The sequence below is a fragment of the Lycium barbarum genome, chromosome 1, assembly GCF_019175385.1.
Source record: "Lycium barbarum isolate Lr01 chromosome 1, ASM1917538v2, whole genome shotgun sequence".
Classification (NCBI taxonomy): domain Eukaryota; kingdom Viridiplantae; phylum Streptophyta; class Magnoliopsida; order Solanales; family Solanaceae; genus Lycium; species Lycium barbarum.
In genome coordinates, this window is record NC_083337.1 from 48,525,814 (window position 1) to 48,597,902 (window position 72,089).

The window sequence follows — 72,089 nt, forward strand, 5'->3', positions numbered from 1 at the left end:
TGGGACCCGATTACCCTAAGACTCATACAAGTAACGTTATGACACGTACTATGGGTAAATTATATACGCTACCTCGTCCGGCCCGAGGTGGGCCCGTTACTCTCGGATTTTCCTATAATCTTGGTTAACGTACTTGAAGTGAATCAAAAGGGGGCCTTTGATCCCGATTTCGTCACCAAGTGATAAGTACTATGATTACTCCAGCGGGAGTGTTTCTATGATGATAATGATAATGACAATGTCGGACAAGAGAATGTAGCTATGATAAGTACGACCGGAACGACTCTACGACTAAGCCAAGTACTTCATATAAACATGAAAGCGATAAACTAATTGTTGAATCATATTTATATTTTCTAGTTATAACTTTATTTTCTAAAATACCTAAGATTTCATTTTCGGTTACTGTAACACTATTTTCCGTTGATAGTTTCGCCTTAAAATACTTGTTTCTTCAAGGTGAGACAAAGCTATCACTAGCATTCCGTAATGTAATCGGAGGTCACCGACCTTATGTCACTCCGATGGATACATGATTTTCCTTGGCTCTCTTGTGTGCTTATATGATATAGGTACATAAAACGAGTATACGTGTATGGGAATGTATATATATATGGTAAAGTAAATGTATATAAGACATGTATATGCATAAAAGATGAGTAAATGTATATGTATGTGTATGTGGGGAAAAAGGGAAGGGCCACTGTTATATCACCACCTGATTCAGCTGGATTCCATCCTGGACGCGGGATGCCCGGACGCGGGATATGGGATGAGCCATACGCGGCGTCTGTATATATATATAATGTGTGATACATGTGTGATGTAATATGTTGGGTTATCGTTGGGGAGGGGTTGGGAGAGCCGATTGTATTCGGCGTCTGTAAATGTAAATGAAAGATACCGTCTACTGAATTGTACTGTTTTCTGTATACATGAATAAGGGACACCGAGGGGGGGTTGGGAGAGCCGATTGTATTCGGTGTCCGTAAACGTGAGCAAATGATACCGTTACTGAAACGTACTGTTTTATTTCTGTACACGAGAATAAGTAATATAAAGATGTGATTCCTATGCCTATGAAAAGAAACGTTTCAAAGACGAAAAGACAAGCCTACATGACAGCAGGCCTAAAGAGGGGCCTTCCTATGTACAGGTTACATTCTTGCCTCGTTATACGCCCTATGGCTCCGTGATATTATTATTGATCATACTTCATGTTACTGCTTGTATTGTTTTCCATGCCTTACATACTCGGTACATTATTCGTACTGACGTCCCTTCTTGTGGACGCTGCGTTTCATGCCGCGCAGGTCAGCAGGTATACAGACCATATTCCTAGTGCCCTATCAGCAGCATTCGACAGCGCTCCAGTTGTTCCGGAGCCTTATTTCATCGGTACTATTTTGTGTATGTATTTTCGGGCGCGATAGTACTCGGCCCTTTCTCTGTATAAATGTACTATGTCTAGAGGCTCGTAGACAGATATACACAGTCAGCTACGTACAGTTTAATGTATTTTATTCCGAATGGTCCGCGTTCTGGTGTAACGCGATATTAGAAAGTTTACTGCAAATGTTAATGTTTAGAAAAAAAAAAATATGGCACTGTTTGTACAGGATAGCTAAGGGGTGCTCGGTACAAGTATCGGGTACTCGTCACGGCCCCTGGTCGGGTCGTGACAGTTGAATTGAAGATTATGTCAACTTGTGAGAAAAATGACTAGTTGAAGGATATTTGTGTTTTTAATGTTCATTGTTGATATTGTTGTTGTCGTTTGGGTTGTTGTTGATGATTTATAGCCGAGTTGAATTCTCGGGGTGTCATATGTATAGGGGAAGTGCTGCCGAAATTTCGGTAGCCAAATATGCTTAAAGTTGAAATACGTGGATACAAATAATTCACAATTGGTAAACTTGACCAATTGCAGTTTTTCGACGAAACGGGAAGTGAGTTTGGAAAGGCTTAAGGAGCGCGAAAGGTATGTAAAGCAACCCCAATTCTTCCCTTGGCATGCCCCTAGTGTGTTAGGGTCGGATCCGGGCCTCGAAGGACCTCTTGGCCCTCGGAATCCGCAAGACAAAATTTTAGTTTTTCCTTCAGTAGAATTGAACCATTTTGATACGCTTTTTCTGAAATTATGCAATTTTGCTCTAAATTATTCAGAAAGTCATAGAATGTTTGTATAACCTTTTTAGGTGATACTATATGCTTAGAGGGCACAATTTGAGCCCGCCGCCTTGTTTGTCCCAAGGCGGGCCCGCTATTTACGGTTTTGCCCCTAATGTGTTAAAGCTTCCTTTTTAAGCGATTTTTGAAAGAAATGTTTTAATTACCCTACTAATCGCTTAACGAATATTATTTTAAATATTCTGTTAAATATTATAAATTATTTTGACACTCGGAATGACTTCGGGAAAGTTATACTTCTGTAATTTATTATGATATCCGAAATACATTTATTATGATTCCGTCCGACCCCATTGGATTTGTTTGTCTTTGATACGCTTCATCGAGTCTTTGAAAATATTTATTATATTTTTAAATTGCATTAGTCTCTCACTACTCCATTCGTGGATGTCCCAATGTTTCCCACACTGAGCCCGGGCCAGGATATGTTGTCAAGCGTAATTCTCTGCATTGTTCGCCGCGTCCCGATGTGAGGGGGCAGGTATACGCGTACATGGGTCTGTGGAGTATGATGTGCCATGTCCGCCTATTCTGATCTGATTTGTATGGCCATTTTGATATGACATTATATGATACGGGGCCACGCCCCTTTTTCTGATTCCTCTGTATAGTGGCACCAGCGTCGGGAGGGTGGCCACATTCTGTCTGCCGAGTCCCGTGTCAGGGACCGGATATGATATGATATGACATATGTTTCTGTACGCATTCTGTCTGTTTTGGAAATATGCATTTGACACTCTGGATTCTGTACTCATTTTCTGTAACCATTATGATTTGACTTCTGTGATTCCGCTTTACATATTCAGTACATATTTCGTACTGACCCCCTTTCTTCGGGGGCTGCGTTTTCATGCCGCGCAGGTACTGACGACAGGTTCGCTGATCCACACGTTTAGGATCCTATTTCTGCTATTTGGGGCGCTCTCTTCTACAGAGCCCATCTTTTGGTACAGTCTGTCACTGCTATCTGGATATGTACTTTGTTCAGGGTATGACGGGGCCCTGTCCCGTCTTATGATTATGATATGTTCTGTAGAGGTCTGTGGATACATCTGTGTGGGTTCTGTACATATGTTTGGGATATTCTGTTCTGTGATGGCCTTATCGGCCTATGTGTGCCAAGTCTGCTTTTCTGCTAAATTCTGTAGCGACCACTAATATTATTATTATATTATTATTCTGTTAATATGCTAATTTGGGGTATCGGGTACGTATATGTGCCCAGCTCGGGCACTGGTCGCGGCCCACGGGGTTGGGTCGTGACAAAAGTGGTATCAGAGCGGTTCGTCCTCGGAATGTCCACAGACCGTGTCTAGTAGAGTCTTGTTTATCGGTGTGTTGTGCACCACACCTATAAACAGGAGGCTACAGGGAATTTAGGATACTACCCTTCTTTCTGTCTTAGATCGTGCGATAGAGCTGTGTTATCAGGATGACCCCTTCCTAACGAGTGGCTATATTTGCAGATATGCCTCCAAAAAAGGCGACAGCGGCCTAAAAGGCCAAGTAAGTTGCCGTAGAAGAGACTAGCCGGGTCCAGAGGACTACCAGGGCCCAGGTATATATTGCTCCGGAGACTTTGCCCCAGACAGAGGATTCTTCTACACCGCCACTCGTGGAGGAGATTGGGGCAGCCGTAGCTGCAGATCGGGGGACGGCTCCACAGCCAGCTCCCGCCGTTCCAGTACCTGAGCCTCCAGCTCCACGGCCAGGCACTGAGGATCAGTCTATGAGGGAGGCAGTCCAGTTGCTGACTAGACTTGTGGCAGGGCAGGTTCAGGGGCATGGACTGGGAGGTGACCGGGCAGTCAGGCGTGATAGTTCGAGAGCCCGTGAGTTTTTGACTTGTAACCCTCCAGAGTTCTTCGGGACAAAGCCCGAGGAGGATCCTGAGGAGTTTATTAGGAAGATGCGACGCACTCTAGATTTGATTAATGCTTCCGAGACAGAGTCAGTCGCGTTAGCTTCGTACCGGTTATATGATGTGGCGGCAAACTGGTACGAGTCATGGGGGCTATCCAGGGGGGACGGCGCTCCTCCAGCAGTTTGGGGCGATTTTTCTCAGGCATTTCTTGAACACTTTCTGCCCCCAGAGTTGCGACGAGCCAGATCTGATAGATTCTTATTATTGAGGCAGAAGGGCCGCAGTATTCGGGACTATAGTTTAGAGTTTGATTCCTTGGCCCGATATGCACCTACTGTGGTGGCTACTATGGCGGACCGGATGCATAGATATATTATGGGGCTGGATCGGTATTTTGTTGATAGCTGCTTAGTATTGGCTGCTCAGCCCGGTATGGACATTGCCCGTATCCAGGCCCATGCCCAGGGCATGGAGGATCGGGGCAGAGGAGGACACCAGCCTGACAGGGGCCAGGATCGGAGACAGCCCAAGAGGGCCAGGTCATCTGGAGACTTTCGGGGCAGACAGCCCCAACAGGCGCAGCAGCCTAGCAGATTTTCATCTCAGCCGGCGCAGAGCGCGCCTCCCCAGCCTGCAGGTCGCAGATTCGATAGCCCAGGGTATTCAGGAGCAGGCCAGAGCTCCAGGGCTTCAGGTTCGCGGACAGATAGGGGTTCTGGTCAGATGAGGCCACCCAGGGTTCAGTGTTCTTTTTGCGGCAGATACCATACGGGAGAGTGCTACAGAGCCACCGTTGCATGCTTTTCTTGTGGCCGTCAGGGCCATTCTGTGAGAGATTGCCCGTATAAGGGTAGTTCGGGTGGTGCAGCGCAGCCTACCGGATCAGCCGCTGGGTCTTCATCTTCGGCAGTGGCTATGCGCCCTACGGGGCAGGGTATTTCGGCACTAGCGGGTCGCGGCAGAGGCCGTGGTGGAGCTTCTGGTATTAGCGGTCCTTCGAACCGTATTTATGCTTTGGCCAGCCGCCAGGATCAGGAGGCATCTCCTAATGTCGTTACAAGTACTTTATTGGTCTTCTCTCAGTCTGTGTATGCATTAATTGATCCAGGTTCAACTTTATCATATATTTCACCTCTTGTTGCCGGTAAAATTGGTATTATGTCTGAACCTATAGAACCATTTGAGGTAGTCACACCGATAGGGGACTTTATTGTAGCGAAACAGGTTTATAAAGACTGTTCTGTGATTGTATGTGGCCGTGATACTAAGGCAGATCTGGTAGAGTTAGATATGACTGAATTTGATGTTATTATGGGTATGGACTGGCTAGCTTCCTGTTATGCTAATGTTGACTGCCAGAATAAGGTGGTTCGCTTCCAGTTTCCCGGGGAGCCAGTTTTAGATTGGGCTGGAAATACAGCATCGACGAAAGGTAATTTTATTTCATACCTTAAGGCAAAGAAAATGATTAGAAAGGGTTATATCTATCATCTGGTACGGGTGCAAGACTTGGACGCAGAGACGCCGACACTTCAGTCAGTCCCCGTGGTTAATGAGTTTCCAGATGTTTTCCCCGACGAGCTTCCAGGTCTTCCTCCAGAGCGGGAGATAGATTTCTCTATTGATTTACTCCCAGACACTCAGCCTATCTCTATTCCTCCGTATAGAATGGCGCCTGCAGAATTAAAGGAGTTGAAGGAGCAACTGAAAGATTTGTTGGATAAGGGCTTCATCAGACCCAGTACTTCGCCTTGGGGAGCCCCGGTATTATTTGTGCGTAAGAAGGACGGGTCGCTGCGTATGTGTATTGATTATCGGCAGCTGAATAAGGTAACTATAAAGAATAAATACCCCCTCCCCAGGATTGATGATTTGTTTGATCAGCTGCAGGGCGCTAAGTGTTTTTCGAAGATAGATCTTCGATCCGGTTACCACCAGGTGCGAGTACGAGAGGCCGATATCCCTAAGACAGCTTTCCGGACCCGATATGGGCATTACGAGTTCAGGGTCATGTCTTTTGGGCTTACTAATGCCCCCGCAGTATTCATGGATTTGATGAACCGGGTATTCAGGCCATTCTTGGATATGTTTGTAATTGTATTCATTGATGATATCCTGGTTTATTCCCGGTCTGAAGCGGAGCACGCAGATCATCTGAGATCGGTATTAGGGGTACTCCGGCATCAGAAATTATATGCAAAATTTTCTAAGTGTAAATTCTGGCTGTCTTCAGTGGCTTTCTTGGGGCATGTTATTGCAGCTGATGGTGTCCGGGTGGACACACAGAAGATTGAGGCCGTGAAGAATTGGCCCAGACCTACGACGCCCACAGAGGTACGCAGTTTCCTGGGGTTAGCAGGCTATTACAGGAGATTTGTGGAGAAGTTTGCTTCGATTTCAGCGCCTTTGACAAGGCTGACTCAGAAGGGAGCTAAGTTCCTGTGGTCTGACGCTTGTGAACGGAGCTTCCAGTTGCTGAAGGAGAAGCTGACTACAGCCCCAATTCTGACTCTTCCAGAGGGACCGGACGGGTATGTTATTTATTGTGACGCTTCTGGCATGGGGTTGGGCTGTGTATTGATGCAGCATGGCAGAGTTATAGCGTATGCTTCCCGGCAGCTCAAGCAGCATGAGAAGAATTATCCTACCCACGATCTGGAGCTCGCAGCGGTAATTCATGCTCTGAAGATATGGAGACACTATTTATATGGCGTTCATATGGATATCTATACTGATCATAAGAGTCTCCAGTATATTTTCAGGCAGAGAGAGCTTAATTTGCGACAGCGGAGGTGGCTGGAGCTTCTGAAAGATTATGACGTGGATATTCTGTATCATCCGGGTAAGGCTAATGTTGTTGCCGATGCGCTCAGTCGGAAGTCTATGGGCAGTTTGGCCGATTTACAGCCAGACAGGAGAGAGATAGCCCGTGATATTCAGCAGTTGGCTAGTCTCGGGGTTCGTCTGGCCGATTCTGGAGATACACGGATTTCTGTTCGAGGGGTTTCTGAGTCATCCCTCAGGGACGATATTAAGCGGCGTCAATACGAAGATCCTGTCTTAGCTCAGTACAGGGACACAGCCTATGATAAGGAGAGGACTCCGTTCGAGTTTTCACCGGACGGTACTTTGTTATACAGAGGCAGGTTGTGTGTACCTGATATTGCAGGCCTTCGGCAGCAGGTTATGAGCGAGGCACATTATGCTCGCTATTCGGTCCATCCTGGGTCTACGAAGATGTACCATGATCTCCGATGCTTATACTGGTGGGACGGCATGAAGCGGGATATTGCAGAGTTCGTCGCCCAGTGCCCTAATTGTCAGCAGGTCAAGATTGAGCATCAGAAGCCGGGTGGACTGTTGCAGGAGATGGAAATCCCGACTTGGAAGTGGGAGGTTATTAATATGGACTTCATTACAGGTTTGCCTCGCACTCCACGGAAGTATGATTCCATCTGGGTCGTTGTTGATAGGCTGACGAAATCAGCCCATTTTCTTCCCGTCAGGACTACTTATTCCGTCGAGGATTATGCCAGGCTCTATATTAGAGAGATTGTGAAGCTTCACGGAGTTCCTATATCTATTATTTCTGACAGAGGCGCCCAGTTTACGGCGCGTTTCTGGAGGTCGTTTCAGAAGGGTCTAGGGACTCAGGTGAGTCTGAGCACAGCCTTTCATCCTCAGAGCGACGGACAGGCCGAGCGCACTATACAGACGCTGGGGGATATGTTGCGGGCCTGCGTTATTGATTTCAGAGGCAGCTGGGATGATCACTTGCCATTGATTGAGTTTGCATATAATAACAATTACCATTCCAGCATCCAGATGGCTCCGTACGAGGCTCTATATGGCAGGAAATGCAGATCGCCGATTGGCTGGTTTGATATTGGCGAGTCAGAGTTGATTGGCCCAGATATGGTCCAGCAGGCCGTGGACAAGGTAAAACTTATTCGGGAGCGACTGTTGGTAGCCCAGAGCCGACAGAAGTCATACGCGGATAAACGGCGTCGACCGTTGGAGTTTCAGGTAGGCGATTGGGTATTCCTGAAGGTATCGCCTATGAAAGGCGTGATGCGGTTCGGCAGAAAGGGTAAGCTCAGTCCGCGTTATATTGGGCCTTATCAGATTGTTCGAAAAACTGGAAATGTCGCCTACGAGCTAGATTTGCCATCTGATTTGGAAGCGGTACATCCGGTATTTCATGTCTCTATGCTTCGTAAATGCGTCGGTGACCCTTCTAGAATATTTTCTGCTGATGATATTCAGGTGACGGAGCAACTATCGTACGAGGAGCAGCCCGTATCTATTTTGGATCGTCAGGTAAGGAGGCTTCGGAATAAAGATGTAGCCTCTGTTAAGGTACTGTGGCGGAACGATAATAGGGAGGAAATGACATGGGAGGCCGAAGAGGAAATGAAGAAGAAATATCCTCATTTGTTCTCTATACCCACAGGTAACCTTAAATCCCTGCTTTAATTTATTCCAATATCAATCGTGTGTCATATGTGATGTCTGTAAACATGAACTCCCCCAAAGTATTTTCAAACCCTATGAGATTAATTTAACATTCGAGGACGAATGTTCTAAAGGGGGGGAGGATGTTATATCCCGTATTTTTTAACCTCGGAGCATCTGCTGGGGTGGGGCCCACATACCGAGATTTTTTTTTGGAACATCTGAAAAGTCATATGAATCACATATGTAAAGTTAAACACAACTCATGAAGTACCGTTGGACCAAATCAAAGTGGAAACCCTCCAAACGAATATTTTTAAGAAAACGTTTTCGGGTGACCTGACTTTGGGGGGCAAAACCTGTATTGTAAGTTTGGAATTTCGAAAATACCTTGAAATAGAAGTTGTAGATAATTGAATTAGCTTTCCATCCATAGGTCGTGGGTTCCCAGGTGACGTCGGTACAAGGAGATATGAACGTTTTAAGGTCGAAAGGTCAGTGGGCTAGGCCCAACTCGGGACCAACCGAGTTGGCCCAAAAAAATGAAAAAAAAAAAAATTCAGGCCCAAGTGAGGAGCCATTCGGCCATGGTCCATAAAAAGGATCCAAGACCATGGAATTAAGTCATGTGGTCAATGAATAAAAGACCACTTAATCATCCAAATTCCATAGAACTTTCAAGAGAAAGAATAGGAGGAAAAACAAGAGAAAAACAAGAACAAAAAGAGGGCATTTCGGGTTTGGCCATAGAAAAATCACCCCTCAAAATCTTGCCTCTAAAATTATTTTCTTGTTGAATTCCTACTAAATTAAGTGTCCTCTACAACTTGGTGTAATTGTTTTGGAAGAAGGAGCACTTATTTCTTCAAGTTGACAACTTGTTCAAGTGAAGAAGTTTGTAGAAAAAGGTAAGAATCAATTCTTTTTTCTTATGTTATGAAGGTTTGTTTATGTTGTGGTATGTGGAAATGAGTAGAAATTATGGAAATAAGGAAGTTTGCAAAGTGGGTATGTATATATATATGTAGCCATGGGTGTATATATGTTGTATACATATATGAGTTGAATTTTATGTTGCATTCTAGTTGTGGTTATGATGGAAATTATATTGGGAATGAAAGTTGAATGAATTTTGGTTGAAGTTGGAATGTAGATGATTATGTCACTTTAGAATAATTTTGTGATATTATGGAAATGAAGTTGTTAAGATGTGAATTATGATTATGGTTGATGAATTTGGAAGTTGGAAACTTGTTATGAAGTTGTATGCCAAAGATTTGATGTTTTGCATAAGTTATGATTTTGGCGGAAGATTGTATATCATGTATATCGAGTGTATATCTTAAGGAAAACGATATGAAATGTTTCTAGAACTATATGGTGATGATCATGATGGTTGTTGAATATGAAATTATTGATCTTAGTTGAAAGTTGGGTTGAATTGAAGATTATGTCAACTTGTGAGAAAAATGACTAGTTGAAGGATATTTGTGTTTTTAATGTTCATTGTTGATATTGTTGTTGTCGTTTGGGTTGTTGTTGATGATTTATAGCCGAGTTGAATTCTCGGGGTGTCATATGTATAGGGGAAGTGCTGCCGAAATTTCGGTAGCCAAATATGCTTAAAGTTGAAATAATGGCATTAATAATTCACAATTGGTAAACTTGACCAATTGCAGTTTTTCGACGAAACGGGAAGTGAGTTTGGAAAGGCTTAAGGAGCGCGAAAGGTATGTAAAGCAACCCCAATTCTTCCCTTGGCATGCCCCTAGTGTGTTAGGGTCGGATCTGGGCCTCGAAGGACCTCTTGGCCCTCGGAATCCGCAAGACAAAATTTTAGTTTTTCCTTCAATAGAATTGAACCATTTTGATACGCTTTTTCTGAAATTATGCAATTTTGCTCTAAATTATTCAGAAAGTCATAGAATGTTTGTATAACCTTTTTAGGTGATACTATATGCTTAGAGGGCACAATTTGAGCCCGCCGCCTTGTTTGTCCCAAGGCGGGCCCGCTATTTACGGTTTTGCCCCTAATGTGTTAAAGCTTCCTTTTTAAGCGATTTTTGAAAGAAATGTTTTAATTACCCTACTAATCGCTTAACGAATATTATTTTAAATATTCTGTTAAATATTATAAATTATTTTGACACTCGGAATGACTTCGGGAAAGTTATACTTCTGTAATTTATTATGATATCCGAAATACATTTATTATGATTCCGTCCGACCCCATTGGATTTGTTTGTCTTTGATACGCTTCATCGAGTCTTTGAAAACATTTATTATATTTTTAAATTGCATTAGTCTCTCACTACTCCATTCGTGGATGTCCCAATGTTTCCCACACTGAGCCCGGGCCAGGATATGTTGTCAAGCGTAATTCTCTGCATTGTTCGCCGCGTCCCGATGTGAGGGGGCAGGTATACGCGTACATGGGTCTGTGGAGTATGATGTGCCATGTCCGCCTATTCTGATCTGATCTGTATGGCCATTTTGATATGACATTATATGATACGGGGCCACGCCCCTTTTTCTGATTCCTCTGTATAGTGGCACCAGCGTCGGGAGGGTGGCCACATTCTGTCTGCCGAGTCCCGTGTCAGGGACCGGATATGATATGATATGACATATGTTTCTGTACGCATTCTGTCTGTTTTGGAAATATGCATTTGACACTCTGGATTCTGTACTCATTTTCTGTAACCATTATGATTTGACTTCTGTGATTCCGCTTTACATATTCAGTACATATTTCGTACTGACCCCCTTTCTTCGGGGGCTGCGTTTTCATGCCGCGCAGGTACTGACGACAGGTTCGCTGATCCACACGTTTAGGATCCTATTTCTGCTATTTGGGGCGCTCTCTTTTACAGAGCCCATCTTTTGGTACAGTCTGTCACTGCTATCTGGATATGTACTTTGTTCAGGGTATGACGGGGCCCTGTCCCGTCTTATGATTATGATATGTTCTGTAGAGGTCTGTGGATACATCTGTGTGGGTTCTGTACATATGTTTGGGATATTTTGTTCTGTGATGGCCTTATCGGCCTATGTGTGCCAAGTCTGCTTTTCTGCTAAATTCTGTAGCGACCACTAATATTATTATTATATTATTATTCTGTTAATATGCTAATTTGGGGTATCGGGTACGTATAGGTGCCCAGCTCGGGCACTGGTCGCGGCCCACGGGGTTGGGTCGTGACATTTCTGTCTTAGATCGTGCGATAGAGCTGTGTTATCAGGATGAATCCTCCCTAACGAATTGATATGATTGCAGTTATGCCTCCAAAAAAGGCGACAGCGGCCCAAAAGGCCAAGTCAGCAGCGGTGGGAGAGACTAGTCGGGCCCAGAGGACTACCAGGGCCCATGCACATATTGCTCCTGAGATTTTGCCCCAGACAGAGGGCTCTTCTATACCGCCACACTTAGAGGAGATTGGAGCAGCAGCAGCTGCAGATCGGGGGGCGGCTCCACCGCCAGCTCCCGAGATTCCAGTACCTGAGCCTCCAGCCCCACGGCCAGGGACTGAGGATCAGGCTATGAGAGAGGCGGTCCAGTTGCTGACCAGACTTGTGGCGGGACAGGTTCAGGGCCACGGATTGAGAGGGGATCGGGCAGACAGACGTGATAGTTCGAGAGCTCGTGAGTTCCTGACCTGTGGTCCTCCAGAGTTCTTCGGGACAAAGCCCGAGGAGGATCCCGAGGAGTTTATCAGGAAGATGCGGCGCACGTTATATTTGATTAAGGCTTCTGTGACAGAGTCAGTCGAGTTGGCTTCGTACCGGTTGTATGATGTAGCAGCTAATTGGTACGAGTCTTGGGAGTTGGCCAGAGGTGACGGTGCTCCCCCAGCAGTCTGGGATGAGTTTTCTGAGGCTTTTCTTAGCCATTTTCTGCCTCCGGAGCTACGGCGGGCTAGGGCCGACAGATTTTTGCTATTAAGACAGAATAGTAGGAGTGTCCGGGAGTATAGCCTGGAGTTTGACTCATTGGCTAGGTATGCACCTGATGTGGTAGCTACTATGACCGACAGGATGCACAGGTACATTATGGGGCTGGACGATTATCTGGTCGACAGTTGTTTGGTGTTGGCCACCCAGCCCGGTATGGATATTGCCCGTGTACAGGCACATGCCCAGGGTATGGAGGAACGGCACAGGGGACATCAGCCAGATAGGAGCCAGGATCGGAGACGGCCCAAGAGGGCCAGATCAGCTGGGTATTCTGGGGACTTTCGGAGCAGGCAGCCTCAGCAGCAACAGCAGCATCAGGCTAGCAGACAGTCTTCCCAGCCGGCACAGAGCGCACCTCCACAGTTTACAGGCCGGAGATTTGGTAGCCCAGGGTACTCAGGAGCAGGCCAGAACTCCATGGCTTCGAGTTCGCGAGTAAATGGGACTTTCAGTCAGATGGGGCCATCCATACCTCGGTGTCCTCATTGCAGGAGGCGTCACCCGGGTGAGTGTCATCGTGCCACTGGCGCCTGTTTTACTTGTGGCCGTCAAGGCCATACGATGAGGGAGTGTCCGTATAGGGGCGGTCCAGGTGGTTCAGCCCAGCTCACTGGTTCAGCTGCTGGCTCATCTTCCCCTTCTGTAGCCATACGCCCTACGGGGCAGGGTATGTCGACACCAGCGGGCCGCGGCAGAGGTCGTGGCGGAGCTCCCAGTTTCAGCGGTCCTTCGAACCGCGTATATGCTTTGGCTCACCGACAGGACCCAGAGGCGTCACCAGACATGGTTACAAGTATACTGTCAATCTTTTTCTGAAATATATATATATGCATTGGTAGATCCAGATTCTGCTTTATCATATATTTTTCCCCCGATTGCTAGTAAAACGGAGACAAGGCCCAAATTGATAGAACTGTCTAAAGTAATTATATACGCAGATAAAAAGTGAAGGCTGAAAATCAAAAAGGCTAACATAGTAGTTACATCATCAGGAAAATAAAGGGCCCTCTCTGTATCGGAGTGGGACCCGCTACGAGAACCTTTCAAAATTGTTAGGACCCCGACCTGCCTCAAATTAGGTGACAAAGCTCGTGCGGGGTAGTGAATGCGATTATATCAGCACTAATGTAGCAAAAATTCACTAAAGTTCCGAGGTTAAGCGTGCTAGGGCCAGAGAAATTCTGGGATGGGTGACCCCCTGGGAAGTGAACTAAAATTTTCACAAGTATAGGTATGAGAGACAAATGGGCCATTTGGGGTAACCCAAAGGAAATTAGAATGTCCGGAGTTGCTAGAGACCCTAAAGAGGTCGGGTAGACTAAGACAAAATAGGCCGGTGAAGAAGACGATAGCGCAACGCAGCTTGGGAACGAGAGCAAGTTTGAATAAGCATCCGAGAAATGTTTTGTAAACAAAATAGTGGTAAATATATATATGTGTGCATACGACATCCCATTCATGAATGTACCGACCGGCAGGTGGGCCCCAGCGGCCAGTGTCGCGATATGTGGAAGACATTAATCAAATGGAATTTAAGCGACAAAGCGAAAGATCTGGTGCAGATATTACAAGTAGACTGACACTGATTTCACCACCAGCTAAGGCTGGAAAAATTCTAGTACAACGATGTTCGGGAATAAAAAGGAAGCTAGTACGTAAAGGGGAATAGTAATTGTAACGTTTGGAAAACTCTGAAGGGAGGGCAAAGACCTCCCCAAAATATCATGAGACCCCATAAGGATAGCTGAACATTCGAGGACGAATGTTCTAAAAGGGGGGGAGGATGTTATATCCTGCAATTTTTAGCATTTGAAAAATTTGAAGTAATTGTGACAAGTTAAAGACAAGGCCATATTTTGATTTTGTTCAATACATAAGTTTCTCATGGGAAAACGTTGATGTGGAAATATCGGGGAAAGCTAAGGGCGAAATTGGAATTTTGGAAATTAATTTCGGGAATTTCAAACAAGATCCTTAATTAATTGGGCTAAAAAAATCAATTAAATTGAGTCCAAGACCATGGAGTGGCCGGCCATAGGCCCTAAAAGTGAGTCCAAGCCCATGTTTAATTTAAACCATGTGATAAAATAATTAAAAAGGGGGCTATCCTTATTCATTCCAAGAAACTTCAAGAACTAAGAAGTTGAGAGAAAAAAAATAAGGGAGGTCACGGCTAAGGGGAAAGAAAGAGGAAAAAAAAATTGAGGGCTTCCATCCTTGATTCAAAGATTATAATTTTTGTGTATTCCTACTAAGCTCAAGGCCCTCTCCATTGTGGTATAAATTTTGAGGCAAGGAAGTGCTTCTTGTGGCAAGTGGAAGAAATTTGAAAAAAGGTAAAAAATTTACTCTTTTATATTGGAAGAATTATATGTATATGTTGTAGTATATGGGAAGAAATGTAAAGTGAAAAAAAAATTGTATGTTATAGATACGTATAGGAGTGTGGCCGAAAATGGGGATCATTGGAGAGGGAAATTGAAATTTTATTTGTTATGTAAATTGTGTTGTAGAGGTTTTGTGGAGTAAGTGGGAGAATGCTAGCCAAGAATTATATGAAAATTTGTTGTATAATGATTGTAGGAAAATTGATGAAGTTATGGGAAATTTGCATAATTATGAAAATGAATTGTTAAGGCGCAAGTTGTGAATATTGTGATGAAATGAGGGAATGGAAATATGTTACGAATATTTATGATGACGATTAGAAGTTTTGGATGAGTTATGGTTTTGGGTGGAAAATTTGTATATTTCGTATATTTTGTGAATATTTTGTAAAATGATATGAAATGTTTTCGAATCGAATTAGAACGATTTTGGTTAGTAAACGAATATGGAAACGTTGATGTTGGGTTGAAGGTGTGAAGTTAGAATAAAGGTTGTTGCATTATGTAGAGAGAAAGTTATTAATGTCAGAATGAGATTAAATTGATTCTTGATGACTATTAGCGTGGTTGTTGGTATTGCTGATGTGGTTGTTGATAAATTTGGCCGAGTTAAATTCTCGGGGATGTCGTATTTATAGGGGAGGTGCTGCCGAAATTTCGGTAGACAAGTACTAATTCAAGATTGGATGCCAAAAGCCTTATAGTAACATTTGGTAAATGTGACCATTTGTAGGTTTCGGGCGAAACGAGGTTTGAGGTTTGGCGAGCGTAAAAGGCAAGAAAGGTATGTAAAGCTCCACCTTTCCTTCTCTTGGCATGTCCTAGATGTATTAGGTTTGAATTTAGACCTCGGGGACCACTCCACTCCTCGGAATCAGCGTCTAAATTTGCCCCTTTTCCATTCAGTGGAATTGAACTAATTATGTTGCAAATGGCTAGGAAAATTTTCTAAATACCTAGAACTTGTGTAAATTAAATCCGACTACCTTAAAACTCTCGTAAGCGACTCCATAAAGTTTACTACACATAATTTGTGTCCGCCATCTCGGCTGGCCCGAGGTAGGCCCACTATTTCCGATTCCACCCTTATTGCAATTTGTAACTTGATTTCAAGCGATTTTAAAGGAAACGTCTTAACTACTAACGATACTTATTCTAAATACTTTATTGAGTCTCTGTAAAAGTATGAAATTTTGTGTTGCAATCAGTTTCCCACTATTCCCGCGTTGCCTTTTATTGTATTGTTGCCTTATTTTCGAGCAATAAGAAATGAAACGTTCCAACTATCATTCTAACTACTAAAGCAAATTGTTTTAATGATTCCCTTGAGTCTTGTCAACTATTTTGGAATATGAAAACGACCCAAGAAGGATTATTTCTTTTCCGTAACTCGCTATGACATCCGACATACGCCTACCATGATTCGGTCCGATTACATCATTACGATTTGACACTCGATATGCCCTTTTTGATATAAGTACTTCGATGCATTCTGACATAAGTATTCCGACATAAGTACGTGGATACAAATATTATGTTTGAGTAATCTGTTACGAATGTTCTGATAGTACGTCTGATTATTCGGATGAGTCTTATAATATATTTTGATATGCAAAAATAATTCCGGAGGTTTTGTTTCGACACAATCTATCGTGCTATCCAAAAGGTATATGTACATTATAACTACCATTCGACTCCTTCGAATTAATCTGTCGTATGGATTGGCTTTTAAATGTCCGTAACTCTCACATACTAACTCCGATACGAGTAGTTTTGACATGAATATTCGGATTTGGGTATTTTGTTATAAGTGTTCTGATATAAGTGTTTTGATACAAGTATTTGACATAAATGTTCTGACATAAGCATTCTGTTTGAATAACCTGCTACGGATATTCTGATGGCACGTTCGATCATTCTATCGAGTCTCGATCTATGTGCATTTAGTTGCTCACTACTCTGCTCGTCCATGTGCTATGATCTCTTTCACCGGATCCCGGGCCGGTATGTATCGTGCGGATAGGTCACCGAGTCCCTTGTCAGGGGCCGGGTTCCATACATGAATTCCGAAGTATGATGTGTTCGGTTCCGGGGTACTGTGGTATACGTCCGTCCCCGGTTACCGTGTATATGTTACGAAGTATGATGTGTCCGATTCCCCGGCGTGTGATATGTCCCCGGGATTACCGTGGTTATGATATGATGTGTTATGTGACGGAGATGTTCGGAGATATGAAATCTTCTGAAATATGATATGTTGTGGCGCCAAAGGCAGGAGTGGCGACCACGTTCCTGTGCCCTATGCATGACTCTGATATGCGTCATTTATGATTTGAAAGCAAATACTCTGATAATCTGGTAAGCTATTCATTTCCTATATCTCTTCTGATATATGATGCCAGCATTATACTATATGTTTGTGGATCAGGCATTCTGTAACCTCTGAACTACTTCTGACTTATGATATCAGAATACATGATCCGTATCTGATAAACAAGCATTTTAACATTCTGGGGCCATATTTCTTCTGACATGTGACTTCAGCTTATATAATCTGATATTTCGGGCCCGCATTATCTGACATCCGAAATCTGTATACACGATTCGTGATCTGGAAATAGCACTTCGGAAATTTTGGATTATATATTTATTTCTGTACTATTGCCCCAGTTATGGTTTTATTTTTTGTACCCCATGCTTTACATACTCGGTACATATTCCGTACTGACCCCCTTTCTTCGGGGGCTGCGTTTTCATGCCGCGCAGGTACAGACGACGGGTTTGCTGATCCGCCCGCTTAGGATCTTATTCTGCTATTTTGGAGCGCTCTTTTATCCAGAGCCTATATTTTGGTACAGTCTTCTGCTATCGTATATATGTATATCATTCAGGGGTACGACGGGGCCCTGTCCCGTCTTATGATTTTGTTATGTTCTGTAGAGGTCTGTAGACATACATGTGGGTTCTGTATATGTTTGGGTTGTTATGATCTGTGATGGCCTTATCGGCTTCCACGTGCTATATCTGTTTACCTGCGATAACTAGTAGTGCCAATCGACGTTTATATTGATATATATTCCGGTAATATGCTGGTTTGGGTTATCAGGTACGCTTGGGTGTCCAGCGCGGGCACTAGTCACGGCCTACGGGGTTGGGCCGTGACAGATTCCCTGTTCGGCAATCACCGCTCTCTGTTCCTGCAACATTTCAAAAATTAAACGTAAGTCAATATTATCATTCGGGGTATCCGGTTCTTTTCGGCCCTGTGTCCGGGACAAAGTAATTGAATTGTGAGTATTTAAAGGGTCAGTGGCCGGCTGGGCGGCATTCTCCTGGTCCACGGTGTTTTGTCGGTTGAGGCCCTCCTTCGAATTAACGGGGTTAGGGTCAATGGGGTTTGGTAATCCTCGTGGCCCGCTGCCTTCATTTTCGGCCACGATCTCGTTGTTGTTGACGTGACCAGATTGCCCACTGTTAGCCATTTGGTCCATTTTTTCAGAGACGAACAAAAGACGTTTTTGGTTTTGATGGGTAAGATAGGGATCAAGATCAAAGACCACTATTATCCTAGCCCCACGGTGGGCGCCAAACTGTTTACCCCGAATTTGGATAATCAATTGAATTTATGAGTGAGGTATAGGATATGTGGTTGTGCCTTAATCTATTTGATAGAGGAAAGAAATATATGAATATGCTATGAAGAAGCAACTGATAATCAGTGGTTTACTATAGATTTTGTATCTAGTAATATATGAATATTGTTTGATCAAGCGGATTTAAAAGATGAACACGATGATCCGGGCCAAAATCAGATGTTAGAGAGAGAAATTTTATATATCTTGCTATTATAAAATGTTCTTGGTATGAGGAAGCTAACCCCTCAAAAGTAGGGCAATGAGCCCTATTTATAGTATTGTCCCATGGGCTTCATACAACATGAGAAACTAAAAAATAAAGAAAAAACTCTTAAATGGATTAGGTTGGGTTAGGTTGGCCGTACGGTCTGACACCCGTACGATTGACAGTTGAGCATGGCAGGACGTTATCGACGCGTGGCAGTCGCGTAACGGATCTCCTGGTTCAACGGCCACGATCAAACGGACTAACGACCACGATCAAAAGGAGGAACGACCATGATCAACTCGGCTATGGGAAAATCGGACCAAACAATGTTCTTCCCTTTCCTCGGTTCAAGCACTCCTCCGATCCAGAAAGTAAATCTCCATACCCATGTTGATCTCTTTCTTCCCTCGGTCACCGGTCTCACCGATCTAACATATATTCGATTTTTACCGTATACACATTCACTTCCAAGAAAGCAAACATAGCAAGTTGTGCCCAATGTCATGTTTTATTTTTTATTTTACATTTTAATATTTATTAGTAATTATTTATAGAATTAAACTTGGTTAATATTTTACATGAAGAAAATCAATAATTAATGTTATAAATTGATAAAATAAAAACTCAATGCACTCTATGCATACTTTGTCTTACTCAAAGTGATATTCCATAGTTGGTGAGAGAATTCACAATTGATACCATTTTCAGTTAAAGAATTGGCTCCTTTTTTAAAAAAAAAAAAAATCAAGGTCACTAGGTGAGTTCGAGTGACTAATTTTTAATTTAATTCAAAACAAACAAAAAGAAGTTCAACTAGCATAGAATTGTCTCATTATCTTTTAACATTATCATTAATAAAAAATAAGCTAGAAAGCAATCCGAACCTTTCATGCTTATAAGTTCACGTGTCAATCATCCGGAGGTGCATTTATAATTACTTACCAAAAGACTAATGACGTGGAGCAGAACCATAGCTAGCATACATAGAGCCCGTTTGGATTAGCTGAAAAAAAATGTGACTTTTAAGCATAAGTGCTTAAAATACTTTTTAAGTGCTGAAAATTATTTTATAAATAAGCGGTTATATGTTTGGATAAAGTGCTTGAAGGATTTTTAGAAGTAAGGGTAGTATTGGAATTAGTAGAAAATATAAGGGATAAAAGGGTAAAGTTGTTGGTCAAACCAAAATGACTTTTAAGCAAAAAAAAAAAAAGTTGGGGTTGAGCAACTTGGTTTTGACTTATTTTAAGCACTTTTTAACTTAATTTAGAGCCCGTGTGGATTAGCCGAAAAAAAGTGGCTTTTAAGAATACGTGCTTAAAGTACTTTTAAGTGCTGAAAGTTATTGTATAAATAAGTAGATACGTGTTTGGATAAAAGTGTTTAAAGGATTTTTAGAAATAAGGGTAGTATTGAAATTAACAGAAAATATAAGAGATAAAGGTAAAGTTGTTGGTCAAACCAAAATGGCTTTTAAGCAAAAAAAAAAAAAAAGTTGAGGTTGAACAACTTCTTGATTTGACTTATTTTAAGCACTTTTTAATTTAATTTAAGTTATTTTCTATTTTTGCCAAACACTCAAATAAGTTAAAAATAGCTTATAAGCTGGTTTAACCAACTTATAAGCCAATCCAAATGGGCTTTAAGCTGATTTTTATTTTTGTCAAATATCTAAATAAATTAAAAATTATTTATCAGCTGATTTGACAAGTTATAGGCCAATCCAAACGGGCTCACGGTAGGGGAAAAAAAGCCATTTTTGAGGGTTAGGAAATAGTGTCAGCGTTTGAGCACAAGTGTAGGACAGTCAGCATCAGCGGCACCTCTTTCTCCGCCGAAATTCAAATGTAGGTTTCTTTTCTTTTTACTAATCTCATTAATTTCTCCACATATCTCTTCAAGTTAAAAGATAGAACTATTTAACACGGTATTCTGGACTATTAATTCGTGATATCCTTAGTAGGCGTCTGGCCATAGAAACTAAATATTTTTCACTTTATTTGAAATTTTTGAAGTTGAAGTCGTGTTTGGTTATAGTCTTTGCAAAGAATTTTTGATTATTTGAATGTACTGAAAGTGAAAATAGTGTTTTAAGTGTTTTTCAAATTTCAAATAAAATGTTAGGGTGTTAAGTGTTTTCATGGCCAAACGCTAGTTTTCAAATAAAATGAAAAAAAAAAAATTCGGAAAAAAGGTGAATAATTCTAATGGCCAAACGGGTCCTTAGTTTTACCATGCAGTTTTTATTGATTAAGCGCATGTGCAAAGAAAAAGAGTGATCTCTAGGCGTGGCATAAATTTTGTTGAATCTGTTGGATGTTAGACTTGACCACTAGTTTTATGCGTGGAAATCAAAATAGCCGTCTATTGAAATTGTATGGCTTTCCAGTCAGTTGCTAATTCAGTTCATTGATGAGCTTTCTTGAGTAAAATGAAATAGTCTAAATTCCTTTATTTCCATATGGAGTAAAATGAAATAGTCTAAATTCCTTTATTCATTTTTCATTTCCTTTATGGCAGTAGACACTCATTCGTCCCTAGATGGGCCGTCCAATTAAAGTTAAATAGTTTCATCATACTTTTCATTTGTAGAAACTGCTAACATGTTTTTGTTTTATCCAAATGACTGCACAGTTACAGCTATGAAGGAAGCAATGCCAATTGAGGTAGATATCTCATCTGGTGACTCATCTTCCTCTGATACAGATGACCGTAAACCAGAAAGCAAAACGCTGAAAAACAGTAACACCATTGATCAACCTGTTTACGACTTTAATTCTGAAGGTACTGAAACTACGTCTTATAATTCACATAATTGTCAAGTGGAGTCTTATTTCTTAATCTACTTGCTGAATAAGTGTCTGTATATGTTTCCTTAGTGGCAACAGACTCTAGTTGCTCTGTCATTGCCAAAAAAAAAAAAAAAAAAAAAAAAAAACTTCTCTTGATTAAGCTTGGGATATGTTGTAGGTAAAGTTTTAATGTTTCTCCTCAATACTGAGGATCTTATTTGGCTGTTAGCGTAACATTGCATGTTTGTTTTATTTAGGCAAGTTTGCGTCCTTTTTAACATGGGAACTTGGGAATCAAAGGTGCAGCTAGGAATTTAGTTGGGCCAAGATTTCTCACATCAAACTGTTGATTACTGAAGTGTGATTAGCAAGCAGTTCATGCGTGAGTAAAGATTGGTAGACTATGGTAAAGAATATGTAAAATAAGTACAAGATAAACTTCGTTAACTCCTAATGCAAAAATTTCCTATTCCAAAACTGGGAGCTAACCGAAACCAAAAAGTTGCCTGCTAAGCTGGAGTAAGAACGCTAATAAAATCTAAAAGGAGGATAACATCATTTACGGGGGATAGGTTGCTCCAACTGAAAAGATTCATCAAGCATTTAGCTAGTGTTTGGCCATAGATTTTGGATCAGGTTTGAAAATTTATCTTCAAATATCTTTTTGGCCATAGATTTTGGATCAGTTTTTTAAAATTTGTCCTCAAAAAATTTTCAAGCTCCAAAAACTAGTCCAGACCACTTTTTGGGTTTCTGGGACTTCCACTCACAAAACTTCAAATTTTTTTCCAAGTAAAATGCATGTCCAAACACAACTTCAAATTCCAAAAATCACAACTTTAAAAACTCAAATTTTCAAGTTTCAAGTTTCAACTTCAAAATCTATGGCCAAACGGGAGATTTCAGGAACATCTGGAAGTTGAATGGCATAAAAACATATGCGATTCTTTCTATCCATATACACCAAAATATACGTGCTGGGATCATCTGCGAGATCTTCTTGATGGTTCAGTCAACTTTCCAAAGACTCCAACTTTCAACTGCATCCTTAATGTTCTGTGGGGGCGACCAACTGGTATCAAAGACTGAGCAACTGTACAGTGTAAAAATAGATGGTTTATTGACTCTAGGCTATGTTGGCGCATATAGCATCTATTTACCAGCTGAAAGTTCCTTCTTAAAGGTTTTCCTGGCTCAAGATAGCATCTTTAGAGCTGTCCATGTAAAAGTAAAACATATGGCTTTTGTGGGAAGTTTATTCCTCCATTCAGCTTCCACGACCAATGCTCAATCATTCCATTGATGTTCACAGTTTACTCTACCTTGCCTTGTACTGTGTATGTGGCCGAGTTTCTCCTGAATTGGGGGTTCCATATGTTCCCTGCTCTGTTTTGAGCTATTGTGGAGTCAGGGTCTCTAGCTATTGAGCCACCTGTCCTTCAAAATTTAACAAAATCTTGAAGGACACCTCTTGAAAGAGTTCATCCAACTCCATGTGGGGCTCTGCTCTACTTGGTACTCCAACTATCTTGCTTCCCATATTTGGCAGTTACAACCTCCTTCTATATGCTTGTTGTTTCTTGAGCATACCTCCACCACCACTTCATGAGCAAACTCTTGATGTGTTTGTTGAAATCTCTGATACCCAGCCCATCTTCTTTTTGGCATTACTTTTGACTACTTCATTGGATGTTATTTATGATCTTCACTCTTTCTTATCCAAAGGAAACATCTTCTGAATTTGTCAAGTTGCGTTTTTCACCTTGCTTGGCATAGGGAAGATGGATATAATATATGTTGCAATACTATCCAAAACAGTATTGGTTAATGTCGATCTTCCACCCATAGACAAATATTGCATTTTCCATGTTGCCAATCCTTTCTCCACCTCCTCAATAACTTCATTCCAATTTTTTGTGGCTTTGTCCTTGGCTTCCAGAGGGAGGCAGGACTAAGTATGTTGCTGAAAAAGAGCCAATGGCACAACCCAAAATGTTTGCAGTTCTTCCAGATTAGACACTGTATTCACAGGGTTCATCACACTTTTCGATGTACTAATTTTTTGGGGTACGTTGCACGTGTGTCCCATGCAAGTAGTACATTCCGTACGAATCATAATTAAACTACAATGTAATGAGTAACATAAAATTTAATGTGGAAAAATACACACAAATTAATGAACAGTCAACTATTTTGAATTACTTTCCTTGTTGAACAACAAGTGATTAGTTATTGTTTGAACATGCAAAGTTGAACAACTAAATTTAGTTAGATAGATAATTAAAATGTATAATGAGTTACATTTTGATGTTATTAGCTGCAACATATTCATATATTATCTAATACTTCCTTATAGATGTTGTTCTTGGTGTATGTTCCACTTCGACGTTTTGATTGTTACGTTGTAACCGGAAACACTATTACTTTGCATCAAGTAAAAAAGAGGCTACTTTGCTTCAAGACACTCTATCACCTAAGAATAATTGAGTCTCAGTTGGTTGGGATGAAAAGAAGGGCTGGTGGAGTGGAAGTAAAAGAGGTGTACGTTTTTTTTTTTTTTTTGGTCTGCTTAGTCGAAAATGAGAAAACTGGATGGGAAAGGGTTAGAAGATACCCATCCATGTAAAGTCTGTTTTGCTTCCTTTCCATCTGTACCAATTGACTGATAATCTCTGGCTAGAAGTAGCTTTCATTTAATAGAAACTGGATGTTCCCAAGAAAAGCTCGTGCACAAATCTGTGTCCAGTTAATTAAATAAAGCATCTCCTTTCTGATGTGAAAGTGCAAGTTGAGAGGTCGCTGATATGATATGTTTCAAAGATTTTGTGTTCAAGTCTTGGTTCAATCTAGTTGCCACATGATTGAATACAGTGCAAGGTTATCTTCACTTCATGTATTATTTCCATATAACTAAGTCTTGCAGGCTCTGCATTTTAGATTCGATGATCAGAAAAGCAAGAATGTACCAAGAGTACATGCAGATGATCCCTCTTCCGACAAAGCGTGGCTTTGTTACCCCTTTCACCTCATGGGCTGGATTGGCTGCATCTATTAAGGAGTTATATGGGCAACCCCTGCATTACCTGACCAATATCCAAATGAAGCAGTGGGATCAAAATAGGTTTGGTGCTGATGATGAAGACGTCCCATTAGACACCATCATCCATCCTACCAAAGCTCAAGCAAGCATCTGGCTTATTGAAGATGTTCACAGGCGTTCAACGTCTCCTTATTACATTGCTAGACTTTGGCTTGCTGATCCAATGTATCATGCTCATGTTGATCCTATTTTCCCAAAGCTGCAGAATTCATCAAAATAGATTCTCTGCCAATATATCTTCATTGACTTGTTTCAGATTCGTGAACCTTGTACTTGAAATCAATCTCATCTGCATCACTCTTCCCGAAACAACTATTTTATATTAAAAATTGTACATCATATGGCTTGTTTAAGTTATCTTCTCATTTCACGTATTGATGAATCAATATGTGTTCAACACATGCGGCTGGCTATACGTGAAATTGTGCTTGTGATACGTGGTGAAGCAGGCCTCATTTATTTGCATCTAATGGAGGTTTGTATCTGAGTCATTCAGATTTCTGCGTGCATTTGTTTTAAAAAAAAAAAATTCTACCACTTATTGGGTCTTAAGAGGTCTGATTCGCTCAAATCCGTGATGAAGTATTAAGAGCATTCAGACCTCAAGTGCGTTTTTTAAATTATTATAAAAGCTTTATCGAAAAACTAATACTCAACGAACCCAACCTGATATCTTCCACGGCCCTTATACTATTCTTATGCTAGTCGGATTCCGTGAAGAGACTTTTTCTTTTATGTGAGTTAACACTACCACTGAAGATAAAGAATACCATGAATATATATTTTGGGTATTCTTTTGACTTTCAATGATCAATTTTGGTTCTCTTATTCTTTACTATTTGTTCTATTAATTCATGATAAATTGTGATGGAATATTCACTTTTTCTGTTCTTACATTTTGGCGGGGTCTGTGGGAACACATTCATGTAAGAGGAGAAGATGAGGAGGAAAGAGAGGCTACCAATTCGATTATATTTGGTACGCTATATTACTTATTGTAACTTTAAGTCATCTCAAATTTCAATCGAGGGCCGGTAAAATATTTTTGAAAGGAAAAAGTAGAGTAACTATTTAGTTAAAAAAATTAATGATGTAATTAAACTTTATATAAAAGATAAAATTGGCATCGTATAATAATATATAATATAAAATAGGCAAAGTAATCTCATAATTTTTCAATATATGTTTTTGCTTACGTCTTTACAATTAAGAGTATTTGTCGTGAACTTCAAACGGAGGGCAAAACTGTCTCATTTCGAATAGTTCAAGGGTAAAATTGGCTAATTTCCGTTGTTTTGGAGCAACCGTTAGTAGGAAGGGTGTTTTTAATCTATTTTGCTAGTTTGAGGGCATTTTTGAGCCAAAACGTAACGGCAAAGACATTTTTGAGCAAAAAAACATAACGGAGAATAAATTTAATCTATTTCAAACAGTTCAGATATATTTTTAGCCCTTTTCCCTTTTGGGCAAAAAACATAACGGAGAATAAACATACAATCCAAGGGAAATGATGATTGTATCAGTAGGAAATCAATCCGTGATTTGTAGTGATGTATGAAAGTCATTATATACAAAGTAGGTATCTCACTATCAGAATGATACTCGGCTAAATTATAGGACCTAATTACTATACATAAGGAAGAGAATATTTACAATATTTACATAGACTATTACATAGTCTATCACACCCCCGTAATCGAAGCGGGAGGTTGTCGTACGCTTAGACTGTCCCTGAAATCATCAAAGAACACGCGCGGAAGACTTTTAGTAAAGATATCTGTGATCTGGTAACGGGACGGGACGTGAAGAACACGAACTTCTCCACGGGCAACTTTCTCACGTACGAAATGTATGTCCATCTCAATATGTTTAGTGCGTTGGTGCTGAACTGGATTACCTGATAGGTATATGGCACTAACATTATCACAATAAACCAATGTAGCTGTCCGGATGGGACAACGGAGCTCCAAAAGAAGGTTGCGAAGCCAACAGGACTCAGAGACGACATTAGCGACGCCACGGTATTCGGCCTTGGCACTCGACTTAGACATAGTAGGTTGCCGTTTGGATGACCATGAGAGGAGATTATCGCCAAGGAAGACACAGTAACCTGATGTGGATCGGCGAGTGTCTGGACAACCACCCCAATCTGCATCTGTATAAGAAACAAGAGAGGCAATGGAGGATTTGTACAGATGGAGACCAAACTCAATAGTACCTTGAATGTATCGGACTATGTGTTTAAGAGCATGCATATGTGCAACCTTTGGATCATGCATGTGAAGGCATACTTGTTGAACCGCATAGGAGATGTCTGGTCTTGTGAATGTAAGGTATTGCAACGCGCCGGCCAACTTACGATATTGGGTGGGATCATCGCAAGGAGGCCCGACCATGGCACCAAGTTTGGCTTTGGTGTCGACCGGTGTCTGACTTGGCTTACAGGCAGTCATGCCCGCACGCTCTATAATATCTGCTGCATAATTTTTCTGAGAGAGAAACATGCCGTGTGAAGTCCGGGTAACAGCGATACCCAGAAAATAGCTTAGAGAGCCCAAATCCTTCATAGCAAATTCAGCACTAAGAAGAGACATGATGGATTTTCTGAGAGCATCTGAGGAAGCTGTGAGAATAATATCGTCAACATATAGCAGAATGTAAGCAATGTCAGAACCTCGACAATAAATAAAGAGAGAGCGATCAGATCGGCTATGTGAAAAACCAATAGTGGAGACATAGTCTGCAAAGCGTTGGAACCATGCACGGGGAGCTTGCTTAAGCCCGTACAATGATTTCTTCAAGAGACAGACATGATATGGATGCTTTGAATCCTTAAACCCAATAGACTGATGCATATAAACAGTCTCATTAAGATTACCGTGTAGGAAGGCATTCTTGACGTCCAACTGATGAATGGGCCAAGAGTGTGCAAGTGCAATGCTCAAGACAGCGCGAATAGTAGCCGGTTTGACAACCGGACTGAAAGTCTCGTCGCAGTCAACTCCAACCTTTTGAGACCTGCCATCACAGACAAGACGGGCTTTGTGCCTCTCAAAAGAACCATCAGATTTCTTTTTATGACGAAAAATCCACATAGAACGAATAAGATTCACATCAGTGGGACGTGGAACCAACTCCCACGTCTTATTACTAATTAGAGCATTATATTCATCAACCATGGCAGCTTTCCAATTGTGGTCATTTAGAGCACTAACAGGATTTCGTGGGATAGGCGAGATGGAGGGAGTGCTAGAAGTATTTAAGTTGAACGGTTGTTTGGGCTTAAAAATCCCATGTTGGCTTCTAGTGACCATGCGGGTAGGCTGCTGGGCAGTCACGGGCGGGGCAGTGGGGGTAGGGGCTGTGGGGCAGTGACCGTGGGGTTGGACTGCTGGGCAGTGGGGGGAGAGGGCTGCTGGGCAGTCACGGGTGGAGCAGCGGGGGGAAGGGGCTGCTCAGCAGTGGGGGGAGGGGCTGGACCGAGGGAATGACGGGTGGAGGAGGCTGTGACAGAAAATGCAGGGTATATGGAGAAATCTCATGGTCCAAAAAATCATAAGAAGTTGGGGTTGGTGAGTGCAATTTGGAGAAGGGAAATTGAGTTTCCTCAAAGATGACATGCCTTAAGATGATGATTTTGTTGGTAGATAAATCATAACATTTATATCCTCTATGATTCAACGGATAGCCCAAAAATACACACGGGGTGGATCTTGCTTGTAACTTATGAATAGTTGTAGATGGAAAAAGTGGATAGCATAGACACCCAAAAACCCGGAGATGAGAATAGGAGGGGGTTCGTTGATAGAGAACTTGCATTGGTGATTTATACCCAAGGACTTTGGTGGGAAGTACATTAAGGAGGTATGTGGCCATTTGGAGAGAATGATGCCAAAAAGAGGGAGGCATGGAAGAGTGGACAAGAAGAGTGCGCACTATGTTGTTAATGGATTTAATTTTTCTTTCCGCTTTGCCGTTTTGAGGAGAGGTATGGGGGCAAGAAAATCGGAAATTTAAACCATTTGAGGCGCAAAAAGTTTGAAAATGCCCATTGGCGAACTCCCGCCCATTATCACATTGAATGTTTTTAATGTCTCTTTCGAATTGAGTCCGTATTAATGCCTTAAAAGATAGAAAAGTGGAATAGACTTGGGACTTGTTAGAGATTGGAAAAGTCCAAAGAAAATTACTATAATCATCAAGAAAGAAAACATAATAGCGGTGCCCATTAGAACTTAAAACAGGAGATGTCCATAAATCACTATCAATGATATCAAACGGCATAGTAGTAAATGACAATGAATCATAAAATGGCAATTTAACATGTTTCCCCAAAGGACAAGAGGTACAAAAAGAAGTTCGGGCCCTATTGCATTCAATTAAGGCATTACTACGAAGAGAACTAAGGATAGCATTTCCCGGATGGCTGAGTCGGGAATGCCACAAGCTAGGTGATGCGGCAATGAAGGTGGATGGTGGAGTGGTCCATTTTGTGGCAATGATAGGATATAATTCCCCGGTGCTCTCACATCTCATTAGGCGGCTCCCCGTCGGTAAATCCTTCACAGAAAACCCAAGAGGATCAAACTCAACAGAAACATTATTGTCCTTAGTGAATTTACATACGGAAATAAGATTTTTGATGAGTTTTGGAGCATGCAAGACATTTCGGAGACGTAATTGATGATTATGAGGGGGTAGGGATGTATGACCATAGCCTCGAATTGGAATAGTGCTACCATTACCAACAATGATTCCAGAATTATTGCTCAAATTAAAATAAGACGTGAGAGTACCTGAGTTGGCAGTCATGTGGGAAGTCGCTCCGGTGTCCATGTACCAATTTTCATCCGGTTGATGCATGGACAGAGTGTGCATGGCTGCCTCCACGTCTGTCGGAGTGTACCCAGAATAGGTCGGACCATGCATGGAATAGGCCTGCTGAGGTCGTGGACCCGCACCGAGAATGTCGCTGTCGGGCCGCGGTGTGGTGGGACGTTGCTTCCACTGTCTCGTCAGATATGGCAGGGGGCATTGGCCACTGCTGGGGCGGCCAGGCAGGCCAGTAGTAGCCCCCTGCCGGTGGCTGTCCCGTCGGCCACTGGCCGTTGCTGGTCTATCCGCCGCCGTCGTGGCCGGATTTCCCGCGGTTGTTGTTGTTGTTCCCCTTTCCCTTGTTCCTGTTAGAATTCCTGTCACGATTATTATCACGACGGTTAGTTGAATTATTGTTGCTGCCAGGTGGCGGGGAGGGAGTATCATTATCAACAAGTAGAGCCGCGGGACTGGAATCGCGGGCACGTTCCTTGGCTGCTGCGTCTTCGAGCTTGAGTCTGGAGCACACTTCAGAGAAAGAGGGCAGCACATCCTTTTGCTGGATGATGGTGACAAAGTGTGCATATGTCTCCGGTAAGCCTGCAAGGAGGCGTAAGACCAGACGTTGGTTGGACACCGGTGACCCCACGTTGGCAAGCTGATCCGCGAGAGACTTGAGCCTGTTATAATAGGTCATAACCGAGCCGAAGTCAGCCATTTTTTTGGTGGTGAATCAGTTTCAAGGTACGCTGCCCTTGAGTGCTTGTTATCTTGGAAAAGTTGAGCAACTCGATTCCAAGCCTTCTCTGCAACATCATCCGCCACGAGAATAGAGCTAAGAATATCATGGGATACGGTGGCGTATATCCATTGAAGGACCACCGCATCAGATGTTTCCAGAGCGGAAGGTTAGCCGCCTTTGGTGCGTTGTACGCGGTGAGTTCAGTGGTGGCAGTTGGTGGTATGATGTGTTCAAGTACGGAGTGGACGCGGGCTAGAACTTTGAATAGTGTCGCCCATTCGTAATAATGGCCGGTTTCCATGTCTAGAGTGATTGGGATTAAAGATTTCACATTCGTGACGGTTAAAGCAGAATGGAAATTTTTGTTGTCAGCCATTGAAGAGAGAAGAAGGAGGAGGAAGGGGTGGCGGCTACGGCTAGGGTTAGGAGAGAAGAGGGAGGTGGACGGCTAGGGTTTAGGAAGCTAGGGTTTAGGAGAAACCTAGTTTGATACCATGTAGGAAATCAATCCGTGATTTGTATTGATGTATGAAAGTCATTATATACAAAGTAGGTATCTCACTATCAAAATGATACTCGGCTAAATTATAGGACCTAATTACTATACATAAGGAAGAGAATATTTATAATAGTTACATAGACTATTACATAGTCTATCAGTATCATTGTATGGCTTCATAAATTGATATGTGTCATTGTTCAATTGATCGCGAAAGAACTGCCCCAGTACGAAAGATTATTTTCTTTGTTCGGAAAATCATGTATTTTGTTGTGCGTGACTATCTAAGCTAAAAGCTTAAGCTGTTAGAGAGAGCACACTTTTATTTACTTAATTATTCTCAACACGCCCCCTCATATGACCTAATTCTTTTTTCATGGGCCAGCACGGGAAAAATATTTTCGATCTTAGGATCTCTGCTTACTATAATACAATGATGAAGTGTGTGATCATCTTATCTAAAAGCTTAAGCTGTTAGAGAGAATACACTTCTATTACTTAATTATATTCTCAACATACTTGGTTGTACATATGCAGGTGAATCAAGCACAGGCGACCACCATCAATTGATTAAACCATCACTTTTGTTCACCCGAAGTCTAAATCCGTACCCGACTTCTAAATCATATACACCGATCTTAATAGAGCTTTTGAGTGGGCATTTCCCTAAAAAAAAATTACCTAATAGACCGATTTGGGTCGAGTTTTCAGACATCTCCCAACAATTGTTCTTCTGCATTGGTTCGCCATCACACCGTAGTAGTCTTTAGCCTTGAACTCACGGCCAACATACCATTCTGAGTTGTTCTTCTTGCCTTCGCCTTTTTTTGTTCCTGGCTGTAACCCTAGAGGAACCTGGTGCACAGTGAGCACAGGTAGATGGATTCATTTTCCCTGCTGACTTTGTTATGTTCTATCGTCAAGTGGACAAAGGGGTCCCAATTGATAAAGAGGAAGTTCTGATCTCCACTTTCACTAGTTCTATCCCACAATCAAACAAGAAAAGAAAAAGATTATTTTCTCTCATTTTCCACGTCTAAAATAATAATGTGAGATGACGACTCCACAAAACTCCTTTGCAAACCTTTGTCAAATCATCATATTCATTTTGAAATCCCCCTTCCCTTTTCAAAAAAGGGATGCGATATTGCATGTGTATATTTAGGGTCATTGTGGAATATCCCACTTATGCGTAAAAGAGTATTGACAGGTTGTTAAACAGCATCTCTCAACAATAAATAGGGCAAGACAACCAGAAGCATATAAATAGGATCCTCTACTTTTTGAGAGCAAATTGCAAATATGCCATATTTGTAAAATTCTTCATGGAATCAAGACACTAGAGCAAATAGCCACTGCATTTGGTATTGTCATGTTATTCTTTCTATTCATGAATAAATTATCAAAGGTTACTCTAGACTAAGGTCCCCTATTTAAAAGATTGTTACGACTCAAACAGAAATAGAGGAAAATCCTAAGGAACCAAGTGCAAGATTGGTCCCTGAACAGATTCTCCAGTAGACTAGCCGGTGGTGTCGCCTGCGAAGTGAATAACCAGAATGTAATAGAGAGAGAAAGGGAAAACCAATTTCAATATCAATTCACAATCTATCCATTACAAGCCCTAATTACCCTATTTATTTATTTATACAAAGAATATAGCTAATTACAATATAGCCCCTTGTCCATGTGCAAGTCACATGATACTTTATTTGGCTCGTCACAAAAATACAACCATGAGTAACAATATGTGAACAACTTTTTCTTCCAAGAAGAACATACAAATGGAAGGTAGCATACAAAACAACCTTAAACTCATTTGGTGGAGATGTCAATAACCCAAAGCACAAGTTCAAGAAGTATTGCTTGATTTCTAATTAATCGTCCAATTTCATTGATTTAGCCAAAGGGAACAAAAAGAAACCACAGAAATTATGGACCCCGGGTTGGACCAAAGCAGAAACAGCCACCAGCTTGATCTTCAGGTATCATTCCTCCTCCTTTGCTCATATTAATTGCTTCTAATAATCTTACTACCTCGTCCATTTCAGGTCGCTTTTGTGGATTTACATCCCAGCATTTCTTCATGACGTGCGATAGAGAACTTGGACAACATCGGGGAATTTCTGGTCGCAAGTTCTGCAAGAATAAGGTTTTAATAAAGTGAATCATTTAGGAGAACGCAAACCATTTGTGGCTTTTGGACCAAACACTACGAAAGGTGGCAATATGTAAATGATCAAAGCATATTAGCAGTAAGCCGAAAGGAATCACTATAACAACTGAACCTCAAGAAAAAAACAAATTATTGTTCTAGTATCAAAGAATGTGTAGTTAAACCAGCATGTCATGGACCTAATAATAGCAGAAGGAAGCAACCACTCCTTAGAAAAAACTCCAAGTTACACGTTGAACCATCCATCCAAGACTGATTGGCATTTGAACAAATGTAGGGACATGAATTTTCTACTTGGATATTCAGGTTACTTAAACAAGTGTAGACACTTGTGTATACGGTAAAAACCGGGTATATGTTAAACTGGTGGGACCGAAGGCCGAGGGAAGAAAAGGACAAGAACGTGCATAAAGGCTCCCATTCTAAACCGGGGAAACGGTTGGACCGGAGCAAAGGAAGGTCGTCATTTGGTCCGGTTCGTCCATGACCGGTTGTTCGAGGCCGTATGCCCGTTTGGTCATGCCCGGTGGTCCGGGAGATCCGTTGCGCGACTGCCACGCGTCGATAACGTCATGCTGTGTTCAACTGCCAATCGTACAGGTGTCAGACCGTACGGTCTACCTAATCCAACCTGCTCCAACTCAGAACCTTTTTTTTATTCTATTATTTTTTATGTTGTATGAAGCCCATGGGGCAACATTATAAATAGGGGGCATGGTCCTCCTTTTAGGTTGTTGGCTTTTTCATATCAAGAACACTTTGTAATAGCAAACTATATATAAGAATCTCTCTCATATCAGATTTCGATCCATATTTGCTGTGCTTTATCTCTTACGTTTTCTAAATCAAATAACACTTATTTGCTAGTAGATACTCGAGTCTAGAGCAAACCACTGGCCATCAATTGCTCCTTGTAGCATAGTCACATATTACTTTTCTCTACCAAATAATTTCAAGATATAACCACATATCCTATACCTCACCTACAATTTTAATTGATTATCCAAAGCCGAGGTAAACAGTTTGGCGCCCACCGTGGGGCTAGGATAATAGTGGTCTTTTATCTTGATCTCTACCTTACCTATCCAAATCAAACACACCTTCTGTTCGTGTCTGAAAAAACGAACTAAATGGCTGATAGTGGGCAATCTGATCAAGTCAACAACAACGAAATTGTGACCGAAAACGAAGGAAGCGGTCCACGAGGACCACCAAACCCCGCTGATCCTAACCCCGTTAATTCGAGGGAGGGCCTCAACCGTCAAAACACCGTGGACCAGGAGAATGCCACCTTACCGGCCAATGATCCTCTAAATACCCACAATTCTGTTACTTTGTCCCGGGCACAGGACCGGAAAGAAACGGGAACACCTAATGATAATATTGACTTACGTTTAATTTTTGAAATGTTGCAGGAGCAGAGGACGGCGATTGCCGAACAGGGAATCGCAATAGCCCGGTTGCAAAACGGAGGAGATACAACGACCCCGGAAAAAATGAGCGGTGTTGCTGAACCCAGAAGGGAGGAGGCACGCGTTATCGAGAGCGATGGATCCGGAGCTGGATCTTCCACCGAGGTTCTGAAAATGCTCGAGACTTTGACAAAGCGGGTAGACTCGACCGAAAAGAGGGTCGAAACATACAACTCTCGGGTGGATCAAATACCGGGGGCTCCACCTTTACTGAAGGGGTCGGATTCGAAGAGGTACATTCAAAGGCCTTTTCCTCCGAGTGCAGCCCCGAAATTAATCCCGAAGAGGTTTAAAATGCCGGATATCCAGAAATATGACGGCACAACGGACCCGCACGAACACGTGACCTCATACACATGCGCCATAAAAGGCAATGATATGGAAGAGGACGAAATTGAATCGGTATTGCTGAAAAAGTTCGGGGAAACCTTGTCAAAAGGAGCATTGACATGGTACGACCATCTACCCGAACATTCGATCACTTCTTTCGAAATGCTCGCTGATGCCTTCATCAAAGTTCACGTCGGTGCCAAAAAGGTGCAGGCCCGTAAGGCCGATATTTTCCGTATAACTCAAAGAGACGATGAGTTACTGCGTGAGTTCGTCAACCGATTCCAAAGGGAACGGATGGAACTCCCCTCGGTTCCAGAAGAATGGCCTCACAAGCTTTCACTAAGGGGCTCAATATTCTAAGTTCAACAGCTTCATTCAAATTGAAAGAAAGCCTGCTGGAATACGAGGCTGTGACATGGGCTGATGTCCATAACCGATATGAGTCGAAGATTTGAGTGGAGGATGATCAATTCGAGCCCTCCTCCCCGGGGCCAATAAATGTGAATAAAAGTTTTGAGAGACCAAGGAAGGGTTACGAAACAAAGGACGAATCGTCGAAGGAAAGGTATCGGCTATACTCCCATTCGAAGAAGCAAAGTTTTAGGTCGGAAAAATCAAGGGTGAGCCCAGGCCGTTTCTCCGGTCGGGGTAGTAAACGGGTCGAGCGCCCATCGAACAGCCGAGGTCTCTCATTCGGGAGCGATGCCGGAAGCTCTGCCGGCAACAAAGACTCACCAAAGATATCAGAGTACAACTTCAACGTCAGTACCTCGGGTCTCATCTCGGCCATCGGTCGTGTCCCGGATGTAAGATGGCCGAGACCTCTAAGGTCGGATCCGGGCCAACGGGACCCGAGCATTGTGTGTGAATACCATGGAACCCATAGTCACAGAACCGAGGATTGTCGCCAGTTGAGAGAGGAGGTAGCCCGGTTACTGAAGAACTGTCATCTCCGAGAACTGCTGAGTGAACGAGCCAAAAGTCACTACAAGGAAAGGGAGGCTCATCGAAGGGCCGAGCCGGTAGAACCCCAGCATACAATCAACATAATAGTTGGGGGGATCGATGCCCCCCGGGGGCCGGTAATGAAACGGGCCAAGGTTTCTTTTGTTCGTGAGAAGCGCATCTGAGATCATTTACCCGAGGGTTCTATCTCCTTCAGCCACGAGGACGCAGAGGGCATCATTCAACCTCACAATGATGCATTGGTAATTTCTGTACTTATCTTTAAAACTAAGGTTAAACGTATTTTGATTGACCCAGGTAGCTCGGCCAACATCATCCGGTGGAGAGTGGTTGAATAGCTAGGGCTGCTCGATTAGATCGTACCGGTAGCCCGGGTACTCAGCGGGTTCCACATGGAGAGCGAAACCACAAAGGGAGAGATCTCATTGCCCGTGAACGTCGATGGCACCATTCAGCAAACGGTGTTCTCTATGATCGTAGGGGACATGAAGTATAACGCATTACTAGGCAGACCCTGGATACACAGCATGAGGGCCGTGCCCTCGACACTCCATCAGCTGCTGAAATTCCCCACCCCGGAAGGGATAAAAACCATCTGAGGTGAACAACCCGCTGCAAGGGAGATGTTCGCAGTTGAGGAAGCAGCACCTCGGCCCAAAGAATCGGCTCAGAAGGAGGAAGATCTAACCGGAGGAGAGGATACCAAATAGCAATCAAAGCACACCGGGTCGATCCAAGGTATGAAGGGGATGATTTCGATGTACCCAGATCGTTTGTCATGCCGGATGACTCGGATGCGACCAAGTCGACTGTAGAGGAGCTGGAGCAGATCATCTTGTTCGAGTACCTACCGGACAGAAAGGTATACCTGGGCACGGGGCTGACCCCAGAGCTCAGGAACGAGTTAATTGAATTTCTTCGAGCTAACGCAGATTGCTTCGCATGGTCCCATATAGATATGACAGGTATATCACCAGAAGTAGCAGCTCACAAGCTTAGCTTGGATGGAAGGTTTCCCCCGGTGAAGCAGAAGAGAAGGCCCATGGCGGAAGCAAAACACGCCTTTGTAAAAGACGAGGTAACAAAGCTTTTTAAAATAAATTCTATCCGGGAGGTAAAGTACCCGGATTGGCTGGCTAACGTGGTAGTGGTGCCCAAGAAAGGTAATAAATTTCGAATGTGTGTTGATTACAAGGATTTAAATAAAGCATGCCCGAAGGATTCATTTCCATTGCCTCACATCGATAGAATGATCAATGCTACGGCCGGGCATGAGATGTTAAGTTTTCTCGATGCTTACTCCGGGTATAACCAAATTCGGATGCACCCGGAGGATCAAGAGAAAACATCCTTCATTACCCGGTACGGGACTTACTGTTATAATGTCATGCCTTTTGGCCTAAAAAATGCCGGTGCAACGTACCAACGCCTAGTTAATGAGATGCTCGAAGAACAAATAGGAAAAACAATAGAAGTTTATATTGACGACATGGTTGTTAAGTCCTTGGAAACAGAGGACCATTTAAAGCATTTGCAGGAAACCTTCGATGTGCTCCGCAAGTATAACATGAAGCTTAACCCGGAAAAATGCGCCTTCGGTGTCTAGTCTGGTAAATTTTTGGGTTTCATGGTGTCAAACCGGGGTATTGAAATCAACCCGGACAAGATCAAGGCCATCAAGGATATCGAAGTAGTGAATAACGTCAAAGGAGTATAGAGGCTCACCGGAAGGATAGCGGCGTTGCGTCGCTTCATATCTGTTACACCTCGGAAAAAAATCCTCCATTGTTTTCCAAGTGAATGGACCCGCGAGGAGTACGAGTATTCGATATTTTCATGAGTAACAAATAACATTTGACGACCCTAAGTAAGATTCCGAAGGCAATTGCAATAAGAGATAGGTTATGCTCCATAATGAATATTTATAGGTTTTGGAAATGTGAAAAGTTGCAGGCTTGCATTCTGGCCAGTTGGTCGTAAAGTGAAATACGGACCGTAAAGTGGTATAAGGTCCGTAAAATGCCATGTCGTATTTTGGCTTCCAAAACTTCAACTTTCTGCCAAATGATCAAATGGTTAAATACGACCTGAAATATGGACCGTAAAGTGGTTTACGGCCCGTAAACCGTGATCGTAAATCACCATGTTTCAGCCTGAGTTTCTGGTTCTGATATGATTAAACACGACCACGAAGGACGGTCCGTAAACTGGAATACGGACCGTAAACCAAGTTTACGACCACTGTGTTGTTCATTTAAGATCAGATTTTGGGTTATTAAATAAGGGACCAAGTTTATTATTTCATTTCCACTTCACACCCTTTCTCTCTAAAACATCTCTCTACATATATTCCACAAGAATTCAAGGATGTTTGATGATCAAAAACATTAAACAAGTGAATCAAGTGTAAGTAAACCCATTAAGGATCATTCAAGTCAAGAAATCTCATAGAGATAAACTAGGGTTTTTGCTCAAGTGGAGTATTATCAACTAAAGCTTGTTCCTACAACATCTAAGGTAAGATTTATGGTAATTATATGTTGTTTAAGGTATTCGAGAGTTAAAATGCTTGGACATTAGATGAGTATAGGAAAATGGGTCATTAATGATGAATAGTGACATTTTGAGAAATAGTTTAAATTGAGTTATGAGTCTTGATGTATTGTGATGTAAATGTGCTATAAATGATGTTGAGAACATGAGATGAGCAATGTACATGAATGGACATAGTTGTGTGTTATAGCCATTGATATGAGTAATTGAAAGTAAGTCTAGAAATGTGGATAATGTGGGTGAATAATGATTATTGTTATGGTATTGTGAATGCACTATTGACGTTTGGGAGTTAATATACGCTATGGAGGAATGTCGTATAAATAAAGGAGATGCTGTTCGATTTTCTCTAGCTTTAGCCATGTGTACTAGTTGTCGATTCTAATGATAGTATGACTTTAATGAAGGTAGAAACGCTAGCATTGGAGAAGAAAGCGCAAGTGGTAAATAGTTGAACGGAAAGGTATGTAAGGCTAACCCTTCTTTCATAAGGCATGGTTCTTTGGCCAAACATCTAAATCTTCCATAAGTCTATGTGGTCTCATAAACGATTCGATCTTCCGAGCCATTAAGCTCACGATTCTTGATATGCTACGATTGTACTAAGTTCCTCATATGACGAGTAAGCCTATAAAGATAAGTATGATGAATGATGGAAATAGCGATAATGGTATTGATGACGACAATAATGGTAATAGCGATGATGATAACGATGACGATGATGATAGTAATGATAACAGTAAAGATGCTTATGAGCTATATGTATGTATGCCTTGTATGGCTACTATGAAACACCGAGCTTATATGGCCGGGTAGTATATGTATAGAGGTATATGTATGTATGTTTACGTAACGCGCCCACACCACTGCAGTTGGGTATGGATGACACTGAGCCTTGGTAGGTCCAAGTACGTTTAACACTGAGCCTTGGTTGGCCAGGTATGTATGATCACCGAGCCTAGCTATGGTCGGGTACGTGAAACACCGAACCTTCGGGGTCGGGTATGTTATGTAAATGATATGATTATGTATATGATATGGATAAGTATGAAAACGAATATGATATGATATGAATATGAATAAGGGCATGTATACGAATACGAGCACAAATATGGTACGGGTACTATTATGGAGTACGGATAACGATGTATGTACACAAATACTTATTAGAAATGGAAAGTTCCTATGAAAGGCAAGTAAATGCATATGACGATGATATTGCCATCTCTCATCCTATGCTATTTCTTATGTTGCTATTTATGCTTCTATATTGATATTGATCATGCTTTACATACTCAGTACATTCTTCGTACTGACGTCCTTTTGTTTGTGGACGCTGCGTCATGCCCGCAGGTGCACAGGGAGACAGGCTTGATCCATAGCTGCTTTCTCAGAGATTACATAGCAGAGCTCCATTTCATTCGGAGTCATAGCTTTTGAGTACTTATTCTTTTGTGTACATAATTATGGGCATAACGGGGTCCTGTCCCGCTCATGTGATATGTTATACTCTTCTTAGAGGCTCATAGTCACGTGTATATGGTTAGATATGTCTGGCCTTGTCGGCCTATATTTTGTATATCATTTGACAGCCTTGTCGGCTCATGTACGTTGATGTGGCATAAATGCCGAATATAGTATAAAGGCATTGTCATCCAATGAGACTAGTGTGATTGATGAATAGAAATGTATGTTAACTTATGTGGCTCACCTAGATGTAAGCATAAGTGTAAGTTAAGGGGCGCCCGGGTGGGCTAGCACCGGGTGCTCGTCGCGGCCCTCTAGACGGGTCGTGACAATATCGAGGTCTTCGGACAAGAGTCATCGTTTCTTCTCCTTACTAAGGAAGAAGAACGACTTCGCTTGGACACCGGAGTGCCAAAAAGCTTTACAAGAATTGAAGAGGTACTTGTCTAGCCCCCCGCTGCTGCACACACCGAAAGCGGACGAGCCGTTTTTTCTCTACCTTGCTGTCTCCGAAGTAGCGGTAAGTGGCGTTTTGGTCCGAGAAGAATCAGGTACACAATTCCCTATCTATTACGTGAGTAGAACTTTGGGGGATGCGGAGACCCGTTATCCCCATTTGGAAAAATTGGCATTGGCATTGGCATTGGTAAGCGTTTCCAGAAAGCTCAAGCCTTACTTTCAATGCCATTCAATATGTGTAGTAACTACTTACCCTCTGAAAAACATCATGCATAAACCGGAATTATCGGGTAGATTAACTAAATGGGCTGTAGAAATTAGCGGGTATGATATCGAGTAGAAACCTCGAACGGCCATCAAATCCCAGATCTTGGCTGACTTCGTGGCAGATTTTACCCCGGCTATGGTCCCCGAGATCAAGAAAGAGCTTTTGCTGACCTCGGGAAAGGCCTCGGGCATTTGGTCTTTACATACGGATGGGGCCTCGAACCTCAAAGGTTCCGGGCTAGGGATCATCCTTAGAACCACGGTCGGGGATGCCATTCGACAGTCCATTAGAACTGCTAAATTGACTAACAATGAAGCCGAGTATGAGGCTATGATTGCAAGTTTTGAATTGGCCCGAAGTATGGGGGCCAAAATAATTAAGGCAAAGTGCAATTCGCTTTTGGTCGTAAACCAGGTGAACGGCGTCTTCGAGGTCAAGGACGAGCGGATGCAGAGATACCTTGAAAAAACCCAAGTGATACTACATCGATTTAAAGAATGGACCATGCAGCACATACCGAGGGAGCAGAATAGCGAGGTCGATGTGTTAGCAAATTTGGGATCCTCGGTCGAAGGGGAGGAAATCAACCCCGAGGCAACGGTGCACTTGTTAAACACGACAATAGAAAGCGGACACGCCGAAGTAAACACAATGGGTTTAACTTGGGATTGGTGCAACAAGTACACTGACTACTTGCGTGATGGGAAGCTCCCGAGTGACCCAAAAGAATCACGGTCATTAAAGACCAAGGCGCCGCGTTTCTGCTTGGTAGACGGCCAATTGTATCGGCGGTCTTTCTTCGGACTCCTGGCCAAGTGTCTGGGTCCCGGAGAGACGGATTATGTAATGAGAGAGGTGCACGAAGGAACCTACGTCAATCACTCCGGTGCTGATGCTCAGGTCCGAAATATTATCAGGACCGGTTATTATTGGAACCGGATGGAGAAAGACTCAAAGAATTTTTTCCGTAAATGCGACGGGTGTCAGAGGCATGCTCCGCTGATTCATCAGCCCGGGGAGTTGTTGCATTCGGTGGTGTCACCCTGGCCTTTCATGAAATGGGGAATGGACATCGTCGGTCCATTACCATGGGCACCAAGTAAAGCCCGTTTATTTTGTTTATGACTGATTATTTCTCCAAATGGGTTGAAGCGCAGGCCTTTGAAAAAATCAGAGAAAAGGAGGTCATTGACTTCATATGGGATCACATCATCTGTCGTTTCGGCATCCCCGCCGAGATAACTTGTGATAACGGGCCCCAGTTCGTGGGTGGAAAAGTCAACAAATTCCTCGAAGGGTTGAAGATCAAGAAAATTGTATCAACTCCGTATCACCCGTGTGCAAACGGACAGGCGGAATCCATGAACAAAACAATAATCCAAAATCTGAGGAAAAGACTTGAAGCATCAAAGCATCATTGGAGAGAAATATTACCGGAGGTATTGTGAGCTTACAGAACCACATCGAAATCGAGCACTGGGGAGACTCCTTTCTCGTTGGTCTACGGGGCTGAAGCTCTTATCCCCGTAGAAGTTGGTGAACCGACCCTCCGGTTCCGATATACGACCGAGGAGTCAAGCGAGGAGGCCATGGCCGTAAGACTCGACCTCACGGACGAGCTTCACGAAAACGCGTTGGTCCGTATTGTAGCCCAGAAACAGAGGATAGAAAGGTACTACAATCGGAGAGCCAATTTTCATCATTTCCAAATAGGGGACTTGGTGCTCCGAAAAGTTACCTTGAACACCAAGAATCCCAACGAAGGAAAACTGGGTCCGAACTGGGAAGGACCTTACAGGATAACCGAGGTAACGGGTAAAGGATCATACCAGCTGGAGTCCATGGATGGGCAACAGCTGCGCAATAACTGGAATGTGGCTCATCTGAAAAGATACTACTGCTGAGGTAAAAATACCCCATGTTTCTCTATTTTTGACCTTTCTTTTTTGCAGGAAGCCGAGTACCAGGCAAAGAAAAGAATCCAAATCTGAAAACACATGTTGCACTCTTTTCCTTAGTACGGTTTTGTCCCAAAATGGGTTTTCCGACAAGGTTTTTAATGAGGCAACAAGTACAATGTGTTACTTGACAAATATAAAGGGCAAACGCCCTGTTTCTCGGGGTCACACCCAACGAATGGGGACTTAACAGCACTCACCCGATCTTACAGCTCGGCCAAGAGCTAGGGGACTATCACACCCACTCCGGAGGCCTCCCTCAACAAATAACACCGAGCCAAAAACGTTAGGTTCCAATGTAAGGACCAAACGATCAAAATGAATCGTGTCCACCAAGTGTTTGCTACGGCAAAAGCAAGGCCGGACCTTCTGCTATAGGTTTCGGTGTAAGGACCAAATGATCAAAATGAATCGTGTCCATTTAGTACTTGCTACGGCAAAAGCAGAAGGGAACAAAATTCTCATGTATACAAACAATTTGCAATGCAAAATGATCTAAAGTTTGGATAGCAATATCTCGGTTATCTTCCTGTTAAAAGACTTTACCCCGGTGATAACCGCCGTGTTTCGGCACTACTTCATTCACACACCCTGTACCGGGCACTATGGTCGAAATTCGACAAAGGCGACAAGGTCATAGCGAACCGAGACAAAATCGTTAAAAAATTCGACTAAGGCAACGAGATCATAGCGATCCTATCGAAATTTTCTAACTTCCCCAAACGGGGACTGTTACGTGAAAATTCAGCCAAGGCTGAGATTTGGGTGCCCGAAGGAATACCGACCCTAAAATATTGCCGAAAAATCCCGACCCTAAGGAAATTCCTATCGTGATTCGGAGGCGCCTAAATTCACAAAGCATTAGGTAAGTCCTACGGGCACAGTGAACTAATGACTACGAGTCAGCTTGTCCGTAAAATGGACCAATAATTCGGACAAGAATAATAGCGAACATTCAAACGAAGGAACAAGAGAGATGTATTTTTCATATATACAAGGGGTGTTTTTACATCAAAAAACCTAAGTCCTACAAAGGCAAAAAATAAAATAAAGATGAAAGCCAAGTACAGGCCCTAATCTACCCGGAATGGCTGGAGCCGGAACGTTCGGACACTGTCCGCTCAGAGTCATCGGAGTCAGAACCGAGAGCATCCTTAGCCTCTCCCTCGACCCTTTTGGCCTCAGCAATAAGGGTCGGAAGATCAGTAAAGCCATGCTCAGCTTGCTCGAGGGTGATCCTCCGAGATTTCCATTTCTCGTACTCGGCAACAATAGTGGCTTGAGCCTCGGCGACTTCCACGCTCTTCAGAGCTTCTTCCAAATCGGCCTCGGCCTTGGCTAACCTTGCCTCCAGAGCATCCCGAGCCTCTCTAAGAACATTCTGCATTTGGATGGCTGATTGAAGCTCGGCCTGGAGAGTGTCATTTGCATCAGCCGTCTCCTTAAGCTCGTTTTTTAGATCATCACGCATCCGGGCCCTTATCTCCGCCTTCTCCTCGAACACCCTTGCACGCTCTTGATATCGGGCACTCTCGGATTCGAGCAGCCGATTCCTCTCGGCCAAGCTCGCAGCATCCGATTTCACCAAGTCCACCTCCTCCCGGAGTTGGGAGAGGGTGGTTTCGAGCTCGCCAAGCCTCGAGGAAATCTGAGTGTTGTCTCGGTTAAGGCCGATCTTGTCAGCTTCGAGACTCCGATTATATTCGGCCATCGCAGCCAGCTCACTCCTTAACTGACGGTTCTCGGCCTTCGCTGTGTCAAGCTCGGGTCGGAGGTTGGAAAGAGCGACTGCTCGGTTCAACTCATCCTCCTTCTCCTGAAGGAGGTGCAGATATTTCTCCGTTTCCCGGCCCTGGGCATCCAGTTGGCCCCTAAGATCGTCCATCTCTTGTTGGGCGCGGATGAAGGCTTCATTGTCGAGCACCACACTCTGCAAATGAAGCAAGTTAAAAACTTGAACAAAACAAGGCTAAAATTCTCAGTGAAATTATGCAAGGACGGCTAAATAATCTTACCCGATTGCCTGCATGCATACCCTCGTTAATGAGGCACTGCCAAGAGACCCCGATCATCTTCCGCTTGTTCGAATCCGAGACAAGAGGCCGCAGATAGCTCGCCACACCCACCAGGCGAGAAAGAAAGCTGTAGTCCTCGGGGACAGTGACCATAACCAATTTTGTTCTCCTCGGCTCCACGCTTGGGGCCGAAAAGATACTCACCAAGCTGTCCCTGGCCCCAGATTCGGAGGTCCGGCTGGCCGACCTCGTGGCCCGAGGGATCGGGAGATGCCCGAATCCTGCAGCTTCGCCGGTAGCGGGAGGATTGCCCAAGAACATATCCTCAAATTCGTCAGGCCTCGGAGCCGGAGTAGAGGAACTTGGAGCAGCCTCAGTATCTTCAGCAAAGGTCGGGGGCTCCGTAGTTACAGCAAGCTCATGCTCGGGTGTCAGGTGAACGTCAATGGGGACTTCCATCTCCGGGACCGGCTCAGTCCTTCGACCGACTTCAGCAGCGGCCGCCTCCTCGGGCCTTCTTGTCCTTTGCAGGGGCGCTTCTTCAGAAGAAGTTTCACCTGAAATGTCGACGAAATCAATCGACCTTAGAGGAGCCGGAGAAAGAATTTCTTCCGCACCTGTGTGTGAAACCGGCACCAAAAGTCCTCCGCCAGCAGAAGGAAGGGGTGGAACGGAGACAGCCTCCTCCGGGATCGGAGCCACGGCAGCATCGGCCTCGACTCTCCGAACAATAATGTCGGGCTCTATTTCATCCCGTAGGGTCCGAGTGACGCTCCTCGCCCTCTTCTTCGACTTTTGCCCTTTATCCGAGGGCCTTTTCCTCTTGGCGGCAGCAGCAGCAGCAAGGGCATGAGATGCACCCGCTGAGTCAAACTCGGGTGTCGACGTTGTGGGTTCGGCTGCCGACTCCGGCCTGGGATCCACCGAGCCTTTGGGTAAACCTGAAAGTCAAAAACGCAGTGAATATGGATAGTAGAAGGTGTAATGAACACATGAAGGAACAAAATACTACCATGGTTCTGGGCGACCCATCGGCCACGTGACAGGTGCCCCCACGTCCGGTTATCGTGAACATGTTGGCTAAGAAGTGCAGTGACCCATTCGCTCAGGTTCCGGACGACTGGAGGAATATACCCATTGGCTGACACGAATAAGAAAAACGGTGAGAAAGTGGGATCAGAATTTAACGAAACATACAAAAGCAATCACTTAAGGGTTCAGACTTACACTTGTTGTTCCACTTCTCCGAGAAGGGCATGTAATTGGCCGGAATGATGTCCTCGGTCCTCACTCGGACATATCGCTCCAACCAGCCCCTGTCTCTGTCCTCGTCCATTTTCGAGAAAAATGGATTCCGGCTACGCTTGGCGAGTTTTATTACGCCGCCCTGGAACAACCTCGAGGAGTATAAGCGTATCAGGTAGGCCAGCGTGAGCTCCTTCCCGGCATTGTTGGCCAGCAACCGGAGACATGCCACGACCCTCCAAACGATCGGGTCAATCTGTGCCAAGGTCACATCATAGGTCCGGCACATGTCCAGAATGACCGGATCAATCAGAGGGTTGAGCTTGAGGGTGAAAGGGTAAGTATAGACATACAAGTAGCCCTCCCGATGGTCGGTGACTGACTCATCGGGCTCGGGGGCAAAAACTCGGACCGGACGATTGCCCCATCCACAGTCAGACCGGACCAGATCAAGTTTATCCTCGGTAATGGAGGAGGGGTATCGTCTCACATCATACCCTCTGTCGGACACCGAGGAAGGTTTTTCGACCTCTAAGTCTTTGTTAAAATTGGTTTTGGCCGGTATAATGTCCGAGGCCGTGGGCTCGAAGGAGCCCTTTGCCTTAGAAAGGGAAGTAGCCTCGGTTCCCGGAGACGAAACCGAGGGAATATCATAGGAAGTGGTTTCAGACATTTGGAAATATGAAAAGAAGAGGTTGAGTGGATTCAAAAAAGAAGGTAAAAGAGCAAAGGAAACAGTCAAAAAAGTTCAAAAATGGCAAAAGCAACAGGAGGAAACAGCAACAGGCGAGAATGACGAGCGGAGAAGGTGGCGGTATCGATTCTTTTCACGTAGTACAAGCAGCAGATCAACAAGAACTGAGTTTTTTAGATGATTATGAGTAGAGATATAGAATGTGTAAAAGGCAGAAAACTTGAAGCAGAAAGGTTAATCGAAGAGGTAAAATGTTCAAATGAAGAGATGAAAGAGCCTTATATAGGCATGGGACTGTGACAGTTACGATTCCCCGGCCAGTCCAGGAGCGCCACGTGTCCCCATAATTAATGAGGAATGACTTGAAACGACGTGCGTGCGGCAGTTGTCAGAGCAGACCATCCGGGACGGGACACGTGGCCGATGACAGAAGAACGTGGTGCAACTGTTCCCGCCAAAAACGAAGCGATAACAAGGGACAAAGGGAGTCACCGGTTTAGTGATTCATCCACTCCCCGTCACTCCGACAAATCTACGATCCAGGAAGTGTGGGGTCTATCTGTATACGGTAAAAACCGGGTATATGTTAAACCGGTGGGACCGAAGGCCGAGGGGAGAAAGGGACAAGAACGTGCATAAAGGCTCCCATTCTGAACTGGGGAAACGGTTGGACCGGAGCAAAGGAAGGTCGTCATTTGGTCCGGTTCGTCCATGACCGGTTGTTCGAGGCCGTATGCCCGTTTGGTCGTGGCCGGTGGTCCGGGAGATCCGTTGCGCGGCTGCCACGTGTCGATAACGTCCTGCTGTGTTCAACTGCCAATCGTACAGGTGTCAGACCGTACGGTCTACCTAATCCAACCTGCTCCAACTCAGAATCTTTTCTTTATTCTATTATTTTTTATGTTGTATGAAGCTCATGGGGCAACACTATAAATAGGGGGCATGGTCCTCCTTTTAGGTTGTTGGCTTTTTCATATCAAGAACACTTTGTAATAGCAAACTATATATAAAAATCTCTCTCATATCAGATTTCGGTCCATATTTGCTGTGCTTTATCTCTTACGTTTTCTAAATCAAATAACACTTATTTGCTAGTAGATACTCGAGTCTAAAGCAAACCACTGGTCATTAATTGCTCCTTGTAGCATAGTCACATATTACTTTTCTCTACCAAATAAGATCAAGATATAACCACATATCATATACCTCACCTACAATTTTAATTGATTATCCAAATCCAGGGTAAACAACTTGGATTTAAAGAAATTAAATACTATAATAAGAACACATCATATCGAGTCAAGTTCCAAAAAAAAAGCCACTATATCAGTAACTATACAGTTTTACAACTGTCACTTGCAAAGTATAATAGGAAATTTACAAAGCAATATTCTTGACTTCTTGAGATTTGACAAGTAAAGTTCTATCCCTGGTTTTTACTCAAGATCTGAAAGATACATAAAGAAGAACCTTCATAGGACCTCATTTTATGTAATATAAAAGTACTTGAAAGCCTATTGGAGCGATGCATATAGACATTTGACCCCTCGTCAAAGACCGCTTCAGACAACAACACTCTGCTTTATGCATAACTCAACAGAAGCAAGAACGAATTAAAAAATACAGGGAAATAATGGTGTGAACAGGATAAAATTCGGAAGCAGTCGAACCTGTCTGACAACTGCAGAAGAAACTTCAGCAAAGCTAAGATCTGGATATGGAAGATCACAGCAATAAATCTCCCATAAGCAAATACCAAAGCTGTATACATCACATTTTCTGTTATAGGGCTTGCCATCAAGTACCTAAACGACGTACCCAGTTAGTCTCCTTAAGTAGTACATCAGAAGAATTGGATTTTCTGTGGATACAAAAGATTACTTGCAAAAAAAAAAAAAAGTTGTAGATATCAAACACCACAAGTAAAAGAGAGGGTGGACTAACAATGATATGACATGACATGATGCTATCATGTCAAACATTCATAGCAAATCATACATTTCTAGTAAAAGAATATGTATACCTCTGGAGCCATATATCCAAGAGTTCCAGTTTCACCAGTCATGTCCCGAGGATTTTGCGCTTCAACACGAGCAACTCCAAAATCAGCAATTTTTAGAGTTCTATCTGTATCCAACAACATATTTTCAGCTTTCACATCACGATGTACAATCTTTTCCGAATGCAAATAGCTCAACCTACAAAATCAAGAGGGAAACAAACATCATCCACTATAATGACCAACTCAATAATGTTAGACAAAGACATCTTACCCCCTAGACAGATCCAAAGCAAGTTGAATGACAATCTTAAAGGCTAGTTTCTTTTTCCTGTTTTTGAACAAGTGATTTTTCAATGTTCCTCCATGGAGGAATTCCACAAGTACACAACAAGCCCGAGAAGGAAGTGTGGTGTAGCCCTCAGAAGGATTCTTTGAAGGAATCTTAAGATTTGAAGTTCCCATAGAAGCACCAACAAACTGAAAATGAAAATGATAATCAAATATAATTTTGCATTAGTAACTTAATGAGATAATAATAACGTACCAAATATGAAATTATGAACATGTGTTAAGTTACAATTGCTGCAGTAGGTTGATATTTAATTGTTGAAAAGCACACAATAAAGAAGAATATATGTACTTTGGTAACATTTGGATGGTCAAGCTTTTGCCAAACAGTGACCTCCTGCTTAAATGATGCCCGCAAAGCAAGAGTTTCCGCAGCAGTGGTCATGCCATCCTCTCCCCAATCCAACAGCTTCACTGCACAAATAATATTACACAATAAAGTCTACAATTGGTGTTGCAACAATTCCACTAAAAGATGTTGGAGAATTTGCAATATCTTCATTGACGGATCACATCAAGAACTAACACACTCAAAATCATTAGATCCAAGATAGCACAATCACCGATCCTTTAGAATAAAGTTCTGTCAAATGCCATATCCCAAATTCCTCCAAATGTATTTCACTCGATTTGTCAAGTAAAACTATCGTCCTATCCATCTTTAACTCAATTTTTTTTTTTAATGGTAAAAGTTTCTTTTAACTCAAAGTTCATTTCAAAACGTTTTTCATTTTTGGTTCCTAAGTTCATTTCAAATATCATATGCTCATCATTATTGTAGACGGTCGGAGCTCAGAGGCGATGGTGATGAAAAGTTATGAGTGGGTGTCGGTTCATTCATGGTGGTGGAGTAGTTTTCTAGACTTTTCAACTTTCCTTTTGTTGTTTTGTTTGTTTCTGTTGGACAATTTATTATATGAATAAAATATCCCCAGTAAGTGATTACTCAGTGGTTTGCTAAAAAAAAAATATGCTCATCATTAAGAATGTCATTATGGTGCTATATGATCTTAAAAATATGATACCTTTCACCCTAAATGTACAGCTTGTGACTATAAACATACAAAAAAGGATTGCAGTTTCTCAACTTTTTCCCTTTCTTTTTCACTTCGCTCTTTTTTGAGTGGGTGGATTCAAACCTCCCAACTGCATGAGCGCTCCATAGACACTATATAACCAATTGCAGTTGTGACGTGTACATATCTCAATTAGAACACTCTCAGGGATATTGCATATAGACATTTTTGCCTTTTTTCCTTTTTATGCAAGGATTGCATATTGACTTCTCTGAAGCATTTAATGCCAAAGTAGAAAATTATAAGACTAAAACGATTACTTGCGAAAAGTATCTTCAGTGAGAAATATCCTAAAACTCTTGACGTACCAAAAAAACTTTTAAACATGCTCATGTGCAAAGAAATCTCGTACATTAAGATATTGGCTTAAGCCACATTGTAATGCTGGAACAATTTAGAGTTTCCCTTCTTCTCCTTTTTATTTATTTAGCTTTTTGTACCTACACACTGTGGAAACAAGAAAAACTATACCCACCTTTGCTACTTTATGTTTGATTTCCACCCAACAAACCCCTCACCCCAACAATAACAACTGTCTCACTCTCAAGCTAGTTTGGGGCAACTATATCAATTCTTACTATCAATTTGCTCCACTCTGACCCGTTTTCTTTCAATAAAACCCATTCCCATTAAGAAAAAAGGGAGAAAGGGTTTCTTCACTGTCAATGTATAGATCCTAATAAACGGTGGTGTAAGTAACCATGAATTAAAGAACTTGCAAGCCAAACATCTTGTTCAATGCTTCAAGCTTCTGGTGAGATCTCCGTAAATTATACTCCAATCGGAAAGAACTCCAAGAAGTTTCATTGATGCAACCAAAAGACAAAGCTACACATCGATCAGGAAGAACTTTTTATTACTTTTTTTATTACTTAGGCATTCCGTCAGTATTTGATAAAACAACTAAAATCTTGGAAAGCTTGACTTAGTCAATTGTAGATGCAAATTTTGTACACAAGAGTACTGGAAAGGATCTTGTCATCGTCATCAATCAAATAAATTAAGAAGAATTGGCAAATTGTATCATAAAAGGTTCGACTATAAAAAACATGGAGCTTAGTCTAGTTAATAGCCAATGTCAAATAATACTTTTAAAGGAACAGATATATCACCAACCACAACAATGATACAAAACCGGTGACATGATCCTATAATTCTGTATGAAAACATGTAGTAAAGGAACAATCTATTTCTGAGAAAGGCGTGTGTGTGTGTTACCTGCAACATCTTGATTGTCATAGGTACCTCGATAAACAGTACCATAGGTTCCCTGAGCTACAAGATACCTTATTTCCAACTTTGAAGGATCAATTTCCCACACTTCCTTCGGCCTTTGCATTTCCTTCTCCACATTGCTTGACCAAACTCTACTCAAGTGCTTCTCCAATTGAACATCCAAACTTTTCAAATCAATTTTATCCGCCCGGAATATCATATCATTGCTACTTCTCCCCATATTCTTTTCATCAATAGTTCCTAAGCCCTTCAATTTATAATCCTCAACTGTAGATACCTCCATCCACTTAGCAATATCCACAAACCTTCAAATATCGATGAATCAAGAATTCAATTACAATAAAAATTATTGGTACTGTCTAAAGATTAATCAAAACAGATATAAAGAAGCTTGAAATAGCTCACCACAAAAAAAGGTGTCTTTCAGACAGGGAATAATATGCTAAAAAATATGCTTGAAAGGGTCAAGGAATGTAATAAGTGAACAATTTCTTTGATAGGAAATTCCAACAAGCAACCAACTCAGTCAATTCCATATAAAATTCATTTCCACATTTGACCTGAAACCATTGACAAATTATTGTCAAAGGAAGAAGCACTGAACAATTCAAAGAAAATTAATTAAATACTGATTTTATCTCTCTGAAAGACCTAACATTCTTTTACCAACAACCATCCCTTGATTGAAATTTAAAACCCAAGAATCATAAATTATTGTAAAGAAAAACAAAAAGGTTTAAATAAGTGTCCTTTAACCAACATCCAAAGACATGGACTTTAAAAAATACTAGGTAGTCAGAATTTATGTGATATAATTTGACTAAGTTCAAAGTTTAAGAAAATTTAAAATATATATATTTTTTTTTTGATAAAAAACTAAAAAAAAAAATGCATCTCAAAGGAGGAGTATATATTTAAGAAAGTAAGGGGGCAATACCTGTTTGAATCAGAGAAGGAAAAGCCGTATACAGAAAAAGATATAATTAGCCATAAGCAGAAAGACTTGTAACGTTTTTGTATTCTTAGGATAATATTTTGCAGAAGGAAAATGTTTGGGAAGTGGGAATATTTGTTTGTGGAGGGGTGTTGAGAGGAGAGAGAAAAGCGCGGGGTTTGCCTAGAAATGTATTCTATTCAATGTGACAGCTTCACCCCATCCCAACAATTGTACTCTTCCGTGCAAATCCTTACACCTAAACTACTTTTAACACCGAAACTCTTCTTCGTATAGAAAACATAACTACTGACCACTCTTATAAAATGATTATAACCTGTTTGGTCATGCATTTCGGGAGCCAAAATTGCTTCTTCTTCTTTTTTTCCAAAAAAAATTATTTTTATAAAATGAGGTGTTTAACTAAGTTTTTGAAAGAAAACAATAAGTTTTTGAAAAAAAACAAGTGTTTTTTTGGAAAGAATCTATTTTTCATAAGCTAAAAAATATACTCCCTCCGTCCCAATTTATACTAGGATTAACCTATTTGGGGAGTCAATTAAATCTTTCTTTGACTACAGTTTTCTCCAACTCTTTTCATATACTGTGAATTATCAACTATGCAAACTTATAATACTTTTTATGTACTTTTTAAACATGTAAATTTTATTATAAATTGCTCGAAAAATCTATGTTTGAATTTGAATCAAAGAGAGCCGTTTGACTCATAAATAGGTCAATCCTCATATAAATTGGGACGGATGGAGTAATTTTTTTCAAAAGAATTTTTGAGAATATGTTATATTTTAAAATTAAATATTTACATCTTTATACTTTGAAATTTCTACACAAATATGATGACTTAGTTATAAATCAACCCTTATATTTTAAAGTTAAATATTTGCAGGCCTTATGTTATGGAAAATTGGAAATCCATAATCCTACACAAAGATAATGACTAAGCTATAATATACCCCACGTATTTAGAAATCGAACACTTAAACCCCTATATTATACTGTTTTCAAACTTGTACTATCTTCTTTCCATAGCTGAAATAATATTGATATGTTATTGGGTTCGGCTAATGAGTTGAATTTAGTATCATCATGGCTTAGATAAAATGGATCATGACAAAGTGATATCAGAGGTTAGGTTCATAGGTCATATGAGTCATGAGCAATATTTAGTGGAATCTTGTGGACAGGTACAAGGACGTTTTTACTTATCTTCGAGAGGCTGCACGGCATCCTAAGGAATTCCCCTTCTTTCTTTCTTTTTTCTCTTTTTTTTTTAAAAAAGAAATTAATTTCGCCCAATAGGGCATTTTATTTATTTAAGAAAAATAAAAGGGTCCAAAAATGGTCCCATATTTGTCCAAATACCGAAAATAAATGAAAAATAAGAAACAAGTATAACACTTGGACCAAATAAAAAATGTTGCCCTATTTTTTCGCATATGTTCCTCTCTCTCTCTCTCTCTCTCTCTCTCTCTCTCTATATATATATATATATATATATATATATATATATATATATATATATATATATATATATATATATGTTCCGACTGTTGCCGATGCTGAAATGATGATCGTAGACGATTCTACTCACAGCATCGTCTTCTTGTTTCCCTTTTTCTGATTTGCATCCCAGGTGGTTGTTCCGCCATAGTTGCCCTTCCACAGCTCTAAGTAAGTCTTTTTCACCTGATGTTCTTCACTTCCATCCCATTTCTGTGTATTTTCATCTGATTTCTCGCTTATTGTTATCATGCCTAAACTGAATCGACACTTGTTGAGCTTAATTCTCCACCAACTCATCATGTGTTAGGTGTTGATGTCGATGATTCACTTCAGCTTCCCTTGTGAAAGATGAACACCAATTTCTGCAATTTGTACCTGAAAAAATCGATAAGTGATTGTAAACAGACTCATGTACAATCTTTTCTCCTTCTTTGTTGTCTCTTTGCCTCTATGTGCTTCCATCCTTGGTGAACAACCCCTCAACATATGTATTAGACCAGTAGTTCTCTTGATTTTAACTTTTGATAAGGCTATATACAAAATTAAGCTGTGATGCTTGCTCAATATTTGCCCATGATAATATTCTTGTATCTAAATCTCAATAAACGTATTGAAACTCCATTTAGTGTTTTAGTCAGATCCTTAAATAAGGAATTTGGGACTTGTCACTACTTAGAATTTTCCTTTTGTCAACCTCCAACTCTTGAAAACTGTGACATTGAAATGATCCTGTATCAATTGCTTGATTAGCCAGTGCATCTGCTAGTTTATTTCCTTCCCTAAAAAATATGTGTAAACTTGACCTCCATCCCCATGCTGATTTCCTTGATTTCTTCCACCCATGTTGATATAATCCATGGTGGTTTCAAATCCTCTGACAAAAACTACTGAATCATTTCTGAATCTGTTTGCTGTATTATATGATTCAACTGCTTAGCTTTACAGTACTTCATAGCTTCTGTGATTTCCCTTACTTCTGCCTCTATGTTTGTAGTGATTCCTATGTCTTCTGCTTGTGGATACATCAAATTCCCCTCTGAAGCACTTAAGCATTTCTTTCTTTCTTTCTTTATCGTGTGACTTGATTTCAACTTGAAATATAAATCCCTCTTGTTTCATTCTCTCACGTGGAGCGAGCACACGTGCAATCATAGCTGGTGAGCAGGAGCTTGTACCTAAGGCCATGACAACTACAAGAGCTAGAGGCGAAGGCAGATGATGAATTGGAACTCAGGTTGATATATAAGAATAGAGTTATTTGAAAGAAAACAAGAAAATAATGCGAAAAAGAAAATATGAAGATTAAAGAAAGAAAATTAAAGATAGTAAAATTCGAGAATAAAATTTTTAAATTTCAAATTAATTACTAAGAATCCTAATTAATTGTTGTAGACCTAACTAGCAGATTAAAGTGAATCATGTTTATTAGCAGATTAAATCCAAGGACTTAAAAGAAAAGTTATCTGAACTACAAATTGAATAATTAAAAATAATAGTTAGTATAACAATAATTACCTCATTCAATTAATCGAGTAAGAATGATAGATATCAAGCAAAGAATTAATCTTGTACCGCTTAAAAGAATCGTTCTTGTAAGATCATAATATGGATTTCAAGTAGTTAATACACAAAGGTGTAAATGAAAGAACTTGTAATAACATTGATAATAATGTTGTGTCAAAAAGAATAAAATTCACCCCTATATATAGGGGAAAAGGCATGCAACCCTTTCTCAAATAGCATGAGATTTGAATCCTACTTTTATGAAAATAATAAGTAGTAAAACATAACTAGGAAACTTCAAATTATTCATGTAAATAATGTCAAACTTCTTTCCTAACAAATTAAGGAAAAGTGACAAATCACGTGCACCAAAACACATGCTTATTTTGCACTACATTTGGACTTGAGTTTTATAGCTCCTCCCGATCGTATTTCTCCCGAGATGAAAGAAAAGATTGGCAATTTGTCTTTTCAGAACTATCGCCCCAATAAAAAAAATATTCTTGTGATAGGCCCTGTCCCTGGTAAAAAATATAGTGAAATAACCTTCCCTATTCTTTCCCCGGACCCTGCTACTAAGAAGGATGCTTACTTCTTAAAATATCCTATATACGTAGGCGGGAACAGGGGAAGGGGTCAGATTTATCCCGACGGCAGCAAGAGTAACAATACAGTTTATAATGCTACAGGAGCAGGTATAGTAAGCAAAATCATACGAAAAGAAAAAGGGGAATATTAATACGTGGTCATACTATTAATAAAGTGACTGAAGAATCGAGTGTCGAACCCAAGAGACTTATGATCAACTATTATCATGCTTAACTAAAACTAAATGTTTATTCAAGTATTTTCCCACAAGTGATTTTTGATTATTTATTTTTTGGTTAAATTCTCATTAGGTCTAGCCTATTGTTTTTTATTAATAATAAAAATAAAAAATACATCATCCAGAACATAACATCATGTCTAAAGTGTGGCTAGCTAGAATAAAAAATAATTGACTAATCAACAACTGCTTTTTAAACTAGCATTAACACTGGAAACTGATAAAACTTGTGTGTTGCTCTTCCTCTCTTTGAATCTTCTGTTGCTTCTTGAGGATTTATATTGGTTTGTTGTTGTTGTACACATCAAAAGTGTGACATCAATTATCTTTATGGCATTGATTTTCAAATTTAATATTTGACTCTTATTCATGTTGAGAAGTCTTTTTCCCTATGTTGATAGTGATGTAAGGGAATGGAACTTACTATATCAGGATTTTTGAACGCATAGTTTGCAAGGAAATCATAGCATGTTTCCTTCTCTAAATGTGTGGTGAATAATGCTTGACATTGAGCCTATGCTTCTTGTATTTCCTCCACTATTTCTACTATTATCCATGGTGTGTCCCACTTCCTATTCAGAATCTACTTGAGAACCGATGAATTTGCCTCAATATTTATGCTTTTGTAAGCAGTTCTTTGACAGTGTTTAAGTGCTTCCCTGATTATTATTGCTTCTGCTTTAATATTGGTTGTCATGAATTTCCTTCGCTTGTGCATATATTAAATCATCTTTGGAATATCTCATACAAAAATCATATGCACTTCTTTCTGGATTTTCCGTGCCGACTCCAACCTTGTTACATGGCACGCCCCAAATCTGTCCCCAGCGCAACCGACATTTGATGCTAAGGAACCATACCAGAAGCACCTTATAAAATAAGTATACAATGAACTATCCCAATTTCGTATTTAACAACACATTTAAAGCTTAACTAACATTAAGACAATTATAGGTGGAAAATTGAAATAATATAAGTAATCATAAGTTTGAACATCCGCTAAACATGGAAAAATGCCCAACAAGTCAAAATGTGACTTCAACAACTACCCACAATACTGAAGTCTATCTATGGAGCTTCTAAGAGGAATAAAGAAATAGTCTAACTTTAGATTTCATCCCGGAAACTTGAAGCAATAAAATATAAATATAGATGGGTTCCCACGAACAACCATGTGGGCTCACTAATAAATCAGGAAAGCGACAAGTTCACCTACTCTGTACGATCGTCAAGAACCTGCTCTTATTCGTTACGTAACATACCATCAAAAACAATAATATTATGCCTGAGAAGTTGTTATTCAAGGAGTGTCTACGGGACAATAGCTAATATAACAAAATATACAAGTTATATGCATAATTGAAAATAGTATTAAGAAATAGTTCAAAACAAATGATAACATATCATGAATTTCAGTATAAGTCATTGATGAAGAAATAATCACAGTGAATCTGTAACTACCCGTTTGGTCGTTATAGTCTTTTCGATGCTTTTGACCCTTGCCCGAGCATGTTTAGCTCACATTTGACCCGAGGGTCCGTTGACACGCTTCTCGAGATCTTTGGATATGATTTGGGTGACTTTGTGGGAAATTTAGGCTTAAAGCGAAAAAGAGTTGATTCAAAGTTGACTTTTGGGTAAACGGACCTTTTTCGGGAATTCGTTGATTCTGAGAGGTCCGGATGGTCATTTAGAACTTGTGTGTATATTCGATTTGGTTCCCAATGTACTCGGATGCATTTTGGGACTTGGGTTGGGAAGTTGATTTTGAGGTATCGGGGGTTGACTCGGTCAATTCCGAGGCCACGTGCATTCATATCGTGTTTTTACGTATGTCTGCATATATGGTATGTGATCAGATGGCCTCGGGTGATAATCGAATTTCAGAATGAGTTTGTGAGCTTGAATTATTTTTTGGTTTCTGGTGTACCGCAATAGCGGCACCAGTACAGCTGTGGCCACATCGCAAAAGCAGCTAAGTGCAATTGCTGAGTAACCGCTGTAGCGGTGGGTTGAGCGCTGAAGCGGGACCGTTATAGCTGTCCCGTGATCGCAGAAGCGGTTGACGAGCAGTTAGAATCATTAAATGAGTGATAAAAGCCCTAAATCCTTCATTCATTACCATTTCGAAAATAGAGCTATTGGGAGCATTTCAAGGCAAATCATTGTGGTAAGTCCTTCCATCTTCGTTGCTAGTCCATATTCCGTAATCACCTTAGGAATCCATTAATCATTCTAGTTTCATTAAGAGCTTGAGGATTAAAAGAGGGTTAAATGGGTTCTTCATTCTAGGCTATTAAATCTTGATTTATTGGTTGGGATAGCTTCATTAAGCATGGAATTGACGATTAGAATCTAATATTGCATGATTCCTTCCTAATTAGTGGCTAATTTATAAAATTGGAAGTTAGGGTTCATACCCAAATTTGGGGTTTTTTGCTTAGAATCCGAATTTAAGAGATTTGTTAGTGCTCCTAGCTTATAATTGATGAGAATTGATCACCTAGAAGATTAATTTCATGTTTGAGGCCTATAGATTCCTTATTCCATTTTTCTAGTTCATAAACCCCACTCCATAGGTTAGGATTTGGGTCTTGAATAGAAGTAAGGTTTGAATGATGTTTCATCTTGATTCAAATTTCATGATTTCGATATGTTTAGACTTTCATTATCTCAAGGCTCAAAGGAAGGGACAGACTAAGGTTTGATTATTGGAGACGTTGTTGTTCGGCTCTCCAGGTAGGTTACGGTTTACCTTATGGTGAGACTTCGGATAGTGAAGCGTATGTTTAGATGATATTGTCGGAGAATGCATGTAAACCTGCGGGTATAAAGTTGGGTTGGATATTGTCTTAGGTTAGGCCTTGTTGTATGATTTGGCGGCTAGCCACCCCGTTGTGTTGTTGACTTATCTTGATCTATTACTTATTGGATTGTTGCCACATTGAGACATTGAGTATTTGTGACTAGTGATATATCATGACTATGATATTGCGGTACTTTACTTGATTGATATTGAGATGAGATTGTGACTTCATTGCGGCATATCGTGTAACCTTATAATTGATATTACTTGTGTGCCATGTATGGTACTGTTTGGGATTGAATTGGTTGTTGATATTACAGTGCATTGTATTGATACTCATTTCCATGATACATTGATATTGCATGGTTATGGTACTAATGATGACAAGTGAAAGAGTATAGCCTCCGAAGTCTCTGCCGGAGAGTGTAAAAGAAAGATGAGAGTCCGTGATCCGAGGTCATTTACCGGAGCGGAATGAATGTACGTTGCCTGAGGTTTCTTGCAGGGAAAGAATGAGTGTACGATGCTCGAGGTTTCTTGCCGGGATAGAGAGAGTGCTTCTGATCTGAGGTCATTTTCCGGAGTGAGTGGTACATGGACTTCGCAGGTTCCTCACGGGTTGTGCTGCCGAGATGTGATGTTCCATTGTCGGATTACATGTGCACAGTGCATACACATTGCATTCATCCCATATACATTATTGCATTGCATTGCATTGTACTTTTTGGTTTCCTGTGATATGTTATGATACAATTGTGATATACTGGTTCAGAATGATTATACTGAGACTTGGTACAATTGGGTTTGGATGTTATAACCTAGGTGATGACTTGTTGTGATTTGATTGTGATGTATTGGTCCGGATTAGTTATACTGAGACTTGGCACAGTTGGGTTTTGATTCTATAACATAGGTAATGACTTGTACCGTGGATATGGATTCGTGTTGACTTGTACTTTGTTAGTTTACGTGTTTATCTTGCTTTATTGTCTTTATATGCGTTAGCTAGTCTTAGTCGACCTATGATACGTACTAGTACTTGTTGTTTGTATTGACTTGCACTTGCTGCATTCTTTTATGAATGCAGAGTACCAGGTAGGATCCACTTCTACTCTTCGTGGCTGATATTCGAGGATTGCTGATTCGAGTCTTTCAGGGTGAGCATGAGGACGTTCGCTGCTCGAAGACTCTTCTTATTATTATGTCTTTATTCCATTCTGAGACATGATTTGAGACTATTGATTATTATTATGATTATTATTCATACTTGTAGTATTTAGTTAGATGCTCCTGCATGACCAGACCAGATATTGGGGTGGATTTCATTTACTTCCGTTATATTGTGAGACTTACGTTATTTTACCTTCTTTCGCTATTTTCTATATATTGTGAATGTTGGGTTAAGGGTTCGCCTACCGAGGTGGGTAAGGTAGGTGCCCGCACGACTTAGCGAAATTAAAGAGTGATAGAATTATTAAGACGTTCTCATTACCTTAAGTTCTTCCAAATGAATTCAAGTTCATCACGTATCAACTCATGGGAAATCACAATCATGTCAATATAGACCCAATTCAAAAGTAACGAAGGGATGACCACTTTAGGTTCTCTAACCGCATAGAAGTACCACATCGGGGCTACCAACCCAAAATGGCTATCTGTTACATCCGACATTTTTGTTCATTCGAAAAATTCAAGAAAAAATGACTTGTGATGGATAAGGCCACAATTGGACCTTACTTGGTATGAATGTGTAGGTTATGAATGCAATGGTGTGGAATTACAAAAGGTGGCCAAGGGCAAAAATTGAAATTTTGGAAACTTGTCCCATAAAATTACAAAATTAGCCAAGTGGGCTCAAAAAAAAAAGGGAGAAAATTAGGCCCAAGTGGGAAGGCCCAACCGGCCATGTACATTGATCCAAAGCCCATGGAATTAATTAATTCCCATGTGCTAATATATAGCATCCCTATCCTTAAGAATATTCAAGAAAGAAATCAAAGAGAAGCAAAAAAAAAGGGGAAAGAAGCCATTTCGGGTTTTGGAGAAAGAAAGAAAGAAAATAAAGAAAAAAGAAAATTTTTTGGAGCCAATCCTTTGGTTTAAAGAGTTCATCTCTTGAGAGATTATTGCTAAGCACAAGATTCTCTACAAGTTGGTATAAATATTGGGGCAAGAAAACAATTTTTATCTCCAAGTGAAGGGCTTGAAGAAAGGTGAGAATTTCATGATTTTGTTGTGTTATAAATGGTATATGTATGTTGTAGTATGTGTGAATGAATGAAAAACATGGAAATTTTGTGTGTTGGAACTAGGGGTGTGTTGGCCGAATATGTACATGAAATTGCATGATTTTAATGGCTTGAATTCTTGTTGTAATCTAGTTGTAATATGATGGGAATTATATTAGAAAGGAAAGTGGAATGAATTAGTAAAAAATTGGAAGTGTGGGAGGTGGCCGTGTGGTGCTAGGTTTGATATGAAATATGAATTTGATTTTTGGTTGTATGCTAATTGAGTTAAGGTGAATTGAATCTTGTTAGCATGTTAATTGTGTTGTTATGGAAGATTGGTTATTAAGTTGTTGAAGGAAATTATTGAACTTTGTTATGATTTGTGTATAAGTGAAAATGAAAGTGTTAAGAGGCAAATTATGCTTATGACAATGAACTTGGAATATAAAAATGTGTTGATGAGTTTGCATGTTGAAAGTTAGGAAGGGATTGGAAAAGTAGTGACTTGATGGAAAGTTGAATGTTTGTGAATTTTATGAATATCTTGTGAATATTATGTGAACATGTTATGGATGCCTCCGATGTATGTCGTAATGATTTTGATGGATAATGGCTATGAAAATAATAAGTTTTGGTTGGAAATGTAAGTTTGAAACGAAAGATAATTCGTCGTGTCGAAAGGTGGCTAATAATGCCATAGCGTATGATTTAGTGTTTATTGATGTTTGTTGTTGTTTGGATGTCTCCTCTGGGTTGTTGTGTTGCTAAGTCGAGCCGAGCTAAGTCTCGGGGATGTCGTATATACAGAGGAAATGCTGCCGAAATTTCGGTAGGCAATTATGTGTAAAGTTAGAGTATTGAAAGAATGAAACTAACCAAATGGTAAACTTGACCATTTCCAGATTTTGGACGAAATTTGGATTGACGCCGAGCGAGCATAAGGCGCCATCGAGGTATGTGAAGCACTTCTCTACGTTCCTAGGCATGTTCTGGATGTGGTAGGCTCGACCGCGAGCCTTAAGTCCGACTCCGTTCCCCGGAATTCGAGACGGAAAACCGTTCCAATTCCTTCAATTCAATTGAACCTATTTTCTTACAAATTGTCCTTAAAGTGAGATTTTGCACAAAAATTTCCCCAAACGGAGTCGGAACACTTCCGAATGAGTATGGGTGACCTCATAAGGTCAATTATCAATAATTTACGTATGTAGTCTCGGGTGGGTCCGAGGTGGGCCCACAAGGCCCGATACTCCCGGTACGATTTTAAAATACATCTGTTTTGGTCCGATGTTCTCCAAAAACTTCTGAACTATTGTTTTATGTATATTATGGCTATTTTTGTGTAATTTATACAATATGATTTCTGAACAGTTGAGAATCCCATTCTGATAATAATCTGTCGTGCCTTCCCAACTAGGATATAGGCGCGTACTATGCATACTATCTGGATATTCTGATTTTGGCTCGCCGTTTGGCACCCTTCAATTTGATCGAGTCTGTATGTTGAGTCTGTAGGTAGGTGGTTTCTCATTTATCGATTCGTGTCTGCCTCAATGCATTCTTCCACTGCGACCCGGGCCAGGTTCTGTTATCGTGCATAATTCTCTGCATTGTTCACCGCGTCCCTCGGCGTACGGGCCGGGATCTGTATGTCTGTATGATCTGTGTATGGGGATGGCGGCCAGGATGGCATATGATCTGATTTGATTCTGTCTGTCCACCGCGTCCCGTACTAAGAGGGCCGGGTTCTGTTACCGCGCCCCCAGACAGGGCCGGGATCTGTATGAATATATGCGTGTGCCATCTGTATTTATAAAGCACACGCCTTTGTATGATTTTGTATGACTCTGTGCTACTCTGCATGCATAATTCTGTCCGTCATACTACTGTCTGTCCGTCTGTGTTACGACTATTTCTGTATGTCCGTATGGCTTCTGCTTCTGTATGTCCGTATGGATTCAGATTCTGCTCGTCTGTCCGTATTATGATTCCGTCTGTCTGTCCGAACTATAATTCTGTTCATTTGTGTGTAACACGATTCTGTATGTCTGTCTGGATCATAACTCTGTCCGTTAGTTTGACTTATGATTTTGCCCGTTATATTTCTGTGACTCTAGTTCGGACTATGTTTATATCTGTTACGTTTCTGCTTTACATACTCGGTACATTTTCCGTACTGACCCCCGTTCTTCGGGGGCTGCGCTACATGCCCGCAGGTACAGACGCACCAGGTGATACGCCGCCCGCGTAGGTTTCCGACTCTGCTTTTTTTGAAGAGCTCCTTTGACCCGGAGCATATCTTTTGGTATATATTTTCTGTCTTCTGTGTACTCCGTATGTGTGTATATTCTGGGTACGGCGGGGCCCTGTCCCGCCATATGATTCTGTATGTCTGTAGAGGCCTGTAGATAGACGTGTGGGTTACGGGTTTCGTCTGTATGTTAGCCTTATCGGCTTACTTGTAAATGTCTGTATGTTCAGGTATATATGTATATATACGTATGGTTGCGCGCGTGCCGTATTTGTGTCGGCCTATTTCCGTACTTCTGTTTTGAAACGAAAAAAAAAATCCGTATGATTCGAAAGTCGGTCGGGTAGGTACGTACGGGTACCCAGTTAGGGTACCAGTCGCGGCCCACGGGGTTGGGTCGTGACAAAAGTGGTATCAGAGCGGTTAGTCCTCGGAATGTCTACAGGCCGTGTCTAGTAGAGTCTTGTTTATCGATGTGTTGTGCACCACATCTATAAACGGGAAGCTACAGGGCATTTAGGATGTTACCCTTCTTTGGATCTTTAGATCGTGCGATAGGACTGTATTAGTAGGATGAACCTCTCCTAACGATCTGCTATGTTTCAGTGATGCCTCCGAAGAAGGCAACAGCTGCCCAGAAGGGCAAGGCCAGGATTGAGGCAGGAGAGACCAGCCAGGCCCCGAGGGTTACCAGGGCCAGTGTGCACCCTGCACTTGAGGATGTGCCCCCGTCGTCTGGATCTGTTACACCCCCCTTGCCGGAGGATATCAGAGCAGCAGGAGCTGCTAATCGGGAGACGGCTCTACCGCAAGCCCCTGAGGTTCCAGTGCCCGAGCCTCCAGCTCCACAGGCAGGGGCGGAGGGTAGGGCCATGCGAGATGCGGTTCAATTATTGACCACATTGATGGCGGAGCAGGTTCGCAGGCATGGATTTGGGGGTGGTCGTGCGGATAGGTACGAGAGCTCCAGGGCTCGTGAGTTTCTGACATGTAATCCTCCAGAATTCTCCGGGGCAAAACCTGAGGAGGATCCCCAGGAGTTCATTAGAAAGATGGAGAGCACACTACGACTGATTAAGGCTTCGCCGACTGAGTCTGTGGAGTTGGCTTCGTATCGATTATACGAGGTGGCAGCAAATTGGTATGAGTCTTGGCAGCTCTCCAGGGGTGACGATGCTCCCCCAGCGGTATGGGCCGAATTTACTAAGGCCTTTCTTGACCATTTTCTACCACCAGAGCTACGAAGAGCTAGGGTCGATCGGTTCTTGAACTTGAGACAGAATGGTAGAAGTGTTCGCGAGTACAGCCTAGAGTTCGATTCATTGGCTAGGTATGCACCCAACATAGTAGCTGAGATGGCCGACAGGGTGCACAGGTATGTGATGGGACTGGACTCTTATCTGATTGATGGTTGTTTGGCTGTGGCTGCTCAGTCAGGGATGCATGTAGCCCGGGTACAGGCACACGCCCAGGGCATGGAGGACCGACGTAGGGAACGTCGGCCTGATAGGGGTTACGACAGGGGCCAGCCTAAGAGAGCCAGATCGGCTGGGTATTCAGAGGGATTTCAGAGCGAGCCTTCCCAGCGGCAGAGAAATAGGTATTCGTCCCAGCCAGCCTACAGTACGCCCCCACAGTTCGCAGGACAGAGCTCCAGAGGTCCCGGTCAGTCGAGGCCACCCATACCCCCGTGTTCTTATTGTGGGAGGCCCCACCCGGGGGAGTGTTACCGCGCTACGGGCGCTTGTTATTTTTGTGGGAGCCCAGACCATCGAGTCAGAGAGTGCCCACTTAAGGGCAGTTCGGGTTCAGCCCGGCCTGCTGGGTCCGTTGCAGGCTCATCTTCTCCTTCAGCGGCCATGCGCCCTGCGGGGCGAGGAGCACCAGCACCAGCACCCACACCAGCGCCAGCGGGTCGTGGCAGAGGACGTGGTGCAGCTTCTGGTTACAGCGGTCCTTCGAACCGCGTGTTTGCTTTAACCGGCCGGCAGGACCCAGGAGCGTCTTCGAGTGCACGCCCAGGTACGCCAGCCAATCCTTTTTGAGAAATGTATGTATGGATAAGTTTGTATTTTGCTGAATTACGTGATCTTATACTTCTGGGTATTGGAAATAGTAAGATAAATGTTAATTTGGTGGATACCGAGATTCAGAAAAGCAATATGGTAATGGTATGACTTAGCCGGGGGTGGGACCCGCTACCAAAATTTTTCAGAAAATCTGCGAAGACCCCGATTTACTCTAAAAATTACGTGACAAAAGGTCGTGAGGGGCAATCGACGAAATTATATTAGCCCTAACGTGTCGAAATGCATGAAAGTTTCGGAGTTAAGCGTGCTCAGGCCATAGCAATTCTGGGATGGGTGACCCCCTGGGAAGTAATGCAAAGTTTTGCTCAAGTGTAGGTATGACCGATATAAATGAAAACTTGGGGTAATCTAAAGGAAAAGAGAATGTATGGAGTAATTAGCGCCTTTACAGATACCACACAGACCGACGCGGGTTAAATGGGCAAAAAGCCAAGGGTGCGATACCACTCGGAAAATTTAGCGAATCTGGATAACAGTCAGCGACGACCCGAATGTTGTCAGGGGATAGAAAACGCCCAATTACATCGTAAGTTAGTATGGTATGACGATAGTTGTAAAAGGAAAAAGAGTATGGATAGTAGGGAAGGAGAGAGATAAGTAAAGCGAGTAAGCAGAATCTTTGAAAAAGTCGATAAGCGACACCCAATGTGATTTGTATGATTGACTCCGAATACGTTTCTGTCTGACATATCTCTGTACGATTAACTCCGATTACGAATCTGTCTGACACACCTCTGTATGTCTGACTCTGGATATAAATCCGTCTGGTGTGCCTCTGTACGTCTAATTTTGATCACGCATCTGTCTGATACATCTCCGCATGTCTGATTCCAAGTGTGACTCTGTATGATACATTTCTGTAAGCCTGATTCCGACTTCGAAATCCGCCCGATACCTTTCTGTACATCTGACTCTGATCTCAGATCTGTCTGACATACTTCCGTATCTCTTCTTTTGATTATGAATCCATCCGCCATAGTTTAGCATGTCTGCTTCCGATTACGAATCCGTCCGATATACTTCTACGCATCCGGTTCTAGTGCTGAATTTGTTGGTATGAAGTGTCTGGTATGAAGAAGGATTACGATAACGTGGTAGAAATCTCCGGAGTGTAACAATAAATGATACGGACTATGACGTCTGGAAAGCGTTCGTCAGTTACAAGAATATAGCTTATGGTTCGACAATTGCGTGGGGTACGAGAAGATATATTATGAAGGCATCTGAATCAGTGATGTGAAAAATTACCCCATAATGTTGGTAAAGAAGCCATGTCGGAAGGTTAGCAAAGGACGACTACAAAGAGAACCCTCCTGGAGTAGTATGGCGCCCCATAAGGTCAATTTAACATTCGAGGACGAATGTTCTAAAGGGGGGGAGGATGTTACATCCGACATTTTTGTTCATTCGAAAAATTCAAGAAAAAATGACTTGTGATGGATAAGGCCACAATTGGACCTTACTTGGTATGAATGTGTAGGTTATGAATGCAATGGTGTGGAATTACAAAAGGTGGCCAAGGGCAAAAATTGGAATTTTGGAAACTTGTCCCATAAAATTACAAAATTAGCCAAGTGGGCTCAAAAAAAAAAAGGGAGAAAATTAGGCCCAAGTGGGAAGGCCCAACCGGCCATGTACATTGATCCAAAGCCCATGGAATTAATTAATTCCCATGTGCTAATATATAGCATCCCTATCCTTAAGAATATTCAAGAAAGAAATCAAAGAGAAGCAAAAAAAAAGGGGAAAGAAGCCATTTCGGGTTTTGGAGAAAGAAAGAAAGAAAATAAAGAAAAAAGAAAATTTTTTGGAGCCAATCCTTTGGTTTAAAGAGTTCATCTCTTGAGAGATTATTGCTAAGCACAAGATTCTCTACAAGTTGGTATAAATATTGGGGCAAGAAAACAATTTTTATGTCCAAGTGAAGGGCTTGAAGAAAGGTGAGAATTTCATGATTTTGTTGTGTTATAAATGGTATATGTATGTTGTAGTATGTGTGAATGAATGAAAAACATGGAAATTTTGTGTGTTGGAACTAGGGGTGTGTTGGCCGAATATGTACATGAAATTGCATGATTTTAATGGCTTGAATTCTTGTTGTAATCTAGTTGTAATATGATGGGAATTATATTAGAAAGGAAAGTGGAATGAATTAGTAAAAAATTGGAAGTGTGGGAGGTGGCCGTGTGGTGCTAGGTTTGATATGAAATATGAATTTGATTTTTGGTTGTAAGCTAATTGAGTTAAGGTGAATTGAATCTTGTTAGCATGTTAATTGTGTTGTTATGGAAGATTGGTTATTAAGTTGTTGAAGGAAATTATTGAACTTTGTTATGATTTGTGTATAAGTGAAAATGAAAGTGTTAAGAGGCAAATTATGCTTATGACAATGAACTTGGAATATAAAAATGTGTTGATGAGTTTGCATGTTGAAAGTTAGGAAGGGATTGGAAAAGTAGTGACTTGATGGAAAGTTGAATGTTTGTGAATTTTATGAATATCTTGTGAATATTATGTGAACATGTTATGGATGCCTCCGATGTATGTCGTAATGATTTTGATGGATAATGGCTATGAAAATAATAAGTTTTGGTTGGAAATGTAAGTTTGAAACGAAAGATAATTCGTCGTGTCGAAAGGTGGCTAATAATGCCATAGCGTATGATTTAGTGTTTATTGATGTTTGTTGTTGTTTGGATGTCTCCTCTGGGTTGTTGTGTTGCTAAGTCGAGCCGAGCTAAGTCTCGGGGATGTCGTATATACAGAGGAAATGCTGCCGAAATTTCGGTAGGCAATTATGTGTAAAGTTAGAGTATTGAAAGAATGAAACTAACCAAATGGTAAACTTGACCATTTCCAGATTTTGGACGAAATTTGGATTGACGCCGAGCGAGCATAAGGCGCCATCGAGGTATGTGAAGCACTTCTCTACGTTCCTAGGCATGTTCTGGATGTGGTAGGCTCGACCGCGAGCCTTAAGTCCGACTCCGTTCCTCGGAATTCGAGACGGAAAACCGCTCCAATTCCTTCAATTCAATTGAACCTATTTTCTTACAAATTGTCCTTAAAGTGAGATTTTGCACAAAAATTTTCCCAAACGGAGTCGGAACACTTCCGAATGAGTATGGGTGACCTCATAAGGTCAATTATCAATAATTTACGTATGTAGTCTCGGGTGGGTCCGAGGTGGGCCCACAAGGCCCGATACTCCCGGTACGATTTTAAAATACATCTGTTTTGGTCCGATGTTCTCCAAAAACTTCTGAACTATTGTTTTATGTATATTATGGCTATTTTTGTGTAATTTATACAATATGATTTCTGAACAGTTGAGAATCCCATTCTGATAATAATCTGTCGTGCCTTCCCAACTAGGATATAGGCGCGTACTATGCATACTATCTGGATATTCTGATTTTGGCTCGCCGTTTGGCACCCTTCAATTTGATCGAGTCTGTATGTTGAGTCTGTAGGTAGGTGGTTTCTCATTTATCGATTCGTGTCTGCCTCAATGCATTCTTCCACTGCGACCCGGGCCAGGTTCTGATATCGTGCATAATTCTCTGCATTGTTCACCGCGTCCCTCGGCGTACGGGCCGGGATCTGTATGTCTGTATGATCTGTGTATGGGGATGGCGGCCAGGATGGCATATGATCTGATTTGATTCTGTCTGTCCACCGCGTCCCGTACTAAGAGGGCCGGGTTCTGTTACCGCGCCCCCAGACAGGGCCGGGATCTGTATGAATATATGCGTGTGCCATCTGTATTTATAAAGCACACGCCTTTGTATGATTTTGTATGACTCTGTGCTACTCTGTATGCATAATTCTGTCCGTCATACTACTGTCTGTCCGTCTGTGTTACGACTATTTCTGTATGTCCGTATGGCTTCTGCTTCTGTATGTCCGTATGGATTCAGATTCTGCTCATCTGTCCGTATTATGATTCCGTCTGTCTGTCCGAACTATAATTCTGTTCATTTGTGTGTAACACGATTCTGTATGTCTGTCTGGATCATAACTCTGTCCGTTAGTTTGACTTATGATTTTGCCCGTTATATTTCTGTGACTCTAGTTCGGACTATGTTTATATCTGTTACGTTTCTGCTTTACATACTCGGTACATTTTCCGTACTGACCCCCGTTCTTCGGGGGCTGCGCTACATGCCCGCAGGTACAGACGCACCAGGTGATACGCCGCCCGCGTAGGTTTCCGACTCTGCTTTTTTTGAAGAGCTCCTTTGACCCGGAGCATATCTTTTGGTATATATTTTCTGTCTTCTGTGTACTCCGTATGTGTGTATATTCTGGGTACGGCGGGGCCCTGTCCCGCCATATGATTCTGTATGTCTGTAGAGGCCTGTAGATAGACGTGTGGGTTACGGGTTTCGTCTGTATGTTAGCCTTATCGGCTTACTTGTAAATGTCTGTATGTTCAGGTATATATGTATATATACGTATGGTTGCGCGCGTGCCGTATTTGTGTCGGCCTATTTCCGTACTTCTGTTTTGAAACGAAAAAAAAAAAATCCGTATGATTCGAAAGTCGGTCGGGTAGGTACGTACGGGTACCCAGTTAGGGTACCAGTCGCGGCCCACGGGGTTGGGTCGTGACACTATCCTTCCTCCCAAATAGCTTGACAAAGACTACACCAGAGTTACCAATCCTCAATGGCCACTTCCTCCCGAATGGCTATACTAACCTCACTAGGCTTCATAATGCCTACCTTTCATCTTGGGTAGCTAGGCCAAACACAAACAACAGAAATAATGGCCTATTAGCCTAATCACAATCATAACATAGACACCGAATCAGTCATATGGATTATGTTCATCATCCCGTTAGTAGGGGAATATCAAGTCGTTAATCGATTTAGAAACAACGTTCAAATCATCAATCAAATTCAATTCAAAGAAACTCGTTCATAGGGAAAAACATAGTAAAGACCAAAGCTTTCGGAAACTTTTAAACATCCCTTATAGGGGTAAAGTATGTTCAAATTTCAAGGCTTTATATGTCAAATTCAATCATCCCTTGATAGGGAAAATCAAGACTATATATATATATATATATATATAACGGTTCAATGCAGGCTTGCCCTCACGCACACGAAACCTTGTCAAAGAAACCATTTTTAAATTTGACAAGTATGTTAGAACGAGACATACCTCAAATCCCGCCAACAATGCTCTTTAATGAAATTTATGAGGTTCAACAATAACTCTACAATCAATTAGGATGACAAAGATTAAAACTTTAATCTGATTCCACCCATCTCCTCTTTTTTTTTTTTTTTTGGAAAAACTAGGGTTTTTAAGCCAACATTCATGTTCTTGACATCTCATGAATCACCCATGGATTTTAACGCATTTCAAACAAGATACGAACTCAAAAATAATTCCATAACAATACTTGAATTAAGGAAGCTTACCTCACTAAGACTTCTCAACGTTTTTTCTCTTCACATTCCTTGAATTGAATTCTCACAATCTAGGAAATGAATGATGATTCTAGTATTAATCCATGTTAAATTGACGTAACAATCATGGGTTTTGAGAAGGAATTCACCTTGAATGTTTTAGAGAAGACCTATGGTGTTTTCTCTCCAAAAAAGTCAGTTTAGAACGAAGTGAGAAACGTTTTATGAAGTTGAAGATATGTAAAATTCGGGAAAATTGCACCAGTCAAAAGTTGGCCGTCGCGGCCGCATCGCATCATGCACATTATATAATTTGATGGTGCCAATTTTTCCCCGTCCTAGAAACTTGGCCTAGCGCGGCGCAGTGCGCATCGCGCTCACCTTATTTTTCACTAAATCGATAGTGTTTAGTAAATAATTCATAACTTCTCGTACCGATGTCCAATTGACCCATTCTTTATATCATTGGATAGATATTTCTGAGTGATACACTTTCATGTTTTGCATTTTCCCAGATTCTCAATGGATCTTTGAGTTATACTCGTTAAAATTCAAGCCTAGCGTAAACTTAATCAATACTTTCGATTTCTATCACTATTTGTCTTGATCTTAAGACCACATTTACACATAAACTAACTTCAATAGCACTTCAAATTAGCTAAAACGTCACATTATCACTCTCTTAACGTATTCAAATCTAACCCAAATTTATGGAGTGTTATATTATCCCCCTTGGGATTATTCGTTCACAAATGAGAGTCATACCAAAAAATTCAATGAAGTCCCCAAAATTGTTTCTCTAGAAATTTCGCTAGTTTTCTTTGCAGCTAGAGAGATCATAGAAACAATGAAAATGCAGCTAACACCCAAACAATAATAATATGGTCCTCACAAGGACTCCTACAACTAGAATACTTATAAATAAAAGCATAATACAGCTTCATACCATTAGCCAACACTTGCGTAATTTGCAATAATTAGAAGGTTCAACACGTACCTGGAATTCTGGACTTCGGGACTCGGGCATTGGCGGCAGATGGAGCGGGTCCTAATGACTTGTTATTGAAAAATTGTCTGCCTCCACCTCCCCGAGATCCTCCATGGCTGAAGTTACCTGTGGCCTTAGCTATTTTACTGATTTCACTACCTCCCTATTTCAGTAGTTGCTCTTCTTCCTTTTTTATGTCCTAGTTACCTTGTGCAAAAGCAACCATCGTGGTAATGGTCATGTCTTTATTCTGAGCAGCGATATTAGCATCACCAATGGATCTTCTAGTTTATTTCCTTCCCTCAAAATATGTGTAACTTGACCTCCATCCCTATGCTGATTTCCTTGATTTCTTCCACCCGTGTTGATATAATCCATGGTGGTTTCAGATCCTCTGACAAAAACTTTTGAATCATTTCTGAATCTGTTTGTTGTATTATATGATTCAGCTACTTAGCTTTACAGTACTTCATAGCTTCTGTGATTGCCCTTACTTCTACCTCAGTGTCTGTAGTGATTCCTATGCCTTCTGCTTGTGCCTACGTCAAATTCCCCTCTGAATTACTTAAGCATTTCTTTCTTTCTTTCTTTCTTTATTTATTTATTT

General features: G+C 41.6%; 2 protein-coding genes across 4 annotated transcripts; one reads left to right on the forward strand and one right to left on the reverse strand.

The window, feature by feature from the left end:
- The first annotated feature begins 20,381 nt into the window (after positions 1–20,381).
- Positions 20,382–24,924, forward strand: LOC132635394 (protein RDM1-like). 2 transcript variants are annotated; one of them, XM_060351769.1, is made up of 3 exons: positions 20,382–20,540; positions 21,328–21,477; positions 24,423–24,924. In XM_060351769.1, exons 2-3 carry the CDS (start codon positions 21,336–21,338, stop codon positions 24,803–24,805), a joined length of 525 nt encoding a protein of 174 aa, XP_060207752.1. In that variant the 5' UTR covers positions 20,382–20,540; positions 21,328–21,335; the 3' UTR covers positions 24,806–24,924. The 2 variants fall into 2 exon arrangements, with proteins under 2 accessions (XP_060207752.1, XP_060207758.1); XM_060351775.1 differs by lacking the exon at positions 20,382–20,540 and adding an exon at positions 20,882–21,068.
- Positions 24,925–32,205: 7,281 nt separating this feature from the next.
- LOC132635408 (serine/threonine-protein kinase STY13-like) lies at positions 32,206–52,135 on the reverse strand. 2 transcript variants are annotated; one of them, XM_060351786.1, is made up of 8 exons: positions 51,847–52,135; positions 51,315–51,469; positions 50,892–51,214; positions 48,890–49,011; positions 48,521–48,726; positions 48,271–48,445; positions 47,918–48,052; positions 32,206–32,780 (listed from the first exon to the last, which is right to left on the reverse strand). In XM_060351786.1, the coding sequence occupies exons 3-8, from the start codon at positions 51,190–51,192 to the stop codon at positions 32,574–32,576; spliced, it is 1,146 nt and encodes a 381-aa protein (XP_060207769.1). In that variant the 5' UTR covers positions 51,193–51,214; positions 51,315–51,469; positions 51,847–52,135; the 3' UTR covers positions 32,206–32,573. The 2 variants fall into 2 exon arrangements, with proteins under 2 accessions (XP_060207769.1, XP_060207776.1); XM_060351793.1 differs by lacking the exon at positions 51,315–51,469.
- Between the last annotated feature and the right edge of the window lie 19,954 nt (positions 52,136–72,089).

What these genes read in the sequence shown, in the direction of transcription:
- LOC132635394 (XM_060351769.1), top strand. Translation starts at nt 21,336, where the DNA reads ATGAAGGAAGCAATGCCAATTGAGGTAGATATCTCATCTGGTGACTCA. An exon ending in TTACGACTTTAATTCTGAAG is followed by an intron (nt 21,478 to 24,422) that starts GTACTGAAACTA and finishes TCTGCATTTTAG; the next exon opens with ATTCGATGATCAGAAAAGCA.
- LOC132635408 (XM_060351793.1), bottom strand. Translation starts at nt 51,192, where the DNA reads ATGGAGGTATCTACAGTTGAGGATTATAAATTGAAGGGCTTAGGAACT. An exon ending in GCTTTGGATCTGTCTAGGGG is followed by an intron (nt 48,446 to 48,520) that starts GTAAGATGTCTT and finishes TTGATTTTGTAG; the next exon opens with GTTGAGCTATTTGCATTCGG. An exon ending in TTGGATATATGGCTCCAGAG is followed by an intron (nt 48,053 to 48,270) that starts GTATACATATTC and finishes TACGTCGTTTAG; the next exon opens with GTACTTGATGGCAAGCCCTA.